Below are 72,089 nucleotides of genomic sequence, written 5' to 3'. Positions count from 1 at the left end.
GCTGACCACAAATGAGCTTCCTCTGTCTGATGAAGCTCTCAGCTCTGCAAACTGTCTCCTGTCCCTATGTCACTATGCTCTCTCTTCTCAATTATTACACAGATTCGACGTAAAAATCACAGTTTATTACAGAATTTCCCCAGCGAGTCAGCCGTGCAGGACTACTACCCCACTGGTTCACTTTACTTTAGTGAGTTAAGGTACTGGAATGCACAACCAGACTCGTACACACACTTAGTGCCTTAGGTCCGGAATGTCCTACCTGACTCTAAGTACTTTCTTACTTTCTACAGTATTGTATTTTTTATCGTGACTAAGAACACTGAGAACGCCGCTGACAACTCTAACATTTTTGTAGCAAAGCTAAATCACAGATTTTGGTAATCAACAGGTATCTGTTTTACCTTTGTATCATGTAGGACGCCCTGGTGTAGTTGTCAGTGGTGTCCAGGTGTCCTCCGCTGGACTGAATTCCGTCCGCTAGCTGTCGGTGGTCCTCCTAGAGACCAGCACTCATCACGTCGGAGATCACCAGAATTGTTGGAGCAAACACAGTAGTGGTGGCTTAAAGCCCATCTGCTCCGCGCCGTCCGTTAGATGAGCCTGGTCAGATTAATAAGAGAAGGAGTTCAAAACACCGGCATAAAAATTATAACAATAATCTGATTTTAATGGTAAAAAACACAATACGAAATACATAGTGCCCTGTAACAGAGCACTCCGGGCTCCCCGCTCCACCGGGACCAGCCAGTCAGAAACAGGGGGCATTTTGCATGAATAAACAGTATATATAGACATATTTGGGGCGGACAACCAAACATTGTACACAGATATATTGGTACATTACTTCTGAACAGAGCGTGAGTAGACAAAGGCAGTCAATCTTTACCTTCCACCTAACTTCACTCCTTTACTTTCCCAAGGAAGATTTCACACAAACGATTCCTTCCCAAACAATCAAACATTGTACACAGATATATTGGTGCTTGAGATTATATTAGCCCCAGAAAGAACCTTGAAAAGAATATGTGTGTGTGCTGGTGGGAGTAAGTGTGTGTGTGTGTGTGTGTGTGTGTGTGTGTGTGTGTGTGTGTGTGTGTGTGTGTGTGTGTGTGTGTGTGTGTGTGTGTGTGTGTGTGTGTGTGTGTGTGTGTGTGTGTGTGTGTGTGTGTGTGTGTGTGTGTGTGTGTGTGTGTGTGTGTGTGTGTGTGTGTGTGTGTGTGTGTGTGTGTAGCAGGGTATCTGGGTCATTGAGTGTAAGTGAGAAGGTTTATATATATAGGATTACTTTAAAACAGTCCCAAATAATACAAGGTTCACTTCAATACAGTTTCAATATAATACCGGTTTACTTTAATACAGTTTAGAACAATATCTGTTTACTTTAACTAGTTTTTAGCATTGTGTGCAGACTTTGTTGTGTGTGTTTGTCTCATGTTTAGTTTTTGTTTGTCCATGTCCTGTGTCCATGCTTTTCAGTTTATTTTGCATTTTTGTCCCGTCTTATATGTTCCCATTCCTGACCTGCACCTTGTCGTGGTGAGTGGGCTTTAAACTAAGACGGTCATACTGAATAGTTTGTGCACACATTTTTAACATGTGATCTTTCTTTCATGTAGGACGCTTCAGGGAAGTTGCAACGCCTCGGCCAATGGGATGTCTTCTCCACGTGAAAGAGATTGAAGGCATAACTTATAATTTGAGACAATTTTCCAAAAGTTATGACTTTTATTGGCTTAGGTAGTAATGGATTACATCGAACACAAATCAAGATCGTATAGAAAAAAAGGAAAGTGTAATCCTTAGTTACATAGGAAAATATGTAATCAGATTAGTTTTACTTTTTTTAATAATAGGGAAACTCAGGATTACAATCTTATTCAAAACCTAAAAAGAGCTGTTTGTTGTAAAATTATCAAATTGTATCTCTTCTCTGGAAGCCGTACTGTTCTGTAGGATAATACTTTAATTGTGAATCTCTACACCTACTGCCTGAATCTGCTTTATGGTATTATATTATACATTTAAGTAAAAAAAAAAATATTAATATTTCTTCTCTCCTGTGTTTATTTGCATTGCATTTGATATTGAGGTAATCCAAAACAAAAATAAAGTTATCACGTTACGTTACTTTTATATCTTGATACTTACATGAAGTTACTGGTTGTGTTTTTGGCAAGTAGCCCTCCCAACCCTGTACATAAGTTATATCATTTTAATTACTGATACAGTTGTTGCACATCTTTAATTTTAAGTCATACAATTATTCGAAACCTTTACTTTTCATAAAATGCAAGATGTAACTTTCAATGTGTATTTATCACATAAAGAGTAAAAGCACAATCTTAAATGTTGACATTTATCATTTGCCTATGCTTATTGTTAATGTAGTGGTGTTATAAACAAAATGTTGTCGTAAAGGAAATTAAGATGTTTTTTATTTGTTGACAAGATTTAAAGTTGATGCTCACAACATGTGGGAACATTTATTGAGAAAAATGTTTCTATTGTAAAACAAATATTTATCTGCATACTGAACTATTTAGAAACTCTCTCAAAGGTATTATCTTCTGTGACGTTACGACCCTGTAGGGATTGTGGGTGTTGCACTTCATAATTACATTCTATAGTATGCTTATGACATTGATGCCAACATACATGGGATTAGGGGAGACCTTCCTGTTGTTTGCATTGTCACTGATAAATGACAGCGTAGTATTCATTGTCAAGATTGTGTGTTTTTAAACTTAGGACTCTTTTCAGACTGCTCCGGCTTGGGAAAAGATTTGAGCCTTAATGTGTAATGTTTTCTGTATTGTATGGTAAGCTTATCCTTTCATTTGATAGTCCCATTTGGATGTGATTGCTAACATTTTCAGTAAGCAGTAGACAAAAGAAGTGAAAATATGAATGTATTTAATTTTGGTTTATCTGGGAGAGCATGATCTTCATGCCAGGGTGCCGATGGTGAAGCTGGTGCAGGTCCTCCTTATAATAATTCCTTACATTTATTATGGCACTTTTCCAGATGCTCAAAGCGCTTTACAAATACACATTACACATGTCATACATGCAATGGTCACCACTGTGGACAATACCCACAGGAGCAAGTTCAGGTGAAGTGTCTTGCTCAAGGACACAACGGCTTTACAGACGCAGCAGCCGCGGGTTTCACCCCTTGATCTGATGATCATTGCACAGCGCACTGCGCCACACCGTCCATCTTCACGCCTCGAAGTCATCGAGGCGCTTTTACAAGTATACATTGGTATTATACATGTACTGTGGACAATACCCACAGGAGAAAATCCGGGTGAAGTGTATTGCCCAAGGACACAGCGGCCTGACGCAGTGGCGGCAGGAGCAGGTTTCGAACTGGAGTTCCCCAGCACCCCCCTTGATCTGATGATCAGATGCACAGACCACTGCGCCACCCGTCTCCTTCATCTTGTTCAGCAACTGAACACTGGGCACATCCCCCAAGTCATTGCCGCCACAGTGGATGAGGAGGACATCCGGGGTTGCTCTTGCTCGCAGGGAGTTGGAAAAGAAGGGGAGGACACCTCTCCAGCGCAGTCCACCCCAACCGAACCAGCACACCCTCAGGTTGAGGCCAAGGTTGCTGCCGATGGTCTCTGTAGCTCTCTGGGCAGCACGCCGGACATAGCTGTCTCCGATTATCCATACACAGGGTTCGTACGGTCATTGAAAACCTGGAAAAGTCATGGAAATTCAAAATGCAAATTCCAGGCCCTGGAAAAGTTATGGAAAACAATATTTTTCCTAAAGTTTTGGAAAAGTCATGGAAATGTAACTAAAGTTGCGTCAAATTTAATTTACATTTTTATCTAATTGCCGAAATAATCTGCGGTCGCGAGCTGTTATGTGCAATCATGACGCGCATGGTGTTATTTTTTAATATATGAAGCGCGAGCTGTGTGCTCGAGTCTTCCTGCCTGTCGGGCCGGCTGAACTCTGCTGCTCCGGGATGAGGGTCAGCTACATTATCTACGGTGCGTTCGTTAACTGTGAGTCACTGTGGCACAGACTGAGCCGCTGGTGAACAGCTGTTGTGAACGGGCCGTTCAGGTATTCAGAGCAGAGCGGCAGAGCGTGACGTGCACTGAAACGTCTTTCTGTCGCAATATAATTTAAGGAATCGTTGAGCTAGCTAGCTAGCTAGCATAAATTGTTACTATCTGCTAACGTTAGCTTTAGCGTTCGTTTTCTAATAGTTTTTTTCATAGGCTATACACAGAGGTGGTATAAGTATAGATATGGTGCTAGAGTAAAAGTAGAAGTACTCAGATCTTGTACTTTAGTAGAAGTAGCCTACTCAGATCTTGTACTTAATAAACGTAGAAGTACTCAGGTCTTGTTCTTGAGTAAAAGTAGAAGTACTCAGATATTGTACTTGAGTAAAAGTAGAAGTACTCAGATCTTGTTCTTGAGTAAAAGTAGAAGTACTCAGATCTTGTACTTGAGTAAGAGTAGAAATACTCAGATCTTGTACTTGAGTAAAAGTAGAAGTACTCAGATCTTGTACTTAATAAACGTAGAAGTACTCAGGTCTTGTTCTTGAGTAAAAGTAGAAGTACTCAGATATTGTACTTGAGTAAAAGTAGAAGTACTCAGATCTTGTTCTTGAGTAAAAGTAGAAGTACTCAGATCTTGTACTTGAGTAAGAGTAGAAATACTCAGATCTTGTACTTGAGTAAAAGTAGAAGTACTCAGATCTTGTTCTTGAGTAAAAGTAGAAGTACTCAGATCTTGTACTTGTGTAAAAGTAGAAGTACTCAGATCTTGTACTTGAGTAAAAGTAGATGTACTCTGATCTTGTAGTAAAAATAGAAGTAGAAGTACTCAGATCTTGTACTTGAGTAAAAGTAGAAGTACCAGAGTGTAGGAATACTCTGTTACAGTAAAAGTCCTGCATTCAAAATGTTACTCAAGTAAAAGTACAAAAGTATTATCATCAAAATATAGTGAAAGTAAAAGTAGTCGTTGTGCAGATTGGTCCATTTCAGAATAATATATATGATATGTTTTATAATGATGGATCATTAAAGTGTTCTCAAAGCTGGTAAAGGTGCAGCTAGTTTGAATGACTTTGTATACTGCAGGGTCGCTGGTGGATTTACTCCAGGTGGAACTAAAGTCTGATTTAACACTTGATTATATTTCACATCATTCATCCACATCTGTAAAGTAACTAAAGGGATTAAATACATGTCGTGGAGGAAAAGTACACCATTTACCTCTGAACTGTAGTGGGGTAGAAGTACACCATGTACCTCTGACCTGTAGTGGGGTAGAAGTACACCATTTACCTCTGAACTGCAGAGGAGTAGAAGTACACCATTTGACTCTTTAGCGTTTCTGTTATTATTGACACTGCTGCTTTAGTTGTTCTGACTGCTAAAATCCTCTGTTATTCCTAAACCGATATTCCGTGGGGCGGGGGGCTAGGATCCTTGTCACCTTTCTGTTCCATGTTAAAATAAACCATTTTCAGTGGTAATTTGTTTTTGGTCATGGAATATGAGGTAAAGGTAATTGAGAAGTCATGTAAAAGTCATTGAAAATCATTGGTGAAAAAGTGTATGAACCCTGCATACAGTCACTATGGGAGGAAAATAAATGAGAGTAACAAATGCTTCAGATAATGAGGAATATCAAATTAAGTATAAAGGGTTGCTCATTTTGTTCCTTTGACAATAACATACAAAATAACTATGAAATCACACCTGTATGGTTAAAAGAGAGCAAAACCTCAAAAAACAGATTAACAGCACACAGTTTATATATATATATATATATATATATATATATGTATATATATATATATATATATATGTATGTATGTATGTATGTATATATATATGTATATATATGTATATATGTATATATATATAAACTGTGTGCTGTTAATCTGTTTTTTGAGGTTTTGCTCTCTTTTATATATATATATATATATACATATATATATATATATATATATGTATATACTGTGTGCTGTTTATCTACAATTATGCACACATGTATATAGATTAGGGATGCTCCGATCGATTGGTCACCGATCGATATCGGCCGGTATTCACTCTCTACCGATCGATCGGTGCCCTCTAAACATGCCGATTGCGAGAGCCGATCGGATGATGTAAAATGATGACGTGAAATACATAACACTTTTTTTCTCTGGACGCGGCAAAATAAACTGACAAAATGGCTTCACCAGTCTGGCAATATTTCAAGGTGTCCGAAACAGACATTAAAATAGCGGTATGCAAGGAGTGCGCAGCAGAAATCCCCCGTGGTGAAACAAAACAAAGACAATTTAATACCACAAATTTAATTCGACATTTGAGAGTTCATCACATCAAAGCTTATGGCAAGTAGGAAAGGCAAGCCAGCGCTAAGTCAGTAAAACCTCCGTCATCCACTCAGTTGACAGTGAGTGAAACATTTAAACGGCAGGAACCCTATAGCAGGGACAGCAAGAAGTCAAAATAAATAACAGCAAAGGTAATGGAATTCATTGGACTTGATCAGCAGCCTCTTTCTGTAGTGGAGGATGCCGGGTTCCGACAACTTATTACCACCTTGGATCCACGCTATATCCTTCCAGGGCATACATATTTCACAGACGTATGCCTGCCGCAATTATACCAAACCGTGTAAACACACAGACAGCATTTTAAAGGACAATGTCACATCAGTTAGTTTTACCAGTGACATCTGGAGCTCGAGTGCATGTCCCATGTCCATGTTAAGTTTAACTGCGCACTTCATTGATCAGGACTTCAAACCACACAACGTTGTTCTTCAGTGTCAAGAATTCCCAGGGTCACACACAGCGGAGGCTCTGGCTGCTGCATTCCGTGAGATGTTCCGACCCTGGGGAATTCCCACAGAAAAGGTCCACGTTATTCTAAGGGATAACGCAAAAAACAAGGCCATGAATGATGCAGATTTACCCAGCCTACCCTGTATGGCACACACACTCCAGCTCGTTGTGAACGAGGGAGTATTGTCACAGCGAAGCATTTCTGACATGACAGCTGCAGGGAGACGGATCGTCGGTCATTTTAAACATTCACCATTAGCATACTCACGACTCCAAACTATTCAGCAACAACTTGGCCAACCTACAAAAAGACTACAACAAGATGTAGCCACAAGGTGGAATAGTACTTTATGCTGCAGAGTTTACTTGAACAGAAACAGGCACTATCTGCTTATGCAGCTGACTATGACCTGCCTTCAACGCTCGCCAGCCATCAGTGTAAATGTATTGAAAATATGTCTTCCCTCCTCACACCATTCGAAGAGCTAACGCAACAGATCAGCTCATCAACTGCATCTGCTGCAGATGTTATACCATCCATTAGAGCTCTTACGCGTCTCCTTGAGACAACAGCTGAGACGGACCATGGCGTGAAAACGTCAAAAGCCACCTTGTTGGAAGCGATCCAGAGGCGATTCGGTGACATTTGGTCTCAGCGCCTGTATGCAATTGCCACACTTCTGGATCCGAGGTGAGAAAACAAATAGACCTAGGCCTACTTCGTAAATATGCATGTTATGCAGGCCAAATTACATAAAAAATAAGTATGCTATTGGTAAAAGGAATGCTATAAGTTCAATTTTCTTAGAATTATTTAAAAAAAACACTTAAGAGTTGTGTAATGTAGGCTATATATAGGCTATACACCTGCAAATAACCTAACCTGCAGAAATACATAAAATAAATAATAATGTTGTTTTCTGTTACAAAGACCAGAGGTGGGACCAAGTCATTTTTTTGCAAGTCCGAGTCAAGTCTCAAGTCTTTGCGCTCAACTTCAAGTCAAGTCTCAAGTCAGGATGGGCAAGTTCAAGTCAAGTCCAAGTCCTAAACTTTGACAAAACGAGTCTTAAACAAGTCATTATGTGCTTTTCACCAAATGTAATGACATTGATCAACAGAATAATTATTAATAATCAAAGTGCTCTTTATTACTCACATTCATAATTTAATAATCAATTTTCTCTCTGCTGGTAAAGTAACGTGTTTTTTTCTAATTTAAGAGGGATCAGTAAGGCAAGGCTACCGTGACGGTTTGATTCAGAAGGAGTTTAATGTATAAGATCCCTGATGTTAAGGTGACCAGAATGTTTATTTCCACTGTGTACAACATGTTATGAGGGACCCACAATCTATCTTTATGGAAGGGATAATGTGCAGCGAGGCGGTCTCTATGGGGAAAAGAACACCTGAATCTAGATCCCTCTGCAGGTGGTACTTTAACTATGTTTTGATGCTAATACTTTTCTACTTTTACTTGTAACATTTTGAATGCAGGACTTTTTATTGTACAGGGTTCCTGCAGGTTTCGCCAACTCAAATTTAAGACTTTTTAACAGCTTTTTAAGACCACTTTGAATAGAATTTAAGACCTATTTCACGGCAATAAAGTATGAAGGAAAATGTATATGAAAGAAGAAATACATCCCATAATCACTTACAAAGTAAATGTATTCATGTTCAACATAAGAACAGTGACTGAACATAACAGCATAACAGTACATAACTGTGTTAGCGTGTTAGACAAAAAGTGTGTGTGTGTGTGTGTGTGTGTGTGTGTGTGGTGTGTGTGTGTGTGTGTGTGTGTGTGTGTGTTGGTGTGTGTGTGTGTGTGTTAGGGGTGTGCAATTAATCATATTGTAATCACAATTACGATGTTGGCCTGCCACAATTACGAAAACAACATAATCTAAAAAAACGATTATGTTGCTTTGCTAGGTTGTGACAGTGCACTACAACATAGTTGATCTAATTGATTTTTTAGTAATGTATCATTTATTTAATTAATTTTTGTATTGGTTTTTCAGTTGAATTATATGTTCAGGGTAATCAACAGTTAAAAAGATACTTTTCAAATTATTATTTGTTTTAAAGTTCAATAAATGGATGTTTTCAAAGTCAATGAATAATCGTATTTAATAATCTTGATTATTGCCATAATCGAGCAGCCCTTGTGTGTGTGTGTGTGTGTGTGTGTGTGTGTGTGTGTGTGTGTGTGTGTGTGTGTGTGTGTGTGTGTGTGTGTGTGTTTTTATGTGTGTGTGTTGTTTTTATGTGTGTCTGAGAGAGAGTGACAAGAGTATGGGCATAGATATGTCTCATAATTATTTGTGTGAACATAAAAATAATTTGTGTGTAAATATGTGATTTGTAAATGTAAAACACCATCCACAAATGCATTTAAAAGATTTGCAAACTCACAAATAAATTTGCAAGTGTAAAACGGATCTGCAAATACGCTACATTTTTTCACAAATAAAAAAAATATCTGTGAATATCTCTTGTCGCAAAAATGCGCTTGCGGATCTCAAATCTCTGCTCGTGGATCTCACATTTCTGCTTGTGGATCGTCTTTTTACACACACGGAATTTTGAGACATGTTTTCCGCCGGTCTCCGCTAAAATCTACTCGTGTCACTCGGTGATTTTCGGAAACCACGTGATGGCCTGCTGATGACGACATTTCCGCATGATTTCAAAGTAAGAGCATGATGGTTTGTTTAATGCTCTGTTTTTTTTTTATAATGAACAGCGGAACGTTAGATGCATTCTTTATCACCACCATCATCATCATCATCATCATCATCATGTTATAGTGATACAGTTAGTTTGTGTTAGTTTATTGGTTAAATAGAGCATATATCGAGCACTTTCGTTGATGTTGAAGTACAGGCTATACGCCACTTTCGGATCCCGGGGAGCAGCTGGCAGCGAAGCAGCCCTGATAAAACTCTTTCTTCATTGTTTGTTGTGTATTCAGTCAAGCGGGTCAAAGTTACAATGTAAAATTGTAAGTACAATGTAAAGTCCTGTACTCTGCAGGTGCCGGTAAAGAGCAATACAATGACAAAACCTTTCCAAACAAAACGACTAGTAGGTAAGGCAAGGCAAGGCAAGTTTATTTATATAGCACTTTTCAACGCAAGGCAATTCAAAGTGCTTTACAAAAAAAAAAATGAAAGACATTAAGCATTAAAAAAGAAAAGCTAATAAAATAAACATTAAGGAAAAATACATGGATAAAAGTTACAGTGCCGTCTAAAATATGAATAGTTCAATTAAACATTACAAGAAAAGTACATGAATAAAAGTTACAGTGCAGTTTAAGATATGAATAGTTCAATTAAAAGCAGCGACAAAAAGAAAAGTCTTCAGCCTGGATTTAAAAGTAGTAAGAGTTGCAGCGGACCTGCAGGTTTCTGGGAGTTTGTTCCAGATATTTGGAGCATAATAACTGAACGCTGCTTTACCATGTTTAGTTCTGACTCTGGGGACAGAACGCTGACCAGTCCCTGAAGACCTGAGAGATCTGGATGGTTCATAGTTTAGCAGGAGGTCAGTAATGTATTTTGGGCCTAAACCATTCAGTGCTTTATAAACCAGCAGCAATATTTTGAAATCTATTCTTTGACACACAGGAAGCCAGTGTAACCCTTAGCAAAAAAATCTATAACATCCTATAGAATCTTGTAGAAATCTATAGCATGTTATAGAACATAGTCGTATTTGTAAGCCATGCTAAAGAATTCTATAGAAATCTCTAGATCATTCTGTAGAATACTATAAATGTGTACTTTTCTATAAACTTCTATAATTAAAACTATAACAATCTAAAGAATTCTATGGGACAGAACCGACTCATGACATATCTGTAGAAATCTATAGCATTCAAAGAAAACATGCATGACATTTTCTCTCTGATGCAACCTATACTAAATTCTATAGAATTCTATAAAACTCATCTTTAAATTGGAATAGAGAAAATCATAGTAATCTACATCATTTTGTGGAACTGAGCTGCTTTGCAAAAGCTGTATGGGTCCCTTTGAAATCTTTACAACTGTATACTGGATTATGTGCCCAATTAAATTATGTAACCTATACAACCATACAACATATTGGAATGGAACTCTAAACTGAATGAATGTCACTGTCCTTGTAATCTGATGTAAATGCTCCAGAATTTCTGTCACTGCATCTGTATGTATACATTGATCACTTTTGTTATGTAACTAATTATCTGTTACAACTGGAGATTAAAGCCAGAGCCGTATAATAGAAGAGTTACGACATCTCCGTTCACTCCAATGGACCACTTTTGTACAGCAATGGCCTATCGTGGAGCCTCTCAATCGTTCCCCGGAAGTTAGCGCCAAGGCTGGCAGAGCTGTGGAGTTGCAGCATAATAGACCGTTCGTGACGGACTTTTAAAGGTAAGAAGAAGTTTAAAGATGTATATTGCGGATATCATCAGTACATCTGATTCTAATGAACATGTGTATTAAAGGATGTCAGTGGATTATCCCTAAATTAGTAGATTTAGGGAACGTTTACAGATAACGGATCAAGCTAGGATACCGAAGCAAGTTAGCAACACACGTTGAACAGTCTTTTAATTGTAAATTCCGTTCTCTTAATGTCTATTTGGTCCAACGTTGTTGAATTAGAGAAGAGGGGCTTCTAAACGGGATTGTATGCGGGGGTGGAGGGAGTTAAATATTAGATAAATATAACTTTGGTGCGTGTAAGAGTGAGTGTTTTTAGCAGAGCCATATTGTGTCCTTGTGATTCTCTTGATTATTACCCGTCTGTATAATGTTGCAGCTCAGCTGATTTTGGATTGATGGCAAAGGGAGAGGGACTTAAGTGAGAGTGAAAACACAAGGTAAGTTTAATACTACTGTTTTATATAAGTAAGCATACTAAACATGTATTCCATCACTGTATTTTATAAGTAATCTTGTTAGTAACCTACTGTATGGCAGGTGGAGGGGCAGTGATGTTACAGGTGGAGGAGCAAAACTGACTGCAAACTCCCAAGACAGAGAAATCAAAGTTTGTTCTCCAGAGAAGAGGTTGATTTCACTCCAATGTTTTCATATTTTCTAAAGATGTGGAAATGGCACAAAAAAAAACTTGAGAGCTGGAACCAAGACAACATGAGTAGAGAGCCACCAAGGTTTTTCAAGTCCCTCTCTTACTCCATTTTGCCAACCCAAACTTCCAGGTACATGACGGGACACCTTGCTTGTTTTTGTTGTTTGCGCTCCTCTGGTTGGGTGCTGGCAGGTGGAGGGCAGTGATCCCTTCCCTTCTTCCTTCAATCTTTGAGACTAATGTAAGTAGAAGATATGGCACTGTAAATGTTCGAACATTTAAAATATTATACCACTTAAAAATAAGAAATATTACTTTTGTTACTAAGAGTTCATACTTATTATACCTGTGTCACCTTTCACACTATCGCTGTGATCATGAGCTATGGGCTTTGTAGATACAGGGGCCCTTCTCTTTTTGACCACAGGGCGATGCACGAAGATGGTGGGTATAGCCTCTGCTCTCAGCCTAGTCTTGCCCTTTTTTGTCTTGACAAACGAGTGACTTGAGGTTACTTCACACACAGAACAACTCAGTTTTGTCTGCCCACATACATATTCCATAGTGGTTGAATACACAGTATTCGGAAACACTTTATACTTACTGGACATGTTATACTCATTACATACTGTATATAAAATATGACCAAGAATGTGAGACAACTTTATAGAAATTCATATCACATCTGTTACTGATGCCATTTGTCATACTTTGTTAAACTCACAAATAATAAAGTTCCATAACTTCAGTTGGGAACAGAGACCACACCTTATCTCCCCAAGGCAATTTCCCATCCAATAGGTGTGCTATATAGGTGTGTATAACCCTTTCTCCTGTCTGTTACTCCCTCTTTCAGCACAAGAACCAGAGGGGGATTCAATGAAGCCTGAATACCTGCACTGAGACCCTCACCCTGCACCCTGAGTCTCAACTCTCAGTGTTTTTCAAGCCTTTCCCTGTTTTTTTGTATTAAACAAAACATTAAGCTTTCCCAATGGTGTGGTTTTCGTTTTGTGAAAAAGTGGTGAGGTGAGACTGGAGAGTGGAGCAGCAACCTTACTATAATCCTTGATGAACCGGCGATAGAAGTTGGCAAACCCCAGGAACCTTTGCAACTCCTTCCGAGAAGTGGGGACTGGCCACTCAGAGACTGCGAGAATCTTCCCTGGATCCGCCTCCAACCTGCCTTGCCGGATGATGTATCCAAGAAACTGATCCGTTCCTGGTGAAACTCACACTTATCTGCCTTGACGTAGAGCTTGTTCTCAAGCAGCCTCTGAAGAACCAGACTGACGTGTCTTTGGTGTTCCTCCAGGCTCTTGGAGAAGATCAGAATATCATCGATGTACACAAAGACAAACTGGTTGAGATAATCACGCAAGACATCATTTACCAGGGACTGAAAAATTGCTGGGGCATTGGAGAGTCCAAAGGGCATGACGAGATACTCAAAGTGGCCAAGGGGGGTGTTAAAGGCAGTCTTCCACTCATCACCTTGGCGGATACGAACCAAGTGATAGGCATTTCTGAGATCAAGCTTTGAGAAGATGGTGGCACCTTGAAGTGGCTCAAAAGCAGAGTTGATCAGGGGTAAGGATTGTGGGTGCGAAGCCAAGGGTAACCAAGTACCAAAGGAGTAGTTGGAGAGGAAATGACCTTAAGCTGGATTTGTTCTCTGTGATTTCCTGAAATAATCAGAGTAACGGGTTGTGACTGCTGAGTTACTCTAGAGATGCGTTGACCGTTTAAGGCATAAGCAGTCAAAGGATCCTGTAATAATTCCAATTTAAGACCCAACTGGTTGGCAAGTTCTAGGTCTACAAAACTATCTTCAGCACCTGAGTCAATGAGGGCAGAGAGAGACAAGGTCTGAGAGTTTGTACAGAGTCTGGCAGGAATGAGAAATCGGCGCAGGGTTGGGGCAACAATAGATGGGGAAAGTGAGCTCGTCAGGACTCCCAAACTTACTGACGAGCTTCTGCGTTTGGGCGAACAGGACAACCAGCAACGAGATGGCCAAACTTGCCACAATACAGGCACTCACCCAACCTCATACGTCGAAGGCGTTCCTCTGGAGATAGTCCGGCACGTCCCAACTGCATCGGTTCCTCCCTAGCCAAAGGAGGCACGCGAGGTGAAGAGGTGAATCCAGAGGGTGTGGAAACAGAAGGAGCAAATCTGGGGGAGTAGCTTGGTTTACTTGGAAAAGCAAAAGGAGAATGTTGCGCTTTCTCCGCACGGCGCTCCCGCAACCGGCTGTCGAGGCGAGACACCAGGGTAATTAAGGCTTGGAGGTCTGCAGGCACGTCTCGTGCAGCCAACTCATCCTTTAGTTGATCCTTCAACCCCTTAACAAAAACTGCCCTTAGAGCTGCCTCGTCCCAACGGGCCTCTGCCGCCAGTGTGCGGAACTCGATAGAGTAATCCGCCACACTTCGATTCCCTTGTTGTAGTGTTAGCAGGCGATTCTCAGCAGAGCCGGAGTAGTCAGGGTGATCAAAAACAATGGACAACTGTTCAGAAAAAACTCCAAAGGAAAGGGTGTCATAATCCACAGATGAACTCAGTGCTTCAGCCCAGTCTAATGCTCTGCCACGAAGCAAATTCAAAACATAATTAATCTTGGTTACATCTGAAGGAAAGGACAAGAAACGCTGACGAAATACCTTATTGCATTGAAAAATGAATCCCTTGCATTTCTCCACCTCTCCATGAAAAGGCTCTGGGTCGGTGATGTGGAAATCCCGGCATGGAGTGGATACAGGAGGAGGATTTGAGGTGACAGAGATTATAGCAGAAGATGTCAGGGTTGAGATCTGGGCAGTAAGGTTTGTGATGCTTTCAGTCATGGAAAGATTGCTTTCCACCAAAACTTGGATTAACCGTTCATGTTGGCCAAGAAGATTTCCCTGATGAGACAGAGCCTGCTGAACAGCGGAGGGATCCGATCCAGTGCTTGAGGGGTTCATATTGACCAGTTCGTACTGTTAAGCTCAAAGAGCGCTTACAGGCTGAACCCTCAATACAAGCACGGAAGAGAGGAGACGTGAGTATGGAAGTAAAATGATTTATTTCCAATTCAAAACTCACACCATACTGCTGGGGAATTACTAATCCGGATCTGGGAATTACTAGGGGGGGAGAGTGGAGGTCCGTAGTTGATGATCCGGAGGATGTCGGAGAGAGCAGGCTGGAGCCGGGGTTCGGAGATTTGCAGCGGAACACGGGTGAGATGAGCCGGGGAATCAGAGTTCAATAGAGTGAGCAGGCTGGAGCTGGTAGTGATAATAATCCGAGGTTCGCTGACGAGGTGGTGTTGGCTGGACGTGGCAGGCAGAGTAGTTGATGGATTCTGGGCAGAGAAATACAGGTTTTAGTATAAAACTTTGACTTGGAAACTAGGTTTAGTTTTCTAGAAATCACTACGTGTTACCAGTGTATCTTTCACGACGAACTGGTGAATACTGGATGAGGAAGCCGGGTATTTAAGCAGGTGTGGGTGAGTAGATAATCAGGAAGATGAGTAGCAGCTGCGGAGGTGAATTGACGGGAACTGACAGTAGGTCAGCCACGCCCAGCCAGGAAGACAGACAGATACAAACAAACATGAAACAAAAAGAGAAGCAGAAGAAGGTAAAACTGCACATCCTTACAGTTATGCAGTCAGTTTACCCTGCCATGCAATCACAGTGAGCAGCTGTGACCTCTCCAGTCTTGTTAACAGCAACCCAGGTGTTGTGGGGTTTATCTGTAACTCTCCATGATGGCTTTACATGGGTCTTGAAGACTGTTGTGTCAGCACAGGGTTTGTGGTGAAGAACCACATCCACCCAGCCACTGGTAAAAAATGTATGTGCTTCCAGAGACCTGAAGTTCTTCATTGAACTTGCTGTGTAAATCCCTAGAGGACAAGTTAGCAGACACAAATCTCTTAACCTGCTCCGTCACATCTACAAAGATTTAAAAAACATTAGTAGTACAAACATGGGAAATCCAGAAAGTTAATTAATAAAGACTGAATTTTGCTATTGTGATGAACTGTATGTTAAAATATTGTCATACTGTGTTGTGGTATATTTACTGAGATTATAAAGATAGGCTATAACATAAAATCGTCAATTATCAACCCTACCTATAACTAGATGCTATCATTAATTAGCTTGGTAAACCCTCTATTTAACACGTTATTGTATAACACATATTTATAGTTTACACAGTAACGCAAATTGGACAGACTATTAAAACGGATAAATAATGTGTCTTGATGACGTCCTATACAAACTACCTGGAGATTCAATGAGGTAGTTATAGATGTCAGGATATGACACCTCAGGCCATTGAGTCGGATCATTTTTCCACTCGTCCACCGGCAGACTGAATGGACATTGATCGCCTATTGCTTTTAATCTAATCATATATCGAGCCCGATCGTCGTTTTCCAATGATTTAATGTAATAGTTTGCCTGTCTGGCCATTGTAATCGGGCTGTTTGAAGATCCAAAAATCTCCGGTTTTCTTAATTTTCTGATCGGATTGGCAAAAACTTCAGAATTTGCATTAACCGCCGTTCAACTCATCTATAGGTTTGTTTTAACATTCACATGTTTCAGCATTCCTGACCATATAGACACTCAGCCGTTTTATTTTGTAACCCTTTGGAGGAGAGATTTAAATTGAGTTTTTCTCCAGTTGCTGATTTGCTGTGATTACAGCAGCACTGGATAGTTGTGCGCCACCTTTGGGTTGTACTCTGAATCATTGTGTTGGTGAAGAGTTGCTCACTACAGAAACAGAAGAACTGTGCAAAGAACGCATCTCTGAGGAGGGTTTGACATTTAGCTTGTACCTCGTTGCCAAGGCAACAGTGGTGTGAAGAGGAACTGCAGTTTTTGGGGATTCCTGCTGTGCAGAGGACAACGTGTGTCTGCTGATTGTAGCACATTAATCCAGATGTGCCTTCCCCCTCAGGACATCCCAGTGCAAAACAAGAGTTTCATTGATCCAATTGACTACAGCTGCAGAGGACAACGCATCACTGACTGTTCACATTATGACAAGATCTTGAGACAGGCTTGTCTCAGATTGTTCAGACTCTGAAGAAAAGATGCGATGATTTGACAGCATAACTGGGCAAGAGTTTTCCAGAGGGTGGTGTACAACAATAGCTTTAGTGTTTGAGAAGGGAGGCTGATTGTTTAAACGATGGTCTGGAATACTGAAAAGATTAAAGTTGAATATCCTTGGCAAACAAGACATCTGATTATTAGGTCACACATAATAATCTTGACATATAAACTAACTATGAGTAAAAAGATGAATGGATTTCATATCCTAGAGAGGGTTAGTTATGTTGCGAATACTTCACAGGGTATTTGCTAATGTATTTTGAAGAACAAATAACAAGGACACAAGTCCAATTTCGTTTTGTTTTTAGATTAAATTGTCCATTACCAAAACTGTTCACCTTATGTCTAGATTTGGACTTTGATGGTAAGGGAGTATTTAGGCTTATTTTTATACATTTGACATTTTAAAATATGTTGGCTATTCACTAGATAGACATTGGTTAAGAACTTTTCTGAAGATTGAATATTTGTTCCATTTCTAAATATTCCTATTGAAAAAGTAATTTTAGAGTAAAGAAGGCTGATGCTGAAATGGGAAATAATGTGGGGCCTTCAATCACCCATTGTAATGGTGCATATTATTGAGACCAATAGGGAGGAGGGGTCACTCGACCCACCCTGCAGTGGTTTTTAAAATCTTACTTGCAGCTTCACAGGAAGCGCACGGCACCAGATTATGAGTTTAGAAGACTAGCGTCACCATCTCCTAATGGACATTCATTTAGTTAGTAATTAATTGACATTTAGAGATGTTAAAAAGTAAAAACATACCTACCATGAGGGATAATTCCTAAGTTCAGCTACAAACCATTGATGAAATTACTTCTGTTTTTAAATCCTTGATAAAGGAAGGAGTGATTGTTACATGTTCGGACACCCAAGGTTCCACGCACGGTTAAAGAGGTTAACATTGTTTTTTAGGTAGACCAGAATTGAGGGGGCTGATGATTCACCACCAGGAGACTGCTTTTTAGCACTCAGCTTCCCCCTCATGGTTCCTTCACTGCCATGGAAAGAGGGGTTCTGTTCCCAAAGATTTCATGTACTTTGGGTCTCAGCTTCGGATGGATTTATACAATGTTTGGGGGACGGACACAGTGGAGAAGAATGACAGTGGTGTGTTTTGGGTGCCTTGTGTAGGTTGGTCTCTTTTGAAGGAGACCAAAAGGGGGAATTGTGGAAATTGATGTAGTATTATGGCAAAAAGTTTAATACAGCGTAATTCTGGTATATTCATTTTTATGTCACCTGATATATGGGATGTTAAGTGTTAGTTAATGAGAGAAATGTATGTGCGTTCATTTCAAGACTCCTAAAGAGCAGGAGACGATTGGGTCACACACAATTAGAGAGACAATGGTCCTTCTGATTCTGGGTAAGCTGACTTCGGGTGGATGGAAGTTCAGAGAGGGCCTGGGGGTATGAGGACAGTTAAGCTCTGTTGGTTGGCTGGTCCTGAGGAGGTCATGAGATGATGACTGTTAAATTCCCAACAAGTATGGCTTTCATAAAGAAAAACACATGACTATTGTATGATAAGCTACATGATAAGATGTGTTTTGCTTCAAACTGAAACTGTTTGGTTCTTTGCTGGCACGCGCTGATTCACTGTGACACAGCATCTTTTGCATCTCCCAATGAGATGACCTGAAAAGATGAACAGCTGACCCAACCCCTCCTGTTTGTTTTGGTATGAAAGCCTGTTCGGCCTTGGGTTCGCTCTCTCTTCTCGGGCTGCCAAGACCGAAGGATCTAAGCAGCACGTGAACAAGGGCAGGAGTACTCCTTACATTACATTATATTATATTGTAATGTATTATATTGTATTGCATTATTACCTTTTATAATTAAAACAGATTATTGTTTAACCCTCGTCCAGGTTGTTTTGAGTGTTCCTTCTTTTAAAGCAAACTCATAGGATCGGCGCGGAGAAGAGATATCTACTCCAACAATATGCATTGTATCTCGGGAGCAGGGGCGGACTGGCCATCTGTAGAATATGGAGAACCACAGAACGGCCGGTCGTCAAGGGCCGTTGACGGCCGGCCCTTTTAAAAAAAATTGTTCAACGTCATCATTTAAATTGCGCTGACGGCCGACAGAGTGCGACAGCGGCCGCTAATGCAGTTGTGTGGTTATTATCTATCAAATATTCACTCACGAAGAAGAAAAAAGACCGGCCACACGAAGAGAAGGGATTAGACGCCACGGCAGACAGGGAGAATCAAGAAACATACAAATCAAAGAAAGCGAAAAGAAAAAGGTGGGGCCGAGAAGGCAAGAGAAAAAGTCACTCGCAGGTGTTAGGGCAGAACCTCTGCTCCGCGCCGTTCTTATATGAGTTTGTTTTAAAAGAAGGAAAACTCAAAGCAACCAGGATAAGGGTTAAACAATAATCTGTTTTAACCCGGAGTTGGTGGACGCGCCGACGCGTCCACCGACTCCAGAGGGTTTACGTAATTAATCATATATTTTCGATTATAAGGAGTAGAAACATGATTCAGATATCCGCGGAATCGCTGGAAGGGTAGCTTTCCAGCAGTATCTCCTGTGAGACTGTAACCAGGGCACAGCAGCCAATATGGCCGCTCAAAGCAGCTTGACTTTACACTGTGTGGGATTGGTGGATTCGTGTGTCCGTCAAGGAAATCTCAGCCGGCAGACATCATGGTCTGATATGACCAATGGACATCGAGAAATCACTAAGGACCTACCCACCAAGTAAAAAAACATAAACCACGTGTCTCCCATCAGTTTACGTCAGTGTGGAGAGAGAGAGAGAGAGAGAGAGACAGAGAAAATGGCTAAAAAAAGTTGCCGACTTCACTCGAGATTTTTTTCGCTAGCAGCACTGAAGATAGAGCCTCAGATGTTCAGAACCTGAAGTCTTCGACTCTTCTGAAGAAGAAGAACATAAAGACAACAACAAGGATCCATTTGGACATGGGTAAGTGTAAATATTACAGTAATAGTGTACTGGCAATGTGTGGGGAATACCGCGAAAATGAACAATAGGTTTATTGATATATATTTGTTATCGATAGTCATGAACTTTTTCTTGGGACAAAATAGACTCCATTAGCAAACGTTTACTCTGTGTTAACGTTATTTTGGTGTGTAAAAGTGAGATTACATGTGTAGATGATTAAATTAATCATTTATTCGTCCCACAACGGAGACATTTACAGTGACATGTTTTTGCCATCGATTATTTTATCATACTGTTCTGTACAGATGAGACTTTGTAATCAGATGTAGCCTATGTATATGTGTGTCTGTGATTTTATACTGAATGTAAAGTAACTGGAAATACCTGTGTGTGTGTGTGTGTGTGTGTGTGTGTGTGTGTGTGTGTGTGTGTGTGTGTGTGTGTGTGTGTGTGTGTGTGGTGTGTGTGTGTGTGTGTGTGTGTGTGTGTGTGTGTGTGTGTGTGTGTGTGTGTGTGTGTGTGTGTGTGTGTGTGTGTCCAACCTCCCAAACTTTCTTTTTATGTGTGCATTGTTATTTGTGCTTGAGCAACATTTTACTATTTCAATGAAATTAGTTGTAATTATTGTCCTACATTTTTATTTGTTTTACAGAGATGTTTCACAGCTGTCTGGGCCTAGTGGCCCACAGGCGGCGTTTATCCAGCAGCCACAACATCCATCTGTGCCGGCCCCCAGGTCAAGATCTACTGTGGCTCAACGGCCTTCACTAGAGCCATCACCACCAAGGACCAGCAGACCAGCATCACTACAGCAGCCTCCGTCTGTGGCTGCCACCAGGTCAAGATGCACCTCAGCACAAAGGCTCCACCACAGCCATCACCATCAACCCAGCCAGCAAGGAGGTCTCGTGGAGGTCTCGTATAGCACTTGTACACCCCACCTACACAGCAGCCCATGCACCATCACCCCCACCTACACAGCAGCCAGACCCACTGTCTTGGAAGACAGACAAAGACCTTGACACTGTCTTGACATTTATAATGAATAGTTGGTTGAAAGTTCTGATGTTCAATATTGTAAATAGTTAGATTTTCCAGTTTCTTATATTTATATAAATAGTTGGTTGAAAAAAATATATTTATAATAAATTGTTGGTTGAAAGAAAAAGGTTGAATGCTCAATTTGTATTTGTACACATCACATGAACCTTGGTATGTAATATGAAGTCATTATTCAGTCCTAATGTATCTCAGTCCCTGCTGTGGTGAAAGTAGAGTGAAACACTTGTTTTACTCAAAATTCGAATTACATTTTTTTCCTTTTAGACATGAATTACACATTTATATACAGTGTAATTCAAATATTTCACTGCTTTTGTGATCCTAAGACTTTGGTAACCAAATCTAAAACACCAAAACATTTCGATCACATGAGTAAATTTGTGTTTTCACAAGAGTTTTGAAGATTTTCCGAAAATCGGATGTAACATTTTAAGCTTTTGAGCTACTTATCTCATCAAACAGTGCTCTAAGGTGAGTAATTTGCATATATAGCAATACCAGAGATTGTCCTGAACATTTTGATATTCAACACATGGGGTGTTATGTTAGAAGAAATACATTTAAAAGGGGATTTAAGAAAACATCAAAAATTCGAGAAAATACCCTTAGACTCCAGAGGGTTAATGATAAAAGGTAAGAATACAATACACTTTTTAAAGGGGTAGGCCCACCCCTGCACTGGTCCTAATGCCGGGAGAACATCATCATCTTGACGGCAGGAGGAAAGAGACCGGACACAAGAGGCTTGTTTGAGACAAGCAAGACCTGGGCAGACCTGGGCAGACCTGCGCAGTTGCGATCAACGTCTTGCTAGTGCGTTGCATGATGGTTAGTCATTTTGTCCGACTTGCTCTGGAGGCTCGCCCACATGAGACTTTGAAATCTCGCGGGACAAAAGACGCCCGCAGCCTTGAGAGCGAGGCGAGGCGAAGAGTTGGCGCAGTTGCTCTCCACGAGCTGCGGGGAAGCGAAATGCTTGATGGGAAACGGCTCGCTGGTATCCTCGAGCTGAGCGCTCATTGGTGGTTTTTACCACGTGCTGCTGATGAAACTCTCCAATTGGCTGGCAAAAGTTTGTTGTTGTTTTGTGTCAGTTTACGTCGCCAAATCCATTCCCATTTTTCATCATTGTTCCACAATGTTTATCATCATGAAATTAATATCTATATATTTTATACTATACTGCTTACCGTTTTCATACTTTATATATCTTAGCATATTCATACACACTGTTCATACTGCTCACAGGCTGATATCTAGTGTATTCATACCCCACTGTTCATACTGCTCACAGGCTGATATCTAGTGTATTCATACCCACTGTTTATTCATCATTCAATTCATTCTATATGTTATTCTGTAGATTGTGTACATTACTTTCCACTTCACTGCTTGTTGCACCTGGTTAGAAGCTAAACTGCATTTCGTTGTCTCAGTAGCCTACCTGTATATGTGCAATAACAATAAAGTTTCTCTTTAAGTTAAACCAAATCATTAAAATAAAATCTATGTAATGTAATGATTTGGTTTAACCTTATGTATTGAATACATCATTTAAAATGGCAAGATTAAATCAATTTCGCCATTGCAAACCCAGCCAGTCAAGCCGAGTCCGAGCTGTCCGACTAAGACGAACTTTTTTGACACCTCCCCCGGCTGAGATCGGCTACTCTCGTCTACTTTCGAGGCGAGCCGCAATGTGTCTCAAACAAGCCTAAGGACCTCAACAGGAGATATTGTAGAACAACGGGAGGAGCTGTGTGGATGGTCCCTCCATACAGGTAATCTATTGGCCCATATACAAACGATAGGCTTTCGTTGCGTATCAGCGCGCGCCCAGCCGAGATGATCCGGAAACAGTCTCTTAGTTTGAAGCAAAACAAACACATCTGGTGTTCGCGGTCTCGTATTACTGCAGCTTTCACACACACACATTCTGCAACATTCCGGAGACTTGGGGTGTGTCTAAAGAATATTCCCTTGCTCCCAAAGATACTACAAAGGTTTTCATTTCTCATATTTCCAGCTTCTGGTTACACAGACTGCTATTATTAATACAAAGTAATTAAACACACACATCTACTATTCAAGATATGTAGACTGCCCTGACATGCTGGAGATCTTAAGAAGAATGTCTCCTCCTCTACCTCTCTAGTCTTCTGTCATGAAAAGCTGCTTCTATTTCCTACAGAGTAATTAAACATGTTTAAGCCAACCAATCCATAATGTTGTAGCAATTTAGTACCCACACATGAAAGAATAAAACGGAGAAATCAATAACCACACAAAACACCGGTATTGTTTGAGCAGTATTTCACATATAGCTGCTCAAATAGACACACACTCCTTATCTGCATATCTTTACCACACACACATCTTTATCATGAACAGAAGTTAATTGTTCTTGTAGCTTAAGGGCTTCTGTGAACTTCCTTTCACCTCGAAGTCCGCTTTTACTGGAATGAATGCATTCATTGACAATTCAAACCGACTATTGTCTTGTTAACTGTGTGACTCAATTATCAAGGCCTGCAGGATGTGCATCATTAACTTAACAAGAATTTAACTACATTATATCTGGGGGAAATGTCCCTTGTAGTTCCCCTGTTAATTTGCAAAGACCATTGATGATTACCAAAGACACTATGGACCTCTCTATATCTGGAAACCTGCAACACTTTCTGCCATTCAAATCTAACACACTTCTTATATATTTAAGCAATAGCTCCGACAGGCCGTGGTATATGCTCATTATATCACAGCTAAGGGGCGTGGTTCGGCCCGATGCAAAGCGTCACTTGCCACACTTGGTAACCCTATAAAACGGTTACCAAGTGTGGCAATATGAAAGAAAAATACACACTCTAATTTAAATAGTTTTTATTAGTAAATAATGACATTCCAAATAAAATAGTCCCTCCGTTGCCTTCTGCACGAAATATAGTGCGAGGTGGTTGCTATGCAACAACACTAACAGCTAGTGAACATATTAGACAGAGAGCGTTGATCCATTATTTACACTCATTTGTATGTTGCCGTTTATTGTGCACCCACTTAAAAACTGTCCAGCATCAGTAGCATGGCTTACGTGGTTACTTGTATAGGTTGAGGTTGTTCTAGGCTGTTGCTTGGCGTGGCGAGAATATTGCTCCACTTTCTCCGGTCCCCGAGATTGGGCTTTCCAGTAGCTCTGGAGAGAGCTTTCGCACCTGTGGCCACTAACGGTCATAATTTCTCTGCTTTGTTTCAAGACCCGCATCAGAAAGCTTTTGAATGGTGGTACTTCTCCAGTTGGGTCTACCTGCTCTTCAACGTAGCTCTGCATGTCGTCGTTTAGGTGCTTTTTTTCTGGAGATAGGCACTCCTCAATCCACTCCTCCCATAGTAAGACCTCCCCGGAGGGTCGAAGTAGTTAATCTTAAATGTTTCCATCTTATGCTTGTAAGTTTGTTTCGTAACGGAAGAAATTTAAATATATTTATAAAACTGACAGTCAAATCAAGCAATCTGATTGGTCGATAGCGTTTTTGCGGACCTCTTTGATTACAGATTTGAAAACAACGTTGCTTGCTTTAAAAGTAGCCACAATTCATTATGTCCAAACCTTGGAAAGTAGCCTATCTAGATATCCCTTGCCCTAATGCCAAAGGAACTGCACACTGAATATGTTTTGCCGTTTGATATCTATGTCTGGACCGCTGTGTAAAAAGGAGGGTTTCTGCCCGTTATTTCTCCGCTGCTTTCTTGTTCCAGTTTGAAAAGCAAACTGCAGTTTGCTTCTCAGCCCAATTGTGTACTGTTTTCTCAGGCGCGGAGGGATACTGACCTGTGGTATACGCTCAGTATATCACGGCTAAGAACCAATCAGATTGCTTGATTTGACTTGTCCGTTTTATAACAGGTGATATAATCTTCACAGGTGAAGCATATAAATGTCGCAAATTGACAGACCTTTTTGGCAGCAGCCCTGCTTCAAAGCACTATCAGCAGCAGCTTAGAACAAGTGCAAGATGATGAAGAGAATGATGAGGGCGCAAATTCAGATTGAGCCAGCCTCCTGCGTTCATGATGAGGGACAGAGTTGAGCTGCTGGAAAGAACCAGCTCAACTGGCACATACAAGTGCAGGGCAAGAGCAATGGTGGGTGAGAATTATCCCTTGAACTCAGTGGCGTTTTCTCCTGGAGGCCAAGGGAAGCCAGGCTTCCCCTGTTTTTTTGGATTGTAGTTATAATTTTAATAAATAAATAAAACACTTCGTTTAGTATTGGTAATTATTCTGCCGGCCCATCTCTCCCCCAATTCTCATTGAGTATTTTTACAAAGAGTGAAACAGCGCCCCTCTAGATGTTATGGTGTGAAACAGTAGATTGCACTCTGTTGCGAGAGGAGGCTAGCCGAAATTGGCTTCCCTTGGTGAAAGAAATTGAGGGATTGACCATCGACCATTGACCAGATGAGGCCTCACGTCATGCCTCACAATCCAATCAAATCGCATCAACTTCAGTTTGTACTGTAACTGTCATCACCACCCTTAAAAGTAGCAAGCAACTGAAGCATGTGCAATTATGGAGGGTGGCGATTTGGAGTATTTCATCAAAAATAATTGGACTAAACTTCCGCTACAGCAGCAACTAAAAATGGAATCTGATGACAGGCCAATGCCCAAACTGGAACTGTGTACATAGAGGAAAAAAGGAGTGAATCGGACGTAAAACTTTAAATAATAAACAGCGGATTTCGAACATTTGACATTTCATGTGGCCGGACTGGGTCAGTTTCCAGGCTAAATTGTAGTCCCAGTCCGCACCTGCTCGGGAGGGTATATGTATGTATGTTGGGTACATCCGATACTCCGAAAACGTCTGCAACGGGGAGAATACCACGTTCTGGTCCAAGAGCTCCGTCTGGATGATGTACTGTTTCAGCGTACTTCAGGATGAGCAAAGACGTGTTCGACAAGTTTGCTCGGCAAAGTGGGTCCCACTGATTTCAAAGGCGGACACCAACATGCGTTTGTCAATCGGACCCGCCGAGCGATTCGCCATCTGCCTACGGTATGTTTAGTGTATTTCTACTTCTTCTTTGCTCCCCCTGTGTGTGGGGGGTGTGTGTGTGGTGTGGTGTGGGTGTGGGTATGTGTGTGGTGTTTGTGTGGGTCTGTGTGTGTGTGTGTGTGTGTGGTGTGTGTGTGTGTGTGTGTGTGTGTTGTGTGTGTGTGTGTGTGGTGTGTGTGTGTGTGTGTGGTGTGTGTGTTGTGTGTGTGTGTGTGTGTGTGGTGTTTGTGTGTGGTCCGTGTGTGTGTGGGGTCTGTGTGTGTGTGTGGGGTCTGTGTGTGCGTGTTTGTGGGGGTGTGTGGTGTGTGTGTGTGGGGTCTGCAATTGTTTTATTTTTAAATCATGTATATTACTTTTTTCTCAGGTACCTGGCAACCGGTGACTCGTACAGGATAATAGCATTCAGCTATAGGGTTGGTCATATAAGAGTGGCTGTCATCGTCAGGGAGGTTGCGGGTGCCATCTGGACCGCCCTGGTTGAGGAAACCATGCGGTACCAGACGGAAGACTGGAGAGCCATCGCTGCTGAGTTCCAGGAGCGCTAGAACTTTCCAAATTGCGTTGGTGCCATTGATGGGAATCACGTGGTGATCCAGGCTCCAGCTAATTCTGGGTCCCTCTAGTTCAATTATAAGTCCAGTCACTCCTTGGTACTACTGGCTGTCGTGAATGCCAGTACCTCTTCAGGGGTAGTGGATGTCGGAGGTTTTGGAAGGAGCAGCGACGGTGGGAGCCTGCGGAATTCCGCTTTTGAAAAGAGCCTCCGAGATGGCAGTCTGCAGCTACCACCTGACACCGTCATCCCAGGAGCAGAGCGGCTGGACCTTCTTCCCAATGTGTTTGTTGGAGATGAAGCTTTTCCGCTGCTCGACAAACCTGCTGCGTCCATTCCCTGGACGCCAGATCACACGCGAGAGGAGGGAGTACAACTACCGCCTCAGCCGGGCCAGGTTGGTGGTTGAATGTGCATTTGGCATCCTCTCATCTCAGTGGAGAATGTTCAGGGCGTGTCATCACCACCAGCCCGGAGTAACAGAGTTGTGTGTGAAGGCCGCCTGTGTGTTTGCACAACTTCCTCCGCAGGAAGACAATGGGAAGGAAAACACGCAAATCTGTTGAGGACTCCACGGATGAAGCTCCAGCTACTCAACCCTGTGTGATGTACCAAGGATGGGCTCCAACAATGCCCCACGCAGATCGCTCCAACTGCGGGACACCTTCTGCAGCTATTTCAATGAGGAGGGTGCAGTGCCATGGCAGCAGTATGTGGTGTAGGTTCACCATGGCTCTTTTAAGAGCCTCCAACCAAAAGCTCTTTAAGAGCTACCCATATTTTCTTTAAAAAGCAAATATTCAAAATGAGCCATTTCAAAATAAAAACATTCCTTATAAACATGTTTCTTGAATTGATATTATGATATTGCTAACAACCTTTTTCCTTCAGCCCTGTTTTTACTGATAAACCACTCATAATTTCAATAGGTTTTCAAATGGGCAATTGTACAATTGTACAGAAGACAGCACATTATATATCGATATACATGAAGCTTCTGGTTGCAACCGACAAACCACATGAACAAGTGAAGACACAGTATAGCCATAACATACTTTTTAAATAACTTGTATGTATGTAGTGTGTGATGAGTGGGTGTAAAACATGTAGTGTTGTGTAGAATGTGTGTGAATTACAAAATCAGTTCTCTTCCATTCTCCTGCTCAGCCTCAAAATTAATTTGTATATTTCAAATCGGACTCTTGTCCTCTTTGCTATGGACAGCCTTCGCCATGGCAGGCAAGAGGCTATTGAAAAATAACTCATCCTCATCCTCCACCACTACTGGTGGGGGTGGTGGAGGATGAGGTTGAGGTGGGTGGCACGAACAGAGGACTGATGGCTGACATCAAGCCTTTTTTGAAGGAGGACATCTCCCTTCCCCCTTCTCCTCTTTCCCCGGTCCAGGTCCTCAACAATCGCCTCCTCTCCTCTCCTCCTGTCCTGTCTCCCTTGCCTCGGCTGTGTTGACTGTCGGCTGGCCGGCTGACACTTGGCTGGCTTTCTAGCTGGCTCTCTGCCTCTGGCATCAGGTTGGATGGAGGCAGGGTTGCCGGGGGACATTGATGGACGTCTCACGGTCAATGATAAATGGGGTTAAAAACCCCATCCACTGCCGTGAAACGCCAGGGCTTATATCCCCGGACGACCCTGCCCCGCTTCTCTTTTGCCTCTTTCTCCTTGGTTTTCTCCTTTCTGAATCTGTCCCTCGGTGACTTCCATTTTGTCCTGCATACTTCCTCTAATGAAATGAAATAATAAACTTAATTTCTTGAATTACTTGAAGAATTTACTAAATTGTTCTTCCATTAATGAAAACCAAATCCCTTTATCACTGTCAATTGCATAAGAGGTTTTACATGTCACACTTTATATGATGAACATGTATGACATTAATGTCTATGGTGCTATTTTATGCAACATTCATGCTACATCCATGCTGGCTAAATATACTGTCTATGCTTGCTAGCTGTCCATTCAAACGAAGTACACTGGATATATAAACTCCACAAACAGGCGAAAACCTACCAGTTTCACCACTGTCTCTGCCACCTCCCCCCATGCCTGGCTCCTCCGGTTTGTATCCCTGTATGTAAAGAGGGACTGATCATATAGTACCGGGTGATTCCCTACCGCCACGATAATTTTCTCCCTCCATGTTTTGACATATGGGAAATAACTGCGGTCTGGATCTCCCAACATACACGCGGTTGATTGGCTAGCGCTTGTACTGTCAGATTTGCATACGCAGGATTTGATGGCTGACGCCTCCGTCGAGGCGGCAAAAGTAGAACATTGCTCTACTTTTGCAGCGAGCACCACGAGAGAAGCTACGCTTTGCTCCCACAATGCAGTTCGGCGAATCGTGACGTCACCCCCATTCAAAGTGAATGGGCAGAAGCGTTGAAGCGGCAACGCACGCCGCCGTGTGTTGGGGCCGTAATAGTGAGCGAGCGAGCAGTGAGCAGGTGAGCGATTCCAGGGCTGTACACAGTTCAATACTGGCAACTTCTAATTGTGGGAAAAACGAAAACGTATTTTAAAACTACCAATTCATAGTAGAGACATGCCATAGAACATGTTGCGAAACACAATAGCCAGCATGTGTAGTTCTGGGGGGACGTTCAAGTCCAGTTTTGGATAGTCTATCGTGGTTTCGTTCCATTTTCAAAGAGCTTTGACGCTCAGCGTAACCTTGGCGCACTGCCACTCCAACATCCCAATCCCAGAGCTTGAAGATTAATCACGGGGTTTGTCAACGGGACTGTAGTCCCAACGATAGCTGGGGATTATGGGTAGTATAGTGTCTTCGGGCATCCCTAAACTCAGAATTTTTTTTTGGATATCATATCACATTAAACCATATCCCAACGTGCATTGCGGCTAAAACATCCAATCAACGAGCTTCAGGCTGAGGATCTTGGGTAATCAGTTCAGTGGGTTTGTGTATCGCAATTTCATTTCAAACCTTTATTTACCCAGGTGTATACCATTGAGATCATTGATCTCTTTTTCAAGGGAGACCTGCAAAACATTATGCTCAAAATGTCCCTTATTGGCCTACGTCTGTTTCCGGTGACTTTATTTACGGCTAAAAAGCATGCTAAAAATCCCAAGATTATAGAATTAAACGAAATAAATAAAAACAAGGATAATGTGTGTTATTGTTGAGTAAATAACAGTGTGTTATTTAGAAAAGAATAACAAATTAGAAGGAAACAAATATTTAAAAAAATACAGATTTCATTATTCTGAGGCTCTGAGCCCTATTTATTTTCCTCACAGATGGCAAAAAAAGTCCGACATTATACGATTTAAGGCGAATCGTATTATGTCCCCAGGTGAATAGGGTAATTTTTAACTTAAAGATATCAGCTAGACATTTCTCCAGTTAATTACTTACAATAAGGCAATTGTTATTGTATTACAAGTTTTTCTGAAATAGCATGATTAAATATCGCACTATTTTAACATATTTCAGGAACCGAAATCTGAACTTTGGATAAAGGCCAGGTCAAAATGCTTGTTTCCATTTTGTAGTCATATTAGTATCCAAGGCTTTTACAGAAGGGATTTTGGATATCTCTTTGTATCACTGTATAAATCAGAAAAATACTGTCAACAGCCCTATAAATATCATTTTCCGCCATGTTTTTTAGGTATATATAATTCAGGCTATGAATGATATATGAACAAACCCTTCTGTAAAGCCTTCATAACAGTGATAGGAATATAACTGGAAGGTTTGGTGTATGTACGTGCAACTGAAGTGGACATTTAGAACTCAGAGTAGGAGAAAAACAAATTTTGAGAAAACGACCTTTAAAGATTGCAGTGTGCGCAAGCTAAACCCTCCTGTTCTTTGGATGACATTAACATGAGGCGTTAGCTTAGTGGTGCAGATGCAGTTTAACGTCACATAATAAAGGTATGAAATACGATCAAATGATGTGACGTTAAACTGCATCTGCACCACTAGGCCTAAGCTAACGCCTCATGTTAATGTAATCCGTTAGCATATTAGCTCGTTGTTAGCTTAGCACTGTTAGCATTTAGCTAAACTCTTGTTTTCTCTTCACAATAGATTAGTTTGTTAGCCTTCTAAGCTGTCTAACTAGCCTAACATTACCATAGCATGGTCATTTATGTCATGTATACTTATCTCATTGCAACTGTAAAACAATGTATTTTTCTTGTGTGTTACAGTTTTACAATAAAGAATATAAGAATATTCAGGAGCTTCAGTAATCTCCAATTCAGAATCCCGTTCTCCTGGAATTATTTGAAGTTCATGTTTATGCTGACAGAATAGCTAGATTCCAGGAACATCTAGTGAGATCAGTACAGTAAAAAGACAATGCGCTTAACAAGTCTCCAGAAGATGGATGCAGCCAGATTGTGGAGCTAACAAAACGAGACTGCCACATGTAAATTCCCAACTGACTGACGCAACTTCCTGTACGACTATTTCCCGTGATAGATAAGGCTGCGCTATTATCACTCGCCACTAGGGGCTCCCACAAACACACATCTCGATACACAGAAACACGACAGTATTGAAATTGTGATTCCATAGATGTGTCTCCCATCACCAACATTATTATTATGAATACATTATTATATTAATATTGACAATAACAACCGACCGTCGTGGTACAGAATTTGCTTGGCATTTCCGGGTATTTGGGCCATGTTAACAATACAGTGTAACTGTCACGTTTGAAGGGACGAAATTGTGACATATTCACGTCTCCCAGCATGGTAAATCGTCACATGTTCACGTCTTGCTGTGATACCGGGTCGGGCGTATCCAGAGCCATATAATAGAAGAGTTACGACATCTCCGTTCACTCCAATGGACCACTTTTTTACAGCAATGGCGTATCGTGGAGCCTCTCAATCGTTCCCCGGAGGTTAGCGCCAAGGCTAGCAGAGCTGTAGAGTTGCAGCATAATAGACCGTTCGTGAGGGACTTTTAAAGGTAAGAAGAAGTTTAAAGATTTATATTGCAGATATTATCAGTACATCTGATTCAAATTAACATGTATATTAAAGGATGTCAGTGGATTATCCCTAAATTAGTAGATTTAGGGAACGTTTACAGATAACAGATTAAGCTAGGATACCGAAGCAAGTTAGCAACACACGTTGAACAGCCTTTTAATTGTAAATTCCGTTCTCTTAATGTCATTTCGTCCAACGTTGTTGAATTAGAGAAGAGGGGCTTCTAAACTGGATTGCATGCGTTGGTGGAGGGAGTTAAATATTAGATAAATATAACTTTGGTGCATGTAAGAGTGAGTTTTTAGCAGAGCCATATTGTGTCCTTGTGATTCTCTTGATTATTACCTGTCTGTATAATGTTGCAGCTCAGCTGATTTTGGATTGATGGCAAAGGGAGAGGGACTTAAGTTAGAGTGAAAACACAAGGTAAGTTTAATACTACTGTTCTATATAAGTAAACACCTTATCTCCCCAAGGCATTTCCCATCCAATAGGTGTTCTATATAGGTCTGTTACTCCCTATTTCAGCACAAGAACCAGAGGGGGATTCAATGGAGCCTGAATACCTGCACTGAGACCCTCACCCAGCACCCTGAGTCTCAACTCTGTGTTTTTCAAGCCATTCCCTGTTTTTTTGTATTAAACAAAACATTAAGCTTTCCCAATGGTGTGGTTTTCGTTTTGTGAAAAAGTGCAAATGCAGTGTTTGTATATAATTACATTATTTTTTTGCTGTTGGTCGTGAAATTGCTCCTGCTGACTTGAGCCAGCCATTTTTTCCTCCACTCCGTGTCAGTGGGGAAGCCGTACATTCGTACTCCTTTCTCGGAGCGATTTGAGCATGCCCAGGCAGCAGAGCAAACCATGGTGGCGACTAGGAGGCAGCACAGCAAACCAGGACAACACGGAGGAAAAGGCACAGACAAACTGCATGATATGCTATTCAATGTTTATTGAATTCCATGTATTTGCAATGGATGTTCCTAAAGCAACACATTTAACACGATTTGTTGTATAAATATTGCAAATCAAAACCTTTATACACTAATAATTACCAAAAATCGTAGTTCAATCTCCTGTTATCAATGCATTCACATTGCCCGCCATGAACTTCCGGGGAACGATCCTCGTCTACATGAACCACGTGACGATAACCGTTTTTGGACTTCCGTTGTCGTAACTCTTCTATCTATATGGCGCTGGGCGTATCGTATGCACGCAAAACTCGGCCTCAGAACTCAATGGGAATGGTTAGCGTATCATATATAGCGCTTTGAGAGTCATTGATAAAGCGCTATAATAAATATAAGGATTATTATTATTATATGCACAAAATCTGACTTCTGCGTATCTATTGCACACATTTCCAATGTGTAAAGTCGTGTCATTTGTACGTAGACTGAAGAGAGTGGGTTGATAATAACGTATAAAATCAAATAAAAATATAGTAAAATAAAAAATAAAATAAAGCAGTATTTACATTGAAATAGAATGGAATACAAATATAAGATATGTGCAGTAAAAAAACAGATATTGTCAACATTGTGTGCATTAATGTGATGCATAGAGTCTGTGATGTGGCTGAGGTAAAGTGTCAGTGGGGGGGCCGCGCCTTGTTGATGAGGCTGGTAGCCCTAATTCGGGTTTGTAACTATTAATCACTCCACGACAAGCGATACTTCTGTTTGTTTCAAATAACAGCAAAAGTCTATGTGAGTGTCGTAACTCTCTCTTTAAACGGCCAACCAAGAAGCTTTACGTTTCTCTGCCAAATGTTCCACCCAGGCGGTAACTATTCTTTATCCACCCAAATTTCTGGAAGTGCATGTGCTCACTTGCTGAAGGCACCGACAGACACGGTATGTGTTATTTTCTCACGAAAGACAGAATAATCTGACACCAATCCATGACTCACCTGTGCAGACACGCCTGAAATTAACGCTACACCCTGCACGTGTGTGTGAACTTCTAATACACACACTCTCACAAACAAACCTAACCAAACACACATCTCTCCCTCCCTTAATCTTTTATTACAATGGTAAAAATACAAATATATTTCAAATAAAGATCTTGTGTTGATTAGTATAAAAAGTAATTATCCATTTGTAATATTTACAGATACAGACTGTATTCAGATTTCAAATATGTCAAAGTAATAAAAAACGAGACAGTGACTAGGTTTTTTCCAAGAACATAGACCAGATGTACAGGATTTGAAGCTGAAACAAAGAGCAAAAGTTATGAACACGGCTACATAATTATAGTTCATGTGGTTATTCATTGTGAAAACAGCTTCACTGTGAATCATATCTAATAAAGATCTGGGATCCACTGTAAAGGAGGATTGAAGCACTGGTAATGAAGTCTAACGGGATGTCTCGGTAAACGTGCACCAAAAAAAATGAGGTGAAAACCAGACCATGTCCTGTACCATATTTAAGTGGGGCAGCAATGTCCTAAAAGTCCTAAAAACCTGTTTTTGGACTTTACCATTTCTGGTTCCCTCCTCTGGAAGTTTCTTTTAATGTGTTTTTGGTTAGAAATCTGAAATAAATTCTGTAGTTAAATCAAGCAAAATTGTTTTTAACGTTTTGTTGGCTGAAGATGGGAAATCCCATTGGCTTTTTGACAAGGGACCCGTTTGGGAAAAGTCAGTAAATACCAGACCGGTGAATGTCATAGCATATATGTGAAGCAATGCAATTTTGGTTTAGTTGTTTATTTATTTTTACATTTGTTTTCTGCCGATTGCATTTATGCTTCAAAATCACTAAGTGGAGTTAATCTTTGGGAGAATATCCTGCTTAACAAAACGTGTCAAATATAATAAACATGTGTTGGCCACAAAGCTTATTTAGTTGTATAGTTCAATTAAAGTCTTGTGTGTGGAAGTTCCTGGGTCGGTTAAGGTCGGGTTCTTCTGGCACAGTTATATGTGTTTTTCTTAAAGGTCACCGATTATACAAAATCCACTTTTTCATGTATTTTATACATAAACATGTGTCCCCTCTGCGTTAAGAGAGTCTGAAGGTTTCAGGAAAAAATATTTGCACTCTTTGTCCTGATCCATTTATTTAAAAAACCTGCCTGAAAATGAACTGATTAGATTTAGGCCACTTTATGATGATGTCATAACGTTTGTTTGGCTTGTGTAATAAGCTCCCCCCACCTTATCACCTGAATCTCCTCCTAGAGCAGGGGTGTCAAACTCATTTTCACAAAGGGCCATTGGGGAAATTGGAATCACATTAAGGGCCGGACGTATGCTTTACTGACATGCCTTTTTTATTCAATAAACAAATAAAAACATATCTTTCAATGTATTGTTGGATGTACTATATAGCCTTCCCATATATATTTAAACACATTGCTTGGCAATCATAGCATCTGGTAAAGCAATATAATGCTTTATGGCTAGCATACAGCCAACTCAGAACCTGTTGCACAGGCCTGAATATGACAACAATATGAAAAAATGGTTGTGTTGAATAATAAACAAACACAAATCAACCTGATATAAAAGAACAAATATTGAACGTTGTCGCACATCTCAACAGGTATCACAAGCCTTGATACAACAATTAAATGGTTGCGTGGAACATTGTATAAAAGTAAAAGACATCTGAACATGTTGTCCCTTGCAGTCTTTCCTATTGGCATAAAATCAGCTGCACATACGGGTGTCTGTCATAAAAAGTATTAAAAGTTGATAAATCAATTTGGTGAAAATTAAGGATATTAAAAGGCATTCTCCAAGGTACTACATTTTGTAGCTTGTTTTCAATAAGTATATCAATTGTCCAAAGAGGTTGTATTCTACAGTCTGCCTGAATGTAATCATTGCGTAGGTGTGTAGTGTGATTCTGTGTAGTTTATTTATGGCATCCTGTTGGATTTGACGTCATCTGAACAGGACATCGCACGCTCACTGCTTGATAACGCGCGAAGGTCCGTTTACGCCGGTTGTTAAACAACATCGTTATGGGGAAATGCAAGTTTGCGTCCAAATTGTCACGATTCTCATGTTATGCCACGTTTTTAGTTTTGTATGTCTTGTTTTGGGTATTTTGCTGTTCGGTTCTTCCTGTCTCCCTTGTGTATTGTCTGGTCCCTCTCTCTGAGTTTTTCCTCCCTGTCGGTAGTTTCCCTGGTGTGTCTAATTGTCTAATTGTGTTCACCTGTTGCCCTTGTGTTTCCTCCCCTGCCCGGCTGTTTCTCGTCTCGTGATTACCCTCCTTGTATTTAGTCTTGTCTCTTCCTGTGTTCAGTGTCTTTTGTTGGTGACTGAGTTCACCGGTGAGTGTTCTGTTTTGTCCGAGTTATTTTCATTATCCTTGAAATAAAGGTTAATCAGAGTTATCTGCATTTGGGTCCTGCTTCCTTCACTCAACCATAACACAAATGGTTGGAAGATAAGGAGGAAGGACAATCAATACTGTATATACTAGTAAAGTGTGTCGCCAATGTAACCGGTTAAAACTCAAAGTGGCGATGAGGTCTTAAAATGTATGGAAAGGGTCTTAAAAAATGTCTTAAAATGTATTACATTTGACTTCAGGATTCCTGCATAAACCCTGACATAAAACCCCCAACATTTACATACTAACCTCACTGTCAAGCAAAACACACATTTAACCTAATTGACGGACCAGTATCATATGTACATTTATATATAGATATATATATATATATATATAGCCTTTTCACATTAGTTGGTCAACATAAAGCCCAAACTAAGTCGCATCATAGCATTTAGTCAAGCAAAACAATGCGTTCTGAATACATTTGAACTGGTAGGCAGCCAACTCAGAGCATCCTCTTTCACAGGCCTCAATAGGACTATTTAAAAAAAGGTTCTTTGAGACATTAAATAAAAACGTATGGCCTGATGTAAAAGCTAAATAATTAATAGTGATTGTTCTTGCCCACATTCTACTACTCTCAAAAGGCTTGTTTTACAGTCCTGAATATGGTGGTGTAGGACATTAAATAGTAAGCAAAAAAGTAACAGTAACAGAGCTTTGATCATATTAACACGTCCCATATAAACTGTAGCCTTCTGATTTGCAAACAGGTGCACATAAATGTCAACAAACGTACAAATACACTTTCAGTCAAGGAAAACTCACATGCAGCTAATTTCCCAGATATGACACATCAATATTGGCATGCTATTTTAAGCCACCAGACACCTGACATCTTTTCTTTGATGCAAGTTCATCTATTCTTGGCTGAAAGTCCTGAGCTGTAGCCACTTTCAGAACGGACCAAGGGTTTGTCTGTGAGTCGGGATCTGTGAGAAGACTTGTTGATCTTCATCAGAGAGAACATCTGCTCACACAAATATGTGCTCCCGAACATGCTCAGCTGTGGCATTGTGCTTGGGATGTACGTAGAAAACTCACCTTCCCCAATATAGTCAAACTTGGCCTTCAGTGGCCCATTGCAGTGTAGTTCTATTAATTCTAACTGTAAGTTATCTGGGGCGCTGTCCACATAAACTGAAAATGGATTTGTAAAAAGGTCAAACCTGAATTTCTGGGTCTCGAAGTCGGAAAATCGCCTGTCGAATTCGGCTTTGAGTGTTTTCAGTTTTTCTGCGCATCTCATTTGGGAAAGCAGTGTTGAGGTTGTCTGCAACAGATTGACAGGTCGGGAAGTGATCATAGTAGTTTCCTGCTGCATTTGGTTCCCACAAGCGCAGTTTTGTCCGAAAGGCTTTCACTGCATCGCGCATGTCCGTGATCAGCTGTTTGCGTCCCTGCAGTTTCACATTCAGTGCGTTGAGATGGTGCGTTATGTCACACATAAAAGCCAAGTCATGTATCCACTCTTCATCGGCCAGCTCGGGGACAGCTTTCCCCTTCATTGCCATGAAACTAGCAATATCTTCGCGCAGCTCATAACATCTGTGCAACACCTTGCCACGGCTTAACCAGCGTACAGCGTGTGGTATGGCACATCTTCCTACTCCGAATTTCCCTCCTCCAAAAGTGCCCTGAACTGGCGGTGGTTCAAGCCCCGTGCTCGGATGAAATTCACAGTTTTCGTAACCACTGTCATGACATGTTCCATAGCACTTTTCCATACAGGGCCTCCTGATGAATAATGCAGTGGTAAGCAGTCAGCTCTCCTCCCGTCTCCTTCATCTTCTCTCGCACCTTTGCTACCAGTCCACTCCTTTGCCCACACATAGCAGGCGCCCCATCGGTCGTCAGCCCCACAAGTTGCATGGTAAGCCGGTTCCACTGATGCACTCATCCACCTGTTTGAAAATATCCTGGCCGGTGGTTGTTCCGTGCATCGGTTTTAAGTCCAAAAGCTCCTCAGTAACAGACAACTGTGCATCCACTCCGCGGATGTAAATCGCCAGCTGAGCCGTGTCTGATATATCAGTACTTTCATCCACAGCAATTGAGTAGTTTACAAATTTTTGCTTTATCTTTGAGCTGTGATTGCAAATCGTCAGAAAGCTCATCCACACGGCTGGCTATGGTATTTCTTGTCAGACTGACATTGGCAAAGTGTTGTTTATTGGCGGGGCAGACAATGTCACAAACTTTAAGCATACAGATTTTTAGAAAGTCCCCCTCGGCGAATGGCTTCCCTGATTTAGCGATTTCCTCTGTTATGATGAAACTTGCCTTTACAGCTCCATCTGTTAAAGATTTGGCACTGTGAAACATAATTTGCTGTAGTTGAATGCCTTTTTTGAGCTCCGTGACTTTCTGAAGCCTCTGCTCCCTGTCCATGGTGGCATATTGCTGCTGGTGGGCCGTCTCAAAATGACGACGCAAATTATATTCTTTGAACGCGGCTTTTATCTCATTGCAAATAAGACACACAGGCCTCTTTTTATACTCAGTAAAGAAGTATTCTGTCTCCCACCTCTCTTGAAATTGCCTCCCTTCAGCATCAAGCGTCCTTTTTTTTTGCCATTCTCTGTGTTACTAGCTGAAAGGTGTGGGCTAGTTGACATTCTCAGACCGTTAATGCTTCTGTGTTGGCTGCTTAAGTAGACTACGCTGTAAGCCACGCAATTGGCCATAGCAATTGAGAGAATTCTGCCTGTGCCAATCAGGTACCAACAACGTCATTTGCGTAGCTTACGGCGTAGGCTCTTCCTGACGCCAGAACAGAATCATAAATTTAAGCGGGCCACTTTTTATCGATGATATACATTGATATGCGGGCCTAATCAAAATTGTAGAGGGGCCGGATTCGGCCCGGGGGCCTTGAGTTTGACACATGTGTCCTCGAACACCATTGTGTTTTTAACCAAATACCTCACAGAGGGGCGTTGGGAGTGGCACCTTATTTTCATCTATAGTAATGAAAATCAGCACTTTTGAAAGGGGATTATGGGATGCTACAATGCATGATCTGTTTGACATTTCAGCCAAACACTTCAGAGACATGTTTTGTATATATCTGAGATCTATAACATATTGATGAAAAACAGTATAATAGGGGACCTTTAAATGCAGAAATGTGTTAAGGAAAGGTTGAAATGACATATATGTATAATGGATAGCGACCAAATGTAATGAACCGGTCAGTGTGCTATTTATCTACCGCATGTTAGCTATCTAGCTAAATAGGGAATGTTAGCTTTCTTTCCAGCTAGCGAATGTTGGATATCTTGCCAGCGGGTTAGCTTTGTAATGTAAGCAAGGTTTGTTGTGTTCAAAATTCCAGGAAAGACAGACAACTTCTAAGTTTAACTATTTATTATGAGAGAGCAAAATATATATTCACTTGGCCAAGGAGTCCGTCCCGTCATAAAAAATGACAGGCAGCAAAGCTGTAATCTGTAACCACTATTTCCGGAAAGTGCCCCAAACCTCGTGCGTGCATACATTTTTATTATACAGGGCGTTGCCCATACATTTATGATTGGTCAAGACTAGCTGAAGAGATACCATGGTTTAGACTTGGTTCTCTTTGGTAGGTGCAAAGACTTTGAAAAAAGTCTCTTGGCAACACGATCCTCCAATCAGCATTCGGCCTGCCTGTGGAAGTCCCTCCCTACTGGCACCATCATACGTAATTTGTTTTCGCTAACGTTTCTACAGAAAAAGTGGAATCTTCATAAGGCTGCTTCCTAGCTGTGTGTAAGCGGAGCTCACCCAAAGCTCAAGGCCGGAGTGATGTTCCTGTTGAATAACTCTTTGTATTCTTCCAGTGTCTGCACCTGACCTTGCTACATTAGTATTGAAAGCTGAAAACTTTCTTCTGACTATTCCCTTCGTTGGTATCTAACCCGGGATGTGCGGGAGGTGGAGCGTTACCAGTTGGATCTGGTTGGGCTCACCTCTACGCACAGCGTCGGCTATGGAACCTTACTTCTGGATAGGGGTTGGACTCTATTCTTCTCCGGAGTTGCTCAAGGTGTGAGGTGCCGGGCGGGTGTGGGGATACTCACAAGTCCCCGGTTAGGTGCTTCGTTGTTGGAGTTTACCCCAGTGGACGAGAGGGTCGCCTCCCTACGCCTGCGGGTTATGGGGGGGAAAACTCTGACTGTTGTGTGTGCTTATGCACCCAACAGCAGTTCAGAGTATACGGCCTTCTTGGAGACCCTGGAAAGAGTCCTGTATGGGGCTCCTGAAGGGGACTCTTTAATCTTGCTGGGAGACTTCAACGCACATGTGGGCAATGATGAGACACTTGGAGGGGCGTGATTGGGAGGAACGGCCCCCCTGATCTGAACCGGAGTGGTGGTTTATTACTGGACTTCTGTGCTAGTCATGGATTGGCCATAACAAACACCATGTTCGAACATAAGGATGCTCATAAGTTGTCGTGGTACCAGAGCACCCTAGGCAGAAGGTCCATGATCGATTTCGTTATCGTTCATCGGACCTGAGGCCGTATGTTTGGACACCTCGGGTAAAGAGAGGGGCGGAGTTGTCAACTGATCACATCTGGTGGTGAGTTGGGTGTCGAGTGGCGGGGGAAGCCTTGGATAGACCTGGTAAGCCCAACAGGTGTAGTTCGGGTGAACTGGGAACGTCTGGAGAGGCCCAGTTCAGGAGGCCTTCAACTCGCACCTCCGGCGGAGCTTTTCGGCATTCCTGTGGAGGTTGGGGACATTGAACCAGAGTGGTCGGTGTTCAAGCCTCTATTGCCGAAGCCCGCGGCGGGGAAGCTGTGGTCTCAAGGTCTAGGTGCCTCAAGGGGCGGTAATCCTCGAACCTCCTGGTGGACACCGGTGGTCAGGGAAGCCGTCCGACTGAAGAAGGAGGCCTTCAGGGATTTGTTATCCCGGGGGACTCCCGAGGCAGTTGCAAGGTACCGACAGGCCCGAAGGGCAGCAGCCTCATCCATGGCCGAGGCAAAGCAGCGGGTGTGGGAGAAGTTCGGAGAAGACATGGAGAAGGACTTTCGGGCGGCACCAAAGTTGTTCTGGAAAACTGTCCGACACCTCAGGAGGGGGAAGCAGGGAACCATCCAAGCTGAAGGATCTGGGTGTTGAGGGACTGTCATGGTTGACACGTCTCATCAACGTTGCATGGAAGTCGGAAACAGTACCGAAGGAGTGGCAGACCGGGGTGGTGGTTCCCCTTTTTAAAAAGGGGGATCAGAGGGTGTGTGCCAATTACAGAGGCATCACACTACTCAGCCTCCCCGGGAAAGTTTACTCCAAGGTACTCGAAAGGAGGGTCAGGCCGATTGTCGAACCTCAGATTGAGGAGGAACAATGCGGATTCCGTCCTGGTCGTGGAACGACGGATCAGCTTTTTACTCTCGCAAGGATCCTGGAGGGGGCCTGGGAGTACGCTTATCCGTCTACATGTGTTTTGTAGACTTGGAGAAGGCGTATGGACCGAGTTCCCAGGGAGTTTACTGTGGGAGGCTGCTGCGGGAGTATGGGGTGAGGGGGTCTCTACTCAGGGCCATCCAATCTCTGTACTCCCAAAGCGAGAGCTGTGTCCGGGTCCTCGGCAGTAAGTCGGACCCATTTCCGGTGAGAGGTTGGCCTCCGCCAGGGCTTCGCTTTGTCACAATCCTGTTTGTAATATACATGGATCGGATTTCGAGGCGTAGTCGTGGGGGAGGGGGTCTGCAGTTCGGTGGACTAAGGTTGCACCACTGCTTTTTGCAGATGATGTGGTTCTGATGGCTTCATCGGTCTGCGACCTTCAGCACTCACTGGATCGGTTCGCAACCGAGTGTGAAGCAGCTGCGATGAGGATCAGCACCTCCAAATCTGAGGCCATGGTTCTCAGCAGGAAACCGATGGACTGTCCACTCCAAGTAGGGAATGAGTCCTTACCCCCAAGTGAAGGAGTTCAAGTATCTCGGGGTCTTGTTCTCGAGTGAGGGAACAATGGAGCGTGAGATGGGCCGGAGAATCGGAGCAGTGGGAGCGGTACTGCAGTCGCTTTACCGCACCGTTGTGACGAAAAGGGAGCTGAGCCAGAAGGCAAAGCTCTCTGTCCTACCGGGCCATTTTCGTTCCTACCCTCACCTATGGTCATGAAGGATGGGTCATGACCGAAAGAACGTGATTGCGGATACAAGCGGCCGAGATGGGTTTCCTCCGCCGGGTGGCTGGTGTCTCCCTTGAGAAGTTCGGTCATCAGGGAGGGACTCAGAGTTGAGCCGCTCCTCCTTCGCATCGAAAGGAGCCAGTTGAGGTGGTTCGGGCACCTAGTTAGGATGCCACCTGGGCGCCTCCCTAGGGAGGTGTTCAGGCACGTCCAGCTGGGAAGAGACCAAGGGGTAGACCTAGGACCAGGTGGAGGGATTATATCTCTTCGCTGGCCTGGGAGCGCCTTGGGATCCCCCAGTCAGAGCTGGTTGATGTCGCCAGGGGAAAGAAAGTTTGGGGCTCTCTGCTGGAACTGCTACCCCCGCGACCCGACCACGGATAAGCGGGAGAAGATGGATGGATGGTATCTAACCCATCAGAACCTGGGATTAGTGATTGTGTATTTATGTTATAGTCATAGCAATCTTATGAGCACAGTAAGCAAATAATGTAATAATAAGAATAGGCTCCACAGTTTACGTAAGCTAACTGTCTAACAAATTATGTAGCGTCCCCTCCTGTGTAACCACGCACGTGGTGGATGGGAAAGATTGAAATATGTTTTTGTGTTACAATATAAGATAATTATCTGGGATTGGCGACATAATGGCATTTGGCCTTGCTCCTTTGACACCCTATAATTAATGTTAGTGCTTGATTCAGCATCAACACTAAGTGTTTCACTCACAATAGGACCTTACTAAGGACAGTGTCAACACTGGTGATGTCAGAGCTGCTGTTGACCAATCTGCCATAAAGTCATGGGTTCAGCCCTGTAACTCCCATGCAGGAAACACTCCTGTGCCACGCAAATAATGAGAGAATGAGCTTTGAGCCAAGGTTATACCAGTCCAGCAGGGTGATCGCTGCACTGGTCTCTCCTGCTGCTGGCTGGAGTTTAAGCAGCAGCACTACCTCAATTGGGATCATAATCTTTTTCCCTTCCAGTTCCTCCGTCATCATGGAGCTTTTTATGTACATGTAGAGTGGAGGAAATACGTATTTGATCCGTTGCAGATTTTGTAAGTTTGCCCACTTACAAAGATATGAACAGTCTATCATTGTAATTGTAGGTTTATTTTAACAGTGAGAGTAAGAATATAAAAAAAAAATCCAGAAATTGACATTATATAAAAGATAATAATTGATTTGCATTACACTTTGGGAAACAAGTATTTGATCCCCTTGCAACCAACAATAATTCTAAATTAAGTACAATAAGTCAATTTCCTTTAGGAAAGTACTCGTTGTTACCTGTATAAAAGACACCGGTCAACAGAAACAATAAATCAGATTCCAACCACTCAACCATGGGCAAGACTAAAGAGCTGTCTAAGGACCACCATGCACCACTTATAACGAGAGTCTATGGGCAAAGATTTCTGCGCCCCAAACAGGAAACACGTGAACTATAGGTAACTTTAGAAATCGTAAAACAGGGTTATCGATTTTTATCGATATTTTATTGTAGATTATACATTTAACTGACACCAACTATATAATATGTACCTTGTTATTACACATTTTTATAAATTAATTAAAATATTTTTAATGACAATCTAGAATGTGGAAGAGGTGGGGCGGCGCCCCTATTGGCCGGCCGCCACTGGTGTGTGTGTAGTATCTTAACAGCCAAATTGTCTTCTGTGTGGTAAATAATGTACTTGGCCTTGAAATCCTCTGCAGACCACACCCACAATACGCTGATTATACTTGTTCAGATCTTTCATTTCTTTATGAATTTAAATATAATTTGATAAAAGGGATTTATCGGTATAAATAAATTGATACATTTTGATAATGTTAATTGTTCCTGTCTCAACTAACCTCGATCACGAGGGGCAGTGCTGACTGACGAGGAGGTGTTGTCATCAGATGAGGTCTAACTGAGGCTCTTTCTAACCCTCTTGCTGGATCTCTTTGTTTCCTGATACTTCCTCTTTCAGCTCTTCCTCTATTCAGCTTCAGAGTGATGTTAATGCTGGCTACTGTAGATATCCCAGCATCCTCAGTGGAAGAGGAACAGGCCTATATATGTCTGAGGGTGGGCCTTTGCTTTGGGGATTGCTTTTGAACCTCTTTTCTACCTGTAACCGGCACAGCCCAAAGCTTTGTCCGTAGAGGCTCAGAGTTTCTCCTGAAAAAGAAAAAGGCAAGGAAAATAAGGCCTGTTTTGCTCCCAGGTAATAATCGACACTGTTATCCATACTAATCAAACATATTAATCTTTAGGCCGATAAAACTTCAGATTTTATCTTTGAATTATTCATTCAGACATTAAGTTCAGCACAAGTCAGCTCTAGTCTTGCTCTGTTATCGCTCATCTGAGACTTAATTGCTCACTCTCAATATACATATGGCCAATGTACTGTATAATAATATATAAAAATATGTTTTGCTGATTTAGATTATAGATACATTAAATAAACAGACAAATTAACTCGTAAGTAAAGCTTTAACATAATGGTGTGATGAAAAAAAGTACAATATTGGACAATTTTGGAATAGTAGAAAGAAGCATAAACATGGAAATACAACAATCTACTATTTAATCCACAACAGTTTATTGAAACCTGAAATGACACACCCTGCTGTCAAGCTGTCTCCACCTAACTTTCGACATACATACAAAATAGGAAGAGGCATTAGGTGACAACGCAGGGTTGACAGGAAACAGATTTCATGGAATACATTTTCTTTCTGTTCAAATTCCTGGTATGCGCTGAAGTGTAAGCTAGAGAGGTCAATGTAATTGTCATGTATCTGCGTCTTCCACAACATGTACAAAGCAGAAGAAATGTATGTATATAAACCAACCCTCTCTGCTGCACATATAGCAACACTGTTGCCTTAACCGCAGCAATGTTTATGTTTAGTTGCATCAAACTGGCGTACAGCTACAATTTCACTTTGCATTCAAGTCTTAAACTGTAGTACAATGAGGTTGTCGTTTACCCTAGTGTAATGTGTATTTTAACTTATATATTGTGACTTGTATGTGGGACTACTGGTAAAAATATTTGCTAATTCCAGCATTTTTGTTTTTCACATATTTTGGACTGAATGTTTTCAAGTTTCACTGTCAGTTCTCTGGGTGTGACAGCATCAGCGCATAGTGTGGGATTGACATGGTAGTTATGTTATATACCGATTCTACCTTTTCTACTCTTGCAACGTTGGGAAGAATGTTAATTGTGTCTCCAGAAAGCGCTCCAGATACTTTGGAGGCTTGCAAGGACATGAACAACATGAAAAATATAGATGAGTCACTGATCAATTAACAGAGGTAAATGCAGGATGACCTATTACAAACCTGTTATCTGTCAGTCCCATATACAAGGTCCTTGTAGCCATAGGGACACAGCATCTTAGGCATAGGAACAAGCCAGGACGTTCCTCCAGGGACTCTCCAAAAGACTCGGGCTCATGGTGAAGACATGGAGAAGCTCCTTTGTCAGCCCAAAACGTTCGGATGGAAAGGTTGTTGATATGCAGGCTCCAGCACTTATTACAAATGACATACAAGCTGATAATAAATGAGCACTTTGGAAAATATGTCAACCATGTCAAGGACGAATTTAAAGTACAAATGATTGTACTTTGCTTCCCTTTGTGATATAGAATAGTTGTATTTTCTAAATAAAATCAACGACAAATATATCTGGTTATCCTTTCGATTTTATCACAAAATAATGCATCAAAAGGTTTTTTGAACTTGGGAAAAAACTTGAGTGGATAAAGACTTTTAACTACAAAAAGTCAGTTGGTTAAAGATACATACTAGTTTTCACTGTTCATCACTGTCAAAACTCTTGAGCATACAAACAGACGGCTCAATCTGTAATGAGCTACTGGTCAGAGCTTGTGATTCTTGCAATATGCAAATTGATCTCCCAATGGATGCTGTCCCAGGAACCTGGCCAACATAAGCATCCTTTTTTTTCATACTGTACATCCTCTCTCACTAAGTGTATACATTGGTTTCCTCTTCCTGTCTCTCTCTTTCCTTCTGATGGTATGATTTTCTTTCATTCAGGGTTTGCATTCTTCTCTATATTGCCATACAATTGGTGCTGCACTTAAAGCCAATGATTTTATTACTTCAGGCCTAATAGATGTTTCTCAAAATTCAACATAACATTTCTATAAATTGCAATAACAGGTAGTCCAGAGGCAATACACACTCATAGCTTGCTAGCTGTGCTAATATGTATAAAACACATTTTATATGGTACAGACCAGTCAAGACTAGTTTTTTTTTAGCTTGTCAATATGTTTATTTTACGATAAGTGTACACCTACAAAAACTTTGTAGCATCCAAGTAAATTCCACCATTTGTTTTTCAGTGACTGTAAGTTGCGTAACACCCACATACACACCACTGTATTCATGTCTTGAGGGTGTGTTTGTGTGGGGGAGCAATCCTCTTTCATAAGCCTCCTCTTAGCCTCCATCAGCTCACAGTCTGTCTGGGATTCGTAAAGCTTGGTTCACTTAGCACTGGGACTTTCTCTAGTCATGATCGGGATTTCCTCGCACGTCGTTTTGCTACTTTTGACAGTGAGTACAGAAGGAGTTGTGTATTTTTCTATGTTTTCTATTGTTATAACTGAACTGTGTTTTAAAAAATGTCAAGTTTGTTGTGAATGCTGCCTTGTGTCAAAAAGATTCAAACCCAGTAAACCAAAATAATATTACGCTGATGACAGAATGACTTGTCTTATCAGCTACTTGTTGTTTAAACCTACCTGCTGCCATGGCGGTGTCAAACAAAAACATGGTCGAGGAAAAGTGATTTTTTCTTACTTGTTTATTTTACACTAAACATGCCAACCGCTTTAAACCGCTTTTGCTGCTCTTTTGCCCCTCTGCAGTGGCTCCCTTTAGCCTTGATAGCTATTGACATACATATTGCCTATTTAAATGTAACTCCTGTTGTACAGTGGACAGTATTTCTAATGTAACACCTATTATTATTATTATTATAGTTTGAGGTGATACTACTGAAATAACAAAAACTGTTTCAGAAACTCGCCGAATACGAACTGAAATAGGCTGCGTGTCACATCCTACTAAGTCTACCCACTGCGATTGTTATCCTGAGTAACCGTCACCCGATGTCAGTAAAATGATCATGGATAAATCCCAAAAAATTATTAATAAGATTGTTTTCGGAGCTTAGCCAGAAAGCTGAGCAGAGCAAAAATCTTTCAATATATCAAGTCTTGAAACTCAACCACTACTGCTTTTTTGTGGCTGCTCAGGAGATATTAAGGCATGGAAAGCCGTTTAATACTGGAGAATATAAAAGAAATATCGTGAATTACAATATCAGAGCATCTATTTTCGGACTTCAAAAAGTAAAAAGCGAAATTGTTCAGAAATAAGTTGACGTCTTTAAAGACCATAAAGAACTGGGCCATTAAAATGGCAACAATTCAGCTGCAGCATACTCTGTGATGAGTTTAATATAAACTATATCAAACACACAGCGCTGTTATACGGTACAGATTCGGGCGATTGCTTTACGACGTCAATGAGGTAAAAACTGAGGAATGCGGGCATATAATTACTTTTTATATTATTTATATTCCGCATATGGGTAGGAATCAAAATAAGTCTTTTTTATTAAGAGTACTGCGTACCCATGCCAGTGTTTTTTTTTTGTCATAACAAAAATAACAATAAACAACAGTTTGCTTTACTGTAATTCTTTAATACATGCAACAATATGTAGCTTTTGTAAATGTACAAATATAGATATAACTTCATAAGCTTTGTTATCAAACATTATTTGTGGCAAAGGTGGCGAAATGGCTCATACAATAATACAAGTTAGGCGGCCTTGGGTCCGTTGAAAGGCGCTATACAAATGTAATCTATTATTATTATTAAAAGACCCCTGGACTAGGCAGTTCCGAGACACTTAAATAATTCCGCCTTAAACCACTCAAGTGTTGCTTTAGCGGTAAGGTTCACCTTTCCTGCTGAAGGTGAACTCCGTCCTAGCCTCAGACACATTTTCCTCTGGAATTGTCCTTGTATATAGCACCATTCAATTTGGGCCCGTTTCCCAGTCCCATTCCATGAAAAGCATCCCCACAACATGATGCTGCCACCACCATGCTTTGCTGTAGGGATAGTGTTGTCATGGTGATGAGAGTTGTTGTGTTTGCGCTACACAAAGAGTTTTCATTGATGAACAAAAAGTAACATTTCAGCCTTATAGTATATATATTAGAGTACCTTTTTTTCACATGCCTTTTAGCCAAATCCAAAAGTGTTTTCATATTCTTTTTCTTATCAATGGCTTTTTTATGGGTGACTTTTCCATAAAGCTAAGCTCTGTGTAGTGTATGGCATACATTGGTTCTATGGACAGATACTCAGATTTCTGCTGTGACACTTACTAGCTCAGGAGTATTTTTGATTTATTGATTTGTTTTAATTTTTGTAATGATTTTGATTACATGTAATTTTAATTCAACAAATATGCCACGGGAGGTGAATACTTCTGCGAGGCACTGTATTAATGGTTGATCAAGTGAGGGCTTGTTCAAAACCATCTTCAATCACATTTGCATTACTAAATACGTATTCAAGTGAGGAAAGGATAGGAGTGTCCCTAGAGGTATTTTCCTAGATGAATACATACGTTATATGTGCTCAGCAGTTTTTCATAACTAGTGAGTCATCTGAGCCCTATATTCACCACACCTGTTGTGTTGTCTTGTTTGGCCTACTCATGACCGAACAGGTGAGGCTCATGTTAATCCCCAGGGAGTGGATGGGTGTGTCAATGACTCCTCTTGACACACAGTGACAGTTGGATATGTTTCTCATAGTATCCAACTTCATGCTGTGTCCCGTGGAAAAAACACTAATATCAGCTTCCTAGTTGTAATACATACAAGTGACTTCCCACAACAATGATATCTTTGACAGAGCATAGGGACGGGTGGCGCAGTGGTCTGTGCATCTGATCATCAGATCAAGGGGGGTGCTGGGGAACTCCAGTTCGAAACCCGCTCCTGCCGCCACTGCGTCAGGCCGTTGTGTCCTTGGGCAAGACACTTCACCCGGATTTGCTCCTGTGGGTATTGTCCACAGTACATATCATATCAATGTGTACTTGTAAAAGCGCCTCGATGACTTCGAGGCGTGAAGATGGACGGTGTGGCGCAGTGCACGATGCAATGATCATCAGATCAAGGGGTGAAACCCCCCGCTGCTGCCGTTGTGTCCTTGGGCAAGACACTTCACCTGAACTTGCTCCTGTGGGTATTGTCCACAGTGTATAAAACATATGTGTAATGTGTATCTGTAAAGCGCTTTGAGCACTGGAAAAGCGCTATAATAAATGCAAGGAATTATTAGAGTATTGGCAAAAACGTTAACCATTTGAAGTGAAAAGTACAATGTTGTCTGCATAAATGTTGATCTTGTATATGTTCTGTTTTAATTCCTTTTAGGTGTATTCATTGATGGATAGCTTCTGCTAGTGGTTCAATGATTTTTAACTAATCTAAAGCCTTTAATCAGCTGCCTGGGGTTATCTGCCTGTGTGTGCTCTCTATACCATAAAAAAGGTTGTTTCTCATGCTGCATGATTCTTGATCAAGTACGGTTTCCTTTGTTTACTTATTTTCTTTAGCAACGGAGGAGAGCAGGTTAGGGTGGTATCAGTGCAAGACAGTGGTGAACCGTCAGGGCCTTCAAGGTATTCAGAGAATACCCTGGAACACTCAGATAAAACAAACAAAAAAATCGATTTAATTATATAAATAAAATGTATATAAAATGAATAAATGAGAATCGTAACCGTGTTGTTGATCTGTAATATCACAGTGTTACGTGGATTTGTTTGTCCTTCTCAGACCATGCACTACGCATTTCAGTGGTTTTGTGTTAGAAAATAAAGCAACCAATCAGATCTTGTTCTGGGTCTCTGGGTAGAATATCCTTCAACCAAGGTATTCTACATCCTTGATCGAATGCCCTGGCCGTTGCACTGAATGAGAGCGTACGTTTGGACTGACAGTTTGATCAACCAATCATATATTGATTTGTAGCCAATGGGCGTGTTCTTTCAGAGTTTCCCTCGGTTCCAGGGTATTCTAGAAGGCCCGCTAGTTAACTGGCTCGAGACAGAGGATCTAGATCGGGGTCGGCAACAGGCGGTCCGGATCCGGACCCAGACGCCGACCTATACGGACCCGGACCTATATAATCAATATATTAATAGGGGATTTCAATTTTGATGGGTCGATTCTATTTTAAACGCCGCCTACAGGGGGCGAAAGAGACGAGTGAGCGACACAGGGAGAGAAACACAGAAGAAGAGATGAGAGCGTGGCAGAGAGAAGCGGAGAGGAAAGTGAGTGAAGAGAATAATTAGTGATACAGGGGGCCCTTCTCACTTCGGTTAAATGGAATCCTTGCGTCCCTCACTTGCGTCGTTTCCCTGCGACTAGTCCCTCCCACCAGGGAAGCATGGAGAGATGCAAGGAAACCACGAGAAGCAGGGAAATGAATTTTAAGAGCAATGGGACATCCTTTCCTCCGGAGCGTCACGTGAAGCGACGTCCATTTGTGATGACGCTGCACAGCTGATTGTCTGACAGCAGCCAGCTCTGTCCCCGTTATTTCCACACACACCCCCGCCTCTGTTAGTACATATTTACTGACACAAACATTTGTATCATCTGTTGTAGACCCAAATGAATAAAATCAAATAAGAACTCATTCTCAAAAAAGATAAACGCCATTCTTAAAATGTATAAACGAACAATAGTTTGATTAATATTGATTAGAGTGCACAAAATAAATAAAATAATTGAGAGAAGAAAACGAGATATGTTATCTATCAAAACCCAGTTAGATTAACATTAATTGGATTGCACACTTTGTTTGTTTGGATATGTAGCAAATTAACATTTTAAATAGCACTTAATGACTGACTGAATGGAAATGACAAATGAAAATGTAAAACGAAAAAAGCGATCATGAAAATGTTTCCCAAAAATGAATAAAATTATTTTTGACCACTTTGTTGTTCAGATATATCACATATTTGTAACTAAATGATACATTAATTGAAACAAAACACAGTATAAACTGAGGAGTGACTCCCGTGAGGTTCATTTCTTCACTCCGCTGCTCGTCCAATCAGTGAGCGATACACAGTAAGGGGGCGGGGCGAGTGTCTGAGGATTTCATCGAAGGATGGTCTGGTGGTTCCTCGGTTATAGCTCCTCCATTATCGCTCCTCGGTCCTCCGGCAAAAATAAGGCCACTGGGACCATAGACATATAAAGAGTAGACGCCGCATCGACGGCTGCTGCCTATTGGCGCTGACGAGCCGTGGGGCCGCCATCTTGGACCGGTCACCCGCTCCACTCCGTGTAATCTGTCTGGCAGGCGCAATGAAGTGTCAGCGCATTTTATCAATCATAACTCGCTGAATACAAAACTGATTTTCACGGGGGGGGGGTTTTCTGCAAAGGTCATATATGTAGGCATGATACCGGACACATGATTCGGCGTATTTTAATATTCATAGTAGGCTTAACAGCAATAGAATATTCTGGTATTTGATAGCCTATGTTATGTATGATAGGTATTTTGCAAAAGACACACGATATATAATATATACACACACACACATAAAAAAACACTAATGGTCTATATATGATAGAGAAGCATATTGTGTAGGCCTATACTCAGCTATTTTAATAAGTTGAAAAATGAAGAAACAATAATACATTATACATAGACAGAAGTTATATATCAGTAAAAATGAATATCTATGTCATAAAAAATGAAAATGTACTTCTACATCTATATAAAAAATGTAAATGTTCAAGTTAAACACAAGAACATGACACCACCCCGCCCAAACCATATTTACACAAAGTTGCTCATGACACCCGAATGCCCCGTGCATGCGGCTCCTCCAAAGCATGACTGAGAACCTCTTTCTCATATCTTTGTCTTTGGGAAACCATCAAAATAAAAACGGGAGATTTGAGAGTCAACACAAAAACATTTTAAGAAGGAGGTCAAGCTTATTTTCTTCCTTCTTCTTCCTAGATAGATTAGATTAGATTTTAGATTTAGATTAGGACCCTTTGTGTTTCAGGTGACAAAGACTTCGTCAGGTAATATGCAATGGGAGCCTTCCAATGTCCGTGTAGGCCAACCACCATGAACACAAGAGCCTCAGTAGCAGCATCGGTCTCATTGTTTCCATCACCCATGTCTACAAAAGCAGACATTGACTGGTTATGTGGATTATATTGCACATGTTTTCTGATGGCCATGTCATCCAACATGAGTGAAACACATCCATGTTTAGCCTGGTCTTCCTGGCATCTTCTCTCCAGCATATCCAGCATCATCTTGTTCAGGCCAGGCTTGCCATCCACCGAACACAGCCACCTGTAAAAAAATTGAGAAGTAGCTATTTAACGTACTTGCAACCGTAATTTCCAAAAATGAAATTGAACAACATTAAGACTACCTTTTTGTTGTAGTCTCTCTGAGGTATTTGTATGCCTTTGGACCATGTAGATGGAGTGTGAGGGCACATTCTCTGTGGTCCTCTGAGTACTCATGGCCCTGCTTTGCCTTCAAGTCTATTTGAAGATCTGAAATTGTATGAGAAAAAATTAATAAGTCCCCTTCATATAATAACAAAGGAGTTTAATAAAGAGTGTAAGAGTAAGATGTACATGAATTTCAAAGTGCTAATTTCATCTTACCTGAGTAGAAATCAAGCCTCTCTTTGAGTTCTTCATTAATGAGGTTCTTTTCCCTCAAATCCCCCAAAAGAGTCCTCACTGTGGTCTCTGCCCTCTTTTCTCTAGCCATGGCATTCTTCCTCTCTCGCTCGAGACTCTCCACTCTTGCTAAAGCTTCATTGACTCTGGCCTTAAGAGCAGTAGGAGAAGCAGGCGAGACATAGCTATGATCCTAGAAAGAGGGATGAACATGGTTTGAGTGATGTTTCACTTCACACACATCACTTTGACACAACTAGAGTATGGCCCACATTCTTTCTTATATCATCACCTGTCAAAGCCACTGCCAGCATCATGCGTGTGTGTGTGTGTGTGTGTGTGTGTGTGTGTGTGTGTGTGTGTGTGTGTGTGTGTGTGTGTGTGTGTGTGTGTGTGTGTGTGTGTGTGTGTGTGTGTGTGTGTGTGCGCGTGTGTGAGTGTGCCAGGAATGCATGTTCAACATGTCTTCAATTGTGTGTGTATGGGTTTATTTGTGAGTGTGTTTAATATGAGTGGCAGCAAACAAGAGAGATTTTACTTTGTCTAGGACCATTATGATATGATGTTGAAAATAGAAATACTCACATCATTAGGCTGAGGTTGTGAGTGTGAGGTTGAAGCTTCTGGGTCGTCCTGAGGGGCCACAGACAGGCTCTCTTCAGCTTTTCTGGAAGTAGACGTAGTCCTGCCCTTTTCTGGCTAAAATGAAAAAGCAGAATACCACACACACACACACACACACACACACACACACACACACACACACACACACACACACACACACACACACACACACACACACACACACACACACACACACACACACACACACACACACACACACACACACACACCCTGCCCTGTTATTGATAATAGAATATTTACATTTATGAATGCTAATAACCTTATGATGATACACCTACTCTTTGGAGGTGAACCGGGAAGCTGAAGATGGAGGGAATAACACCATCTCTGAGTCGGACAATCTGTCCTGTCAAACTCGTCCTGCTTAAAATGCTCACTGCAAATCACGGATGACTCGCTTGCAGTGAACCCTTCCCTCCTCAAAGCAACTACCCACCTCTTTCTCATATCTTTGTCTTTGGGAAACCTTCAAAATAAAAACGGGAGATTTGAGAGTCAACACAAAAACATTTTAAGAAGGAGGTCAAGCTTATTTTCTTCCTTCTTCTTCCTAGATAGATTAGATTAGATTTTACTGTATTCATCCCACAACGGGGAAATTCACTTGTTACAGCAGCGATTTATAAAGTCTCAGTTGGCCATGAACATAATGTTTGCTGGCTACGATTTCGCTGGCGGACATCAATACAGTACAATAATATTCTATTTACAAAATACAACCAATTATAATGTTGAATCTTACTTGTGAAAAGTAATCCCCCGACCCCTGTTCCCCAATATGCTGCACAGTGCTCTGGCATCTTGAAACCTCTGCTGTCTATGGGTAGAATGTCTGTAGGGTGACCCTTCCAAGATGGCGGCCGTATTTCTTGCGCCCCAGCAGCCAATGCGGCGTCTACTCTTTATATGTCTATGATTGGGACGCTACTCAAGATGGCGCAGACAAAACAACTTCCGGTGAGACCGAGGAAATGAAAAATAAGAGAAGTGAGAAGGGCCCAGGGAGATAAGCGGAGAGGAGAGTGAACAGGCGTGTTAGCGGCAGACAGGGAGAGACACATATGTACACTTGGCGCTCTCCAAGAAGAGGAAAGTGGACAGTGAGAACAGAGCTTGTAACCCTGAGTGGACGGACTCATTCATGTTCATCCTGCCCACTGGGAGCACAGAACCAGTGTGTCTCATTTGTTCAGAGTCCGTGGTGCTCAATAAAAGTGCCAAAACGCCACTGAGACAAAACATTCCCTCTCAAGTCAGAACTGAGGTCACAAAAAATAAGCAGTCTCAAAGCCCAATATGATCAGTCCACCAGGATCAAAATTAAAACTAAATATCGTTCCAGGGCAGGCTAACCGGGGCTAACCAATGAGCACCTGCATGTGTGTGTGAGAATGGCCCTGACACCATTTCAGCCCAGATTTAAACTCCTGGCAGGACAAGCTCGAGCTCAATTCTTACACTGAATTAAAAAAAAGTGAGTGAGGGACTGCAATATAAGAGGGAAAGAAAGAGAAACTTTGAAACGGTTCAATTGTTATGATGTGTGTAAAGACTGATATTGTTCTATAATCGTCTGAAACTGTTAAGTCATGATGTGAAACGGTTAACAAAGAAAAAGGGAAACTCAAGCTGCTGCTACACTTTATTTTATTTAATCTGTGTCAACAGAAGGTCCAGTTGTGATAGACACGGTTCGCCGGAAATTGTTGAGGGAAAAGGAGTTTGGAGACAAGCAGCTATTACAAAACATGTCGAAGCTTCCAGGTTATTTTAAACCTGTAGGCCAGGATGAGGAGGAAGGACAGATGAGTTCTGTACCGAGCGGTACAAACCTGTATCTGTGCCAAATGTGTTTATTTTATTGCAAAATGCAATTAGTTTAACCTAGCTGCCCCACTACAGACAACAGTCAGCAGGCTACGCCCTGAACAATTCACAGAAAGTTAATGAAATTCCTCTTTTGATACATGAATAGGGTGCCAACGTTCAGACCTCATCTCAGGACTGTCTGTGCATGTATAGACTCTGCTCAACTGACACCCTACTGTCTATTGACTGTTTGTTTTGTTTTTCTTTGAACATGACACCACTTCAAAATATCAAGGCTGACGGTGCAAAGCTCCACCAGGTTCAAACAAGGCGGGCCCTACTCCACCAGAATAACTGGAAACAGCTGTGTTAGTCGAAGGATGTTTCATTGAAAATTGAGATAATGGATGTAAATCCGTAGTCCTAATTTCTAGGGTGTGTTTTCTCTTTAAAAGCCAATCAATGTGAAATTATGATATGACAATGACAAGATTGTTGACCAGTTTAGGAGAAATGGATAAATAATAACTTAATTAACTATTCATAATAATAAAGAAAGCAGCTGAACGAAAAGCTAATAAATTCACCTGGTGGTAAATTGAATGTGTGACCACTAGATGGCTCCAAAAAGCATAGAAGAAAGAACAGGATAAAATAAACGGAATAAGTTAACATTTATATCAAGTCTAGAATAAAAATAGAATACAATAAAGGTATATTATTATTTTCAGGCACTTGTTTCACAGGAACTTCAAGAAATAACTTAACTCAATTTGTTTATTTAGTCCTGGATAAGCTGTGGCTTCTATTTGGTGTTTATTAAAACATAAATTAATTGTAGCAAAATTCAATCGTTCTCCACCCGATTGTTGTTAATGATGGTTTCTAGATCTTCAACCATGAGGTTGTCATATTGCTGTTATGTTATGAGAGTCATGGGGTAATCCACATTTGCTTTTCTAATTGCATTATTGCTTCGAGACTCTTTCTTTCTGACGTATTTTAGTTTGAGTTACGTGAAAGCAAACACAGGTACAAGATAAGTGGTACACAACAACGTACTGTAGCAGTAATGTGTTGGCATACACAATAAGGCCTAAAGTCACGGATTGTTTTCATTGCTTTCTAAGCACAATATTCTTTTTTTTTTATTGTATGTATAGCAATAGATGGTTGATTTCTTACTATTAGCAGGAAGATGGCTTGGCACCATTGTCCTGGAGTGTGGGGGCCATCTTGAAACTGTTGTTGAAACTAGTTTGAGTGTATTCTTCTTTCAGTACATTTTTTAGAGGGCAGCATCCTGTGACAAATTAGACCTTCTCCTGTCCTAGAGATTGTCTTTTCTGTTTTAAAGGAAGTCAGATCTAGAGGTACATTGGGCTTTTTGTAAGCATCCTGGATGATTATTGATTTTTAACATCTCTGTGCTAATCAGTCTGACACGATTGCATCCTTATTTTTCACACTCTTGACTTCATCTATTGCTTTACAGCTGCAGACTGTTGCTGTGGTGAAGGCCAACTCTGAAGACAATTTGGTAAGAAGGAAAAGATTATGGATTCCCCCGCCAAAGCAATTGATGGAAAATGAAGACTACTCTCAGGAGAAAACTGTTGCCAAGGTGAGTCATTGCTCTTTAATTTAAACTCTCTGAAAGGCTTTACAAATCAAGGACTAGGGTTAGGATTATCAAATATACAATCATTTTGGATTAAGTGTAAATACTTATGAATGGATGGAATGCAAACGTGATCATTATTGCATCATATTTTTATAAATATAACCATTTAGTGAGGTTTTCAGAAGTTTCAGGAGTGTTTACCTGACACTGAGATGAAAAGATCTGTCATCACACATCCTCTTATTTATTTGATTGATTTATATACTGCATTGTCTTGTTTATGTTTCTTATGCTGGTGTTATCTATTGTGTATCTTGTTTTTTGTGTGTTTGTACAGCGACCTTGAGAGCCTTGAAAGGTGCCTATGTAAAATGAATTATTATTATCTGCAAAAATATAATACAAACAAGTCACCACAGGGGGCTACTGGAACATGTCAGCATGCTCAACAAAATGGAGACTAGTTACCACAGACAAGTCTGTACCTGCAGGGTGGAGTTTTCTAAAAGAGAGCACAAGAAGCCAGACCATTTTGAAGAGACAGTAGCATTCTGAGACGTATATACAATTAAGATTTTGAGTTTTTGGTTGTTTTTCTCACCATGAAAGATATATTAAAACATTTTTATTTTCCCTGCGGTTAACATGTTTTTGTTGTTCCTTCTGGTGCAGTGGAATGGTGAATGTGAATTAGTGTGTTTAACTGAATCAGCTCTGCATGTGTTTCAGCTTCATTCGGATTTTGATGAAGGCGACGGAAATATTATATACTACCTAGAAGGCATTGGCGCAAACCAACATCCCTTCAATGTGTTTGTAATCGACCAGATAACCGGAGACATTCGTGTAACCAAAATTCTGGACAGGGAGTTAATTGACACTTACAATGTGAGTTATACTTCTTCTGTGCATTTCATAGATATTAAAATATATTACAGTCAGATGCAACACATCAATGTCACAGGCTACTCATGTTTGTAAATTAAACTGCTAATACATTTGATGAAGACAGCAACATTTGACTCTACTGTTTTAGCTGGCAGGTGTTGCTAAGTACAAGGATGGCAGGCTTGCAGAGCAAAATGTTGACATACGGTTCAAAGTAGAAGACCAGAACGACAACTCACCAGTGTTTGGAGTCATGAAGGCCGGGGCGGTAACTGAGCTTAGTGCTCCAGGTAAGATATTTTCTTTTCTGGTACATTTTAATAAATGTCGATCCTGTTTTGAGATAGCAATGCAATCTTTAATGGTTTGCTTAAATAATGGATTGGGGTAAGGGTTAGGGTGTATTTCACATCGATACCTATCCATGTTTCCCCCATCAGCAACCCTCTGATGATAAAAGGTTATATATTGCAGGGCTAGCTTGTTAACAGTGATGTTTACTATCTGTTAGTTGTATTAATTTCTGCGATTGTTAGAGCATAGCTGTGTTTATTAGCAGCCTTGTCCACCTTTCGATCAGAATAATACTGTAGGCCGACTGTCATTTAAAAAAAATGATGAATCTCTATAAACAGATTCCGCATATGAATGCAGTTGTACCGTATGCAGTAAGCAGTCCATTTGCAAAGAATAAAAGGCAGCATGCATTGCCCTTAATGCAATCTCAGAACCCATTGGCTATCATCTGACAATGTTCTTTTAAAAGGACTACTTTTTTTTACAATGCAGTCGTAGATGTTGCCTCAATTCATACCCCATTCTCACATTTCAAATGTCTCACCCAACTCTAAACAATGAGCGACGCTTGAAAGGTGTTGGCTTTATTATGTGCCTAATTGTGCTTAAACTGTGCTCATGTGTTTTTAATTGTGCTCATGTTTTTTCTGTGCGTATGTCCTGTTATTGTGCTCATGATTATGTACTCTTTTATGTCTTCTTTTAATGCCAATAATCTGCCAAGGAATGCAGATGAAGCATTTATGGCTGTATTTGGCACATTTACATGATGGACTAAAGTGCTCGTGTTAAAATATTGGTACATTTTCCCTTAATAAATACAAAATAAATAAAAGATGGGATTCAGTAATCTGCTGAAATTACAAGTCTTTCGAGCCCCTTGTCTTTAAATGTGAACAAAGTCAGCTACACATATTAGAGTAAACATATACTTTACACAATCTTCAGGCCTCAAGGATAATGTATTTTGTGTCTATTGGTGAAAATAGCCTACTGGATATAAATATATATTTTATACAACAAAACTACAATTAATTTTCAAGTTTGGGGACTGTTCAGACATATTCTGCCATACAAAGCGCAAAACAGATCTTCCAATTTCTGGACAACCTGCTCTACCTCCTTATTTCCTCTTTTACAGGCACTTCAGTTATGAAAATAATGGCAACTGATGCTGATGAACCAGGGAATACGAACTCTCAGATCGCCTATACTATCCTTGATCAAAGCCCACCTGATGAGATGTTCGGCATTTCTCAAGATGGGACTGTCTTTGTCATAAACCCAGCCCTGGACAGAGAGGTACAGTACGAATTGCATCCAATTATGTCAATTGCAGTGAACTTCAATTCGAACTCCATCAGAATCGGAGGGAATCACCCTCTTTAATGGTCACACAGCACACAGTGAGATTTGGCCTCTGCATTTAACCCATCCTAGTACCAGGAGTCTAGTACTAGGAGCAATGGGAGTGAATAATCTCCCGTTCATCGCGTTCATTCACGACCCACCTATGACATCTTGGGGCGCACCCAACACTTTGAGAAACGCTGGTATCGACACAGCGTCTGAGGAACAGGAACATCTGCTGCAGCAGAGACCCTCCGAAGACTCAGGCTCATGGTTAAGAAATGGTGAAGCTCTCGATGCAATCCTTGTCGGCCCAAACTGTCCGATAGCCATCAAAGAAAACTTTGGAATGTTGTTGATGGAAAATCCTGCTGCAGCCACATATTGTGTAGCACTGTCTAAAGCCATATAGATTATTAAAGAACCTTTCCTTGTGCAGAGTAATTACCTCATATCTTGCAAAATATGTACTTTTGCATTGACACAACAGAGTTTACAACTTGAATGAAACAGAGCATATTAGAGATTTTACAGCATGCTTATGTCTTCACATAGGCAACACAATTGATCTATTTTGGATTTAAGGTATCGAAAACATTCCCCAGTTAATTAAACAATTAAGAAAAACCCTATTGGGGTTTCAATGAGATATATCTTCTAGGTGCTCTATCTATCGTAGACCACCAGGGCAACACTTTGACATGATTTTTTCTCTAAGTACAAAATTGATTGTTGCAGCCACTGCTCTTAAATCCTCTGTCATTAGTGTCCCTGGTGGATATATAATATTGAATATAACACCCAGGCAGAGCACTTTAAAGTTATTCATGGTAGATGTAGGATAAGGTCCCCACTCTAACTCTGAATGAGATTACCAAGTTAAGTGGCTGTTAATTCTATAACTGTTGGCAGTTGCATGAAGTCATAGCGTCTCTGAGCAAACTGAGTTATAATGAATTGATCCCCCTTTTAAAATGCACACCTTTTTATATTGGTCCCATCTCACAGCAATATGGTGCCTGTAAGTAATGTGTGACTGTTTTTCTTATTTTAGAGAGCCGATCAGTACATTCTGACGGTCCAAGGTCAAGACTTAAATGGTGCATCAGGCGGAAACATTGCAACCAGCACTGTTGTCATTGATGTCAAAGATGTGAATGACAACCTTCCCACTTTGGAAAAATCTGAGGTAGATTTCTTACTCACACTCTTCTATATCAACATGAACTACATCAACAAATAAAACACATTCTGCATCTCATAATGTGTTTTACTTGCAGTATGCAGCCAGCATTGAGGAGAACACGGAGGGAGTGGAGGTGATGAGGATCAAAGCAGAGGACGTGGACATGAGGGCCACAGATAACTGGGAAGCCGTGTTTGACATCGTCAAGGGCAATGAAGCCGGATACTTCAGCATTAAAACAGACCCCGTAACCAACGAGGGCATCCTAATGCTCGACAAGGTACTGCTGAGTGAGCAACACAGAAGCTTGCCCATAATGAAAGTTTTAGATGTAGACATGAATGGGGGTACCACATCGGGTACTAACTCAGAAACAAACAAGTGAAACTGTGATCTCATTGGCATTTAGGTCAGCATTTAGGGTGGCTATTAGTCAGTGTCATCTAAGGCTGCCATATATACAAAATGTGAAGTGTCCAGAAACAGCTATGTTTGTATAATTTAACAGGCAATACGCTTTACATCAAACAATGTATTTTATGCTTCATTGAAGATACACAGAATAATACAAAGTAAACTTATGAGTGATTCAGCATAATTAGGGCCCCTTTTTATACTTGCTAATACAAATCTCTGTTCATTGTATGTGTGCCATCTGACAGGCGGTGAATTATGAGGATGTGAAAAACCTTGAACTTGGATTGGCTGTAAGGAACAAGGCTGCACCTTATGGTGGATCTGGAGGGGCATCCGGTGGTTCTGGTGGTTCTGGTGGTTCCGGTGGTTCAAGCGGTTCCGGTAGTTCCGGTGGTTCAGGCGGTTCCGGTGGTTCCGGTGGTTCAAGCGGTTCAAGCGGTTCAAGCAGTTCAAGCAGTTCAAGCAGTTCAAGCAGTTCAAGCAGTTCAAGCAGTTCAAGCGGTTCAAGCAGTTCCGGTGGTTCAGTCAGTTTCGGTGGTTTAAGCGGTTCCGGTGCTACAGGTGCTTCAGGTGGTGGATCAGGAACCACATATAACACCTATCCCATCAAAATCAGTGTGAAGAACCAGCCAGAGGGGCCAAGTTTTGACCCCAAAGTAAAAGCTATTCCCATCTCAGAGGGAGGCTCTGTCGGCATTAATGAAGTAATTGGCAGCTACACCGCAATAGATGGAGACACTGGGAAAGCAGCTGAGAATGTCAGGTCAGTGCATAAACACACACATACAAATGAAAAAAAACTGCAAGTACAACATCAGCTTGATTGTCTACACTCAATGATAATACCTAACACAGTGTTCCTCTGATGTAGGTATGTTAAAGGCTCCGATCCTGGCAACTGGCTCACAATTGACCCAAAGACAGCTGAGATCAGACTGAACAAGATGCCAGATAGAGAGTCTTCATACCTGATCAACGGGACATATTTTGCTCAAATACTCTGCATTACAGAAGGTACCACCTACTTTGTATCTACCCCCAGCATCAGATGTTTTTATGTAATGCTAGTATTCTAAGTGAACATTATCTGTGGGAAAGTATGACACATCAAGCTTAAAGTCTAACTCTGGTCATGACTTAAACTGAAATGTTTCAAAGTGAAGCATTGTAGAAGCTAAGGTGGGCCCCAGGGGGACATCAGCCATTGGTTAGCGACCTGTGACAGCACCCGACTGTCACTTAAAGTGGCCAATACCATAATTATGCCTAAGTTTAGGCTTAAATATAATTTAAACAGGTTCATTATAAACGATCCAGCCACTGCATGTTTATGAATTGGGCGATAAGCAATTCGTTGCTTTCGTTGCCCACTAGCAAAAGAAGGACTGATGCATTTGTCTCTGAACTTGTGTATGTATAATAAAGAAGGAAACAAAGGAAATAATGAATGATTTGCTTTTATTTCTGGTTATTTCTCCAACACAGACATGCCTTCTAATACAGCCACTGGCACAGTAGCCATCCAGGTGGAGGATTTCAACGACCACTGCCCCACGCTAACCAATGACTTCCAGACTGTATGTACCCCTCATGATGCCGTTATTGTGGTGGCTAAAGATGACGATGTGTTCCCCAATGGAGCTCCTTTTGTCTTTGAAATCATCCCAGAGGGCACTAAGGGCAAATGGCAGGTGGAGCACTACAATGGTGAGGAGAATACGGTGAAGATTTAAACGTGATGTAAATAGACCTGAAAACATCCAAATAGATATGCACACTGAAGTATGAAGATAGTTAGAACAGGCTCTGTGTCAACATGAGTCAGTGTTTACCACATATTAATGTCATTTCAAAAACACATTTGAATTTAGAGTTGTATCCAAAATAATAGGGAAAACATATTGACTTGCCACACTCATCATCTGTTCGTCTCATGCCTGCAGACACTGCAGCCATTCTGAGGGCCAAGGAGTCCCTGTGGCCCGGTGTATACGAGGTGACTTTTGTGGTGAAGGACCAGCAAGGGCAGGCCTGTCCAGAACCACAGAAAGTGGCGGTCCAAGTGTGCACCTGTGAGGATGGGGAGATGTGTGGAGAACAAGGCAAAAATGGTCAGAGCAAAAGAGACATAGAGTTAGGACCTGCAGGCATCGGACTGCTGTTCCTGGGTCTGCTGTTGCTACTATGTGAGTATGATGAGATGCTCATGGGATGAAGGTTCTTGGCTCTGTTCACACTACAAACTTTATAGTTGGACTAAAACTGTTGTATTTTTTCAGTCTTACTTCTGTTGCTGCTCTTCTGCAAATGTGGGGACGCCGCAGGCTTTACTGAGATGCCTTTCGACACCAAATCTCACCTCATTAACTACCGCACTGAGGGCCAAGGCGAGAACACGGAGGTGCCGCTACTGAATTTGCCCGTACAACAGGATGTAAATATGGGCATGGCTAAAAACACTTTTGCAGCGCCGCCCATGGCAGGTATGGGTTTCCAAAAATCTGTCTCTTCAATGGTTGGGATGAACGGAGCTCTTTATGGAGAAGGTTTCACAGGAGCCCGGAGAGAAGAAACATGGGGGAATCAGCCCAGCAGCAGAGGCTACTATTCAGAGTTTGAGAGCAGAGCATCAGGAGGAGGGGGAGGAATGTATGATGGCATAGCTCTGCCAGACCACTTTCTGGGACAGTACTACAGTCAGGTGAGAAATCAATGAAATATTTGTTACTTCTACTACCACTGCAAATGTCTTTCCTAAAACCAAATATTTCGCAGTCTACTGGGGAACCTATTCACAAATAAAGGTAACCTTATTTATCATTTCTTTATTCTTTTTAAACAGAAGGTGAGAAGCGAAAACGAAAACCTTGGAGGGAAGGATGGCCTTTTAGTTTATGACTACGAGGGTCAGGGCTCCGTAGCTGGATCAGTGGGCTGCTGCAGCCTCCTGGAGTCCGAGAACGACCTGCAGTTCCTCGATGACCTCGGCATGAAGTTCAAGACCCTGGCTGAGGTGTGCGGAGGCAAGAAGATCCAAACTGAGGTCAAACCAGCCTTCATTCCTCAGCCCAGTCCCTCCATCCACACTCACACCTCAGCATCAAGTGTGATGACCCAACAGATGCCTCCTCCGTCCCAGGTGCAGCCGCCTGCCCCTCAGACTGTGGTCAAGGAAAAATATGAACGTTCTCAGGTGGTGAAAGACGGCAGGGCCAGAGCAATGGAAGGGATGACCACAGTGAACACGGGGAGGACCACAGTAAATGAAGGGATGACCATAGTGAACACGGGGAGGTCCACAGTAAATGAAGGGATGATGAATCAAGGCCAGATGATTTTGCTACAGCCGCAGCCGCAGCCCGTCTACTACACCACTGCCAACCCTGTGCTGCAGCAGATGCAGTACATAGTCCAGCCACAGGTTCAGAACACTGTGATGCTGGCGAAGGCACCAACCTCTAACCTGCAGGGCATGGTACTGCTCAACGGCACCCAGACTGGACATGCCCAAGGCATAGTTGTTCAGGGACAGACAATGATATCCAGCGGGCAAGCCGGGGGCCAACGCATGGTGCTGTTGGATGGGAACGGTATCCATGGAAGTGGTGGCAACCTCATCCACACTGGCAACCTTTCTGGCTCCCAGACCATGATGGTGGTGGAGGGAAATGTCCCTACAGGGACAATGAAAGGGCATCATGGCAGTCAGACCCTCCTCATGCAGGGGGGCACTCTGCAGTCAGGGGGGCTTTCAGGGTCTCAGAGGGTCCTGGTGGTCGGAGGGCAAAGCAAGGGAGGGCATCTGGTCCAGGAGGCAGGAGGTCTGTCTCAAAAGAATGGCGTCTCTGGCTCTAAAAAGGTCCTTTATAGCAAGGGCAAAACATCTGCTGGCTCTCAGAGCAACGTGGTGACTTCCTCTAGCACCACAGAGAGCAAAACCCCCAGCTACCGCAAGGTGTTGGTGCAGGAGAAATTCACTGAGTTATAATATAGGAATGGAAACTGTAACATAGAGGTCAAACTTCTGGCAAGGCAGCCTCAGATATTTTAACAAGAGACACTCAATGTCAATGTCAATTTCTGTTTATTTGTGGAGGGTGTGCGTGAGCAGTTTGACAAGAAATGAAACTACATGAAGATGCATGTTCGTATAGCTGCTTTTATTTCACTAAAGCGTATCCACATTTTCAATGTTTGGATGGTTTTGGCAAGTATTTTTGTGAACTTATTATGCACTGATAGGGTATAGGGTTAGCGTCAGAAGTTATGTGGCATGCAGAATGCACACAATTACATTTAGTAATGAGATAGTCGATATTTTTAATACATTGAGCTCAATGGCCACCTGCACATTCCACCTCAGTAAAACAAATATAGTTTCAAGGTAGACTGCATTACAGTCAAAAGTTAAGGTATTCTAAACATATAATCTTTTGAGGTGCTCTATTTAAATTCAAAGCTGATTTCTAGATAAATCTTGTGTGTATTACAAAATTAATGTTTGTAAGAAACAAAACATAAATTGTTTGTTCTGTTAATTTGTTTCCACTAACTTGCACTTTGGTTTTTCTGTAATGGGACCTAAACATCTAAACATGTTTCATCTACTTTTACAAATGTTTTTATATTCACACGATTTTGATAGTTGCTCTTGAATGAATGGTTAATGGTAAATGCTGGGTACAAGGTTTTTTAAAGGCTCCCTGTCATGATGTTATGTGTTATTTAATGTCATTCTAAAATCTATAATTGCATATTTTGCTATGTTTACGAATGTAACGTTATACAATTTTTTTTTAAATGGTAAAAACTAGGGTTGATTCAGTTGAATAGAAACAGATGTGTTGGGATAACAAAATGTCAATGTAAATGTCTGTCCCCGTGTATCTACCACTAACTTCAATAAACGTTTCTACAATTCACTTGATGACAACAAGCGCTTTATGTTCTAAACTGTCTGCAGAACGAGAGGCTGATATAATGTGTTATGCTATATATAAGTATTTCCTTTTTGTATTGGCAGTAATAACCTTGGTAAAATGCCACAGTGATTGATAGTAGGCCAACTGAAGGTCAGGACAGAGCATGCTAAGGGGAAAATAAGCACCCTAAGAGAAGAAAATCACTCCGGAAAGATTTTCATATTTTCCAGCCAACTTACCTTGAAGCCATTAAACCTTGTTCCTGATTAAAGCTATACAAATCTAATAAAGATTCTTTATTTTCAGATGTTTAACCCTTTAGATTCCAGTTTTCTTACATAACGCCACTGTTTTATGGAGGAAAACAAGAGACATTTAAATTATTTTCTGTATATGTAATAGTAGCAGGACTTAATTATTTGTGTTTTCACAGTACATCTGGACTATAAGCATTAATTTAAAAGGGGCCGTACTATGTTTTGGGGGATTTTCATGGGATTTTCCCTTTCCAGTAGTCGTGTAGATGTACGTTTTTGTGCATGTAAAAAAAAAAGACTGCAAAGACTCAAATCCCTGTGTTCCCTTCAGAGGGAGTTACTCTCCCACACACTCCCCCCTTGCCTGAAACACCTCCATTGGACTCCTTTGTTCACTTCTTACATAGTAACATCACTATGTTACACTCGTGCTTCTAAAGGCTAGTGCTCCAACACATTGTACGTGATTAGGGGCCGTAAATCTCTAAACAGTTGACCAATCACAACAGAGCCGGCCAGCTAACCAATCAGAGCAGACTGTGCACTGGTTTCAGACAGAGTGTGAGAAAAGGTGCTGCAGCACAGGCAGTATGAGAAAAATAAAGACCTTTTTGAACATGGGAGACACATATATGGAATCACAATTGCAATAGCTTACCATTAAATGACGGATATGCCTTTCTGTCTGTGATGTTTTACAAATCAAATATTAATGTGTAGAAGTAAAGCATGAGACATAGTATAGCAATATCCTGTAAAATTATGTAAAATAATGAATATACACATCTTCAGATGTTATACATAAGTGTCCTAATACAAAGTTATTATTAGTATGCTGTGTGTACCTACCTTGTGTGCACCGCCTAGTGGTTAAAGCACGTTATTGAATTATTTTTGTTGAATAATGTTATTTTTGTTGAATAATGTTATTTGATGAAAAAAATATTAAGAGTACATACTTTCATAGGGGGAAAGTAGAAGGTCTGTGATAGAAATATAGAATATAAAAAATCAAGAAGATACTGTAAGTGATCTCTACAATAAAACAGTTTAGTGCACGATGTACAAAGATATTAATAGGAGGATGTGCAAAACAGACAAACTAATTAACCTCTATTTAAACATTAAATAATACTTTAGGTTAAGGTCTTCTTTCAAATAAGAAAAAAACTTTGGGGGTATCTACAGATAAATATTAAGCCTGACAAAGTACTTAACGTCTAATGTATTGCTTTCCTGCAACGTTAACTATGTTGAAGCACTTATTTTAACTGATATTATACACATTAATTATACTCTTATGTATGTAGATAGTATAAGAAATGTGCAGAATTTGACAGTTTAATGGTGGAGGTACACACATATTGATAGATGTCTTGTAATTAACTATTAGTAGAGAATAACGAGTAATTAATATACTTTATAGAGATCTGCAGATAAATGTTTAGTCTTCTCAAGCACCAACTATCAAATATCTCGCCTGATTGTTGGCACTTGACAATCACCTTTCCCTGAATTGTACTCAGGTGTAACTAAAGTCTGCTTTAAAGGTTGTTTATATTTCACATCAGTAATCAGAATCTGCAGAGTTACTAAAGTAAATGTAGTGGAGTAAAAATACCAGGTTAACCTCTGAATTGTAGTGGAGTAGAATATATATTAATGCTGCCCATTATGGATACAAGCGATTTTCACCCATGTAGTAATTACATGTTTTAAATGTGTACACACCAATGTGTTTCCTATCGCCTAAACCTCCAAGGTTGTACACAGTTTAATACTGTCAACTTCTAATTTTTGGAAAAACGAAAACGTCTTTTAAAACTACAATTCCCAGTAGAGACGTGCCATAGAGAACATGTTGCGAAACACAATAGCCAGCATGTGTAGTTCTGGGGGGGCGTTCGAGTCCAGTTTTGAATAGTCTGCCGTGGTTTCGTTCTATTTCAAAGAGCTTGACGCTCAGCGTAACCTTGTCGCACTGCCACTCCAACATCCAATCCCAGTGCTTGAAGATTAATCACGGGGTTTGTCAACGGGACTGTAGTCCCAAACGATAGCTGGGGATTATGGGTAGTGTAGTGTCTTCGGCCATCCTAAACTGAAATGTTTTTCGGATATCATATCGCATTAACAACACCACATCTGGCGTCACAGAGATCTTCTGTTACTGTCCTTTCTTCTTAGAGGAAGTACAGAAACACGTAACTGGATTTGTTTTAACGTTTGAGGTGCAATAAACGACACAGAAGCTTTTTGGCATGTTAAAAACTATTATTTTCTGCCTCGCTCATGAGAGTAACAGCTGGCAAAATTACAGCCTCGCCTACTGATTTCAAATGTGTGCTCTAAAATAATATTTATAAATGACTATTATCATTATTATAAGCAAGACAATAAATAGCAAAGATATGTAGAAAATAAACGTATTTAAGATACGTTCATAACAAACGTAACGTGGGAGAAAATATGTTTCTAGAAGATATGTAGAAAATAAACGTATTTGAGATACGTTCATAACGAACGTAACGTGGGAGAAAATACGTTTCTTGCTAAACGTAATTGAGAATGCAGTTTAGTTCTGTGGGAACGTAATATTTAGGAGACAGGGTTGAACACACACGCTCAGATGGCCATATTATTTATAATGGCTGATGTCAAACAAAAAGGTTAAATAAGCTGAACAACTAAAAAGAATGTCTTGAAAAAAAAAAAAAATAAGAAAGTGTTTCAATCACAATCAATAAAAGGCAATACAGAACTGTATAACATCTCCTGATGTCAAAATATAAAATAAATACAATGATAAATATAAAACAAAATAAAATCTGTACCTTTAGGAGCAATGTCTAACATGTGTAATTAACTTGTGAGTGTGTGAGGCCATTATGCCTAAATAAAGGCAGACCCGGCGGCAGACATACCTCTCTGGGCGGGCATTTGATGTACCAGGGCGGGCCCACCCCGAAACTTACATTTCCCGGGAAAACTGAATTGTGAAAGAGTTGACATGCTGAAAACCCAATGCCTGCAGGGGGGTCTGGGGAGATTCTCCCCCAGGAGATTTTTTGAAATACTAACATAAAATACACATTCTGGTCCTCTCTTGAGAAGAAAAATAAATAAATCTATTACTACACAACATATTTAAAAAAAAAAGGATTGCCATTTCAGTTTTTGGTTACTTTGTTCTGAAAGCTGAACCTGCTGCTCCTCACAGAGAGAAGAGGGAAGAGGCTGTGAATTACTTTACATTGTGGATAAGGGTTGATAGCCCCCATTGTTCTGTGTGTCAAAATGAAAGACAGCCCACACATCAATCATCAAACCGTGGGGTCTTATTTAATTACGTGTTGATTTCTATCAACACGTAACTACAGCAAAAATATTCTCCGTCGGGACTTCCTGCAACAACACCACGTCGTTATCTTGATTCTGATTGGCCAGAAGACATTATCAAAGATGTTCTATTGAGAAGATTATCACTACGTGACAAAAGTTTTCAAACCTGTTGTATTCAGCCCTGATTAAAACAGCGGGCCCAAATCCTGGATGGCCGGGCCCAAATCCTGGATGGGCGGGCCCATGACGCGGGGTCTGAATAAAGGTACTCAAGCTTTACTCTATTTCAAGTTTTTCTTCAGAAAGATGAGTTTGTCTACGTTGTCAGTAGTGAGGAGTAGCATGAAGCTGCAGCGTCGAGATGGGTCTGTCTGCAGACCGCAGCAAGGAGGCGTTTCCTATAGGGGCGTTTCCTATAGGGGCGTTTCCTATAGGGGCGTTTCCTAACTTTTTTTATCCAGCTGCTTTTATAAATCCTCGCAGAAGAAGTCATTGTTCTAGTGATGGGAATTCCGGCTCTTCTTGCTGAGCCGGATCATTCGGCTCCCAAAGGGCTCTTCAGTTTACCACATATTATACATTTTAATTAAATCAAATGTAGCGCTGTTTTGACTAATTATTTATATGTGTACACATATATCACTTAAATTATTCAAAACATCCTTTGTACTAAAGTATTCAAAAGTAAAAATTACATGTTTAATATAACTTATTTTCTGTGGCCAATTGTTTTCATTGCATTTACAGACCCGTGTAACTCTCTGATACCACCCAATTAATGCATTGACTTGCTTGTAGAACCACGTTACACAAAACAGATGGCAACACCTATAAACACTATTTAAAAAAGGGACTACTGTATCAACCTATATAAAGTATATAAATATAGTTTTTCTCCCTGCAGGAGAGGGGAGCGTGCTTTGAGATCAACTGCTAGGCTGCAGCGGGGAGAAGAGGGGAACAAAAAGTAGGAAGAGAAGTAATGGGTCAGAAACCCTCCTTTTTACGCAGCGGTCCAGACATAGACATCATAGCTACGGCGACATAGTTGCCAGTTACTTTTGGCATTAGGGCAGGGATATCTTTCAAGGTTTGACATAATGAATTGTGCTACTTTTAAAGCAAGCAACGATGTTTTCAAATCTGTAATCAAAAAGCTCCTCAAAAACACTATAGAAGCAGTTCCTGCCGTTGTTACGTTAGTTCAAACAGTAACAACGGACTACTTTTCTTAGCGGATGCATGTCAATTTAAATCAATACAAAAAACTATTTTTTAAATCAATAAAATCTTTTTCTAAATCCATAAAAGCATTTTAATTATTATTGGGAGTCATGTCGTTACTTTGTTGAGAATGTGGCCATGTGTAATAAGCGGGATAATGTCCACATTGCACATTGCATAATGTGCCTTCATGCCGATCTAGATCCCTCCGCAAAAACAAAACAAAAAACGTCTCGTTCGCGGGCGAGAGCCGGCTCCCGTCGTTCACTATAGGAAACGCCCCTATAGGAAACGCCTCCTTGCTGCGGTCTGCAGACAGACTCTATTGGCAGCGTCGGAGACAGCAGTTACAGGACCGCACTTGTAGAACCGCACACACAGGTCCCGCGTCACGGCGGCACGTGACGGAGCACGTTCACATGAATGTGAACGTCAACGCAGAGAATGTGAGTAATGTGAAGTGCTTTTACAGTTTTATTTGTTTAACATTAATAACAATTCCGGTGTCTTGAAATGAAGTGTGATTAGCTAACATTAACTATGATAGTGTTAAGGCAATACAAACAAGCATCTGTTTGCTTATGATAGCTTCTAACCGTATTAAAGTCTCTAAAAACAACTATTCGTTAGCTATAGCTTTCGGCAAAAGCATTACCAAAAGCATTAGCTTCGTTAGCATATTTGATCATTTGTTTAATGAAACTAGCGTGATTGTGGCAAGCCCAACTAGGTGTCATAGTTGAGTAATTGAATCACTAATTACAGTAAGAGTGTGAGTAATGTGAATCATGTTTGTTTTTTTAAAGTTAACAACTATTCTGTTGTATTGAACAGCCATACAAGCAACAAGTGCTAAATGTAATCTGTTATTCTATGATGACTCGCTGCAAAACCAACTGTTAACCATTTTGTGTATTTGTTTAATGAAACTGTATGTTATGGTTATGTTATTTGACAGAGGCTTTTATCCAAAGTGACTCACAAAAAACATAAAATAACCATAATTAAAATTAGAATTTCAATACAAATAGTTACATAGTCAAGTTATATTACTTATTACATTTTTAACAGGGTAATTACTCATCTGTAACCTACTACATTTAAAAAAAAAGTAAACTTCGCAACCCTAATGATT

The 72,089-nt window shown here is 41.1% G+C and overlaps 1 protein-coding gene and 1 pseudogene across 1 annotated transcript; one reads left to right on the top strand and one right to left on the bottom strand.

Moving 5' to 3' along the window:
• Positions 1-36,848: 36,848 nt before the first annotated feature.
• LOC117445025 (general transcription factor II-I repeat domain-containing protein 2B-like) lies at positions 36,849-43,171 on the bottom strand (annotated as a pseudogene).
• A 3,514-nt stretch (positions 43,172-46,685) lies between these two features.
• Positions 46,686-66,095, top strand: LOC117445614 (desmoglein-2.1-like). The gene is made up of 17 exons (XM_034081378.2): positions 46,686-46,772; positions 56,943-57,071; positions 57,801-57,959; positions 58,108-58,249; positions 59,398-59,558; positions 60,661-60,795; positions 60,887-61,072; positions 61,455-61,524; positions 61,735-61,972; positions 62,081-62,223; positions 62,695-62,916; positions 63,153-63,395; positions 63,489-63,910; positions 64,052-64,454; positions 64,518-64,723; positions 64,799-64,947; positions 64,999-66,095. The coding sequence occupies exons 1-17, from the start codon at positions 46,731-46,733 to the stop codon at positions 65,195-65,197; spliced, it is 3,249 nt and encodes a 1,082-aa protein (XP_033937269.1). The 5' UTR covers positions 46,686-46,730; the 3' UTR covers positions 65,198-66,095.
• Positions 66,096-72,089: the final 5,994 nt, after the last annotated feature.

The sequence above is a fragment of the Pseudochaenichthys georgianus genome, chromosome 4 (assembly GCF_902827115.2).
Source record: "Pseudochaenichthys georgianus chromosome 4, fPseGeo1.2, whole genome shotgun sequence".
Classification (NCBI taxonomy): Eukaryota; Metazoa; Chordata; class Actinopteri; order Perciformes; family Channichthyidae; genus Pseudochaenichthys; species Pseudochaenichthys georgianus.
Note: the sequence above shows the minus strand (reverse complement) of the source record. Positions and strands in the feature narration are given on the sequence as shown.

Excerpts from the sequence above, each read along its gene's own strand:
- LOC117445614 (XM_034081378.2), top strand. The coding sequence starts at position 46,731 with ATGATCGGGATTTCCTCGCACGTCGTTTTGCTACTTTTGACA. Across the intron at positions 60,796-60,886 it reads CCACTTTGGAAAAATCTGAG|TATGCAGCCAGCATTGAGGA; the intron begins GTAGATTTCTTA and ends TTTTACTTGCAG. Across the intron at positions 62,917-63,152 it reads GCAGGTGGAGCACTACAATG|ACACTGCAGCCATTCTGAGG; the intron begins GTGAGGAGAATA and ends TCATGCCTGCAG.